General features: G+C 40.2%; 2 protein-coding genes and 1 long non-coding RNA gene across 3 annotated transcripts; all 3 read right to left on the reverse strand.

Moving 5' to 3' along the window:
- Positions 1–236: 236 nt before the first annotated feature.
- LOC108880864 (uncharacterized) lies at positions 237–8,687 on the reverse strand. The gene is made up of 3 exons (XR_001960546.2): positions 8,534–8,687; positions 6,206–6,351; positions 237–1,953 (listed from the first exon to the last, which is right to left on the reverse strand). It is a non-coding gene; the product is annotated as an uncharacterized LOC108880864 (long non-coding RNA).
- A 6,684-nt stretch (positions 8,688–15,371) lies between these two features.
- Positions 15,372–23,335, reverse strand: alx1 (ALX homeobox 1). Its single transcript, XM_018672584.1, has 4 exons — positions 20,670–23,335; positions 19,901–20,205; positions 19,386–19,514; positions 15,372–16,758 (listed from the first exon to the last, which is right to left on the reverse strand). The coding sequence occupies exons 1-4, from the start codon at positions 20,857–20,859 to the stop codon at positions 16,417–16,419; spliced, it is 966 nt and encodes a 321-aa protein (XP_018528100.1). The 5' UTR covers positions 20,860–23,335; the 3' UTR covers positions 15,372–16,416.
- Positions 23,336–24,966: 1,631 nt separating this feature from the next.
- lrriq1 (leucine-rich repeats and IQ motif containing 1) lies at positions 24,967–57,350 on the reverse strand. The gene is given in 27 exon segments (XM_051073169.1): positions 24,967–27,210; positions 30,110–30,230; positions 30,812–30,872; positions 31,933–32,038; positions 37,096–37,197; positions 37,984–38,072; positions 38,200–38,271; positions 38,444–38,571; positions 39,465–39,554; positions 40,064–40,189; positions 40,981–41,164; positions 41,688–42,098; positions 44,612–44,791; positions 48,739–48,832; positions 49,144–49,217; positions 49,465–49,592; positions 50,966–51,159; positions 51,581–51,731; positions 51,810–51,962; positions 52,190–53,745; positions 53,748–53,976; positions 54,364–54,438; positions 54,792–55,015; positions 55,626–55,746; positions 55,865–55,920; positions 56,177–56,273; positions 57,011–57,350. Coding segments are annotated over 27 exon segments (5,073 nt in total). The 5' UTR covers positions 57,128–57,350; the 3' UTR covers positions 24,967–27,076.
- Positions 57,351–60,607: the final 3,257 nt, after the last annotated feature.

Below are 60,607 nucleotides of genomic sequence, written 5' to 3' on the forward strand. Positions count from 1 at the left end.
AGCTCAAGAGAAAACAGCCCACTGTAATTTAGATTTTCATAAAATCTGCACAATAAAATGGGAAAAAAAAGTTTTACCTTCTCTAGTCACAAAAACTCGAATTGCATTTGTTTCTTGTACATGTCTCGTGTCTTTCTGTCTGTTTGTTTGGAATAATTGCTCGCTGGATTAATAAAATAAATAAAGAAAAGAAATGGCTCTATGCACTGCAGATTCCTTTAGATTTATATTCAAGTTTGAATCCCAGTCCTTGTGATTAGGTGTTTTATACAATGATGAACAAAAAGGACTCTTTAAAGGGAAGTGAAAAAAATCTCTACAGATTCTTTAAAATGAAGTACTGATGATAAACACAAGATTATTGATTTCAAGCATTCAGCCCGATCACAGTCAATATTTAGTATGAATGATTGGAGTGAGTGTATCCTGGTGTAGCTATAGGAAAAGCCAACATTTAATCAAATGTACATAAATCATAAGGAATTAAAATGTATGAATACAAGCCAGCATCAAAGTGCCCAAGAATAGTCTGATTCTGTGCGGTCAGATCAGTCTTGTTCATCTGAAAAGTGCAATTTTTCCTCCTACTCTTCTTTGTTGCAATCTTTCACATCTGAAAAACAATTTTCACATCCTGCCACAAATTGACTTAGTTGTTTTAAAACCACTCCTGTGAGCACTAAAACAAAAACTAACAAGGATCCCACCTATTACCAACTCAACACCTGTACATTGCAGAATCTCTGCAGCAACAAAGAAGCAGGCAGAGATAATTTGTGAATTTTTGACGACTTGGATCAGTAATGAGTAGGCTGGCTGTGAGTCCTTCCTGAAGTGAACAAGAGCAGCTGAGGTTTATAAAAAATAATAAGCTTGTCAGTGGCTAAAACAAGCACTGAAGTGGACGTACGTTGACGCGGAAAATTTCCCAGCAGCTGCTGGTCGTTGCTAGGCACCCTGTTCATGCTCAGTACTGCTCTGACTCCAAAGATCTTTGTCCCTATTGACCATTTACACACAAAAACATGGGAAAATTAGGCCCAGGTTTAAAAATACTGGAGTTATCCTTTAACTCCTAACAATGTACTTCTACTCCAGTGATGAAATCCGTCACAATCAACAAGTGAAACACCAGTAATGCCTCTCATCTGTAAGGCTGGGGCAGAAATATGAGGTAGCAACAATGTACAGTATGTAGGAACACAAACTAGTTCACCATGGCTGCCAGGCACAGCTCCAACTGGGAAAACTGATCCATCTTTCTACTTCAGCTTGAAACAGAAGACGATACCATGAGAGTTCAAACTTCCCTCTCAGACTGCAGCCTGTTTTAGTTTTAGGAAAAATGACACTCGTTACCCTTCGAGTCTCCAGGTGCTGCTTTAAGATTAAATTTATGTCCAAAAATCATCAAACTGCTTGACTGTCACTGTTCCTCATGTCAGTCTGCTTCAACCAAGCTGTTATTAAGTGTGTCCTCAGTTTAGGTGGCAGGCAGGTCTAAGAATAAGGTTGCGGGTCGTGTCACACAACAGAAACAAAGCTTTGGTATCGTAGCTTGATATAAAGACATGCCCATCAGCGCCGGACAAAACCTGATCCTACTGTGTGATTCTGCAACAGGATAGTGAGCAGATGTTGGCTACATGATGTAAATAAGCATCCCCGGAAAATATAAAAAGAACTGCAGACTATTGTTGTGTGACTTAAGATACAGCCATGAGGAGAAATCCTTTACTTCCTATTGCAAGAACATAGAATCCATAAGCGCTACAGTCATGCTTGTGGGACCACGAGGTGATACTCTGACACCGCTCTGTTGTGGACCACAATACCCACAGGGAGTGTTTCACAGAGAAAGGAAGCGTTGAACTATATACTTCAGGGCTGCTCTCCACACAGGTCATAAGTGCTGCTCCTGTTGGTTCTCCACAGTGGGACAAGTCCTTTTACCTAAATGACAAAATAGATCATTTGTCATTTCTCACAGTCACATGGTTGTTACAGTCCTATTAATTGTTGGTTGGTTGTTGAGGCAGGAAGTAGGAATGACAAACAAAGAAAAGTTAATGTGCTGCAAAGGAGCGGGAGACCTTCTATGTTGAGACTGTGATGGATAAACCATTTCAACTCAGTGATGGATTAACCCCTGTCTGTCTGTCTGTGCCTTTAACTTGCAAAAAATGTTTTGGGACACCCAGTTATTGTCTTGTTTGGTGATGAGATATGAAGCTTCAGTCAGAGAGACTATCTCCCTCTTCTATCTCTAAGCTCTACCTGTTCATTCTTGTCTTCATCCAATCACACCCTGACATCCTCACATTAAGCAAAACATTTGCAAGCTGTCAAACTTTGAAAGTCTTCTCTGATTGCTGTCATATAGCTGTCATTTTAGAGTATTGTGATCCACCTTTCTCCAGATCAGACATTAAGACATCCCAGCCTCAAACTTCCTCATCACCACCACTTGTGTCCAGGGTCTGGAAAAGTTTCCTTCGTATTGTTAACACCTGATTCATTGAACCGCTTCCCGTGGTGATCTACATCCAGCGCCACAGTCTGTACCACCTGTCACAATAGGGTTAATCAAATTTTCTTTCATTCTTCTCATACATATCTCCTGATTGAACTGTAATTTTAATCAGAATCCCTTTAACTGACAACTACACTTAAAAACAAGTGAGATAGTGTCTGTGTTACACAGTATGTTGCCAATATTACCACTCAGCTGCAGCCTGCAATGAAAAAACAAAACACATGAAATGCCCTTCTACAGGAATATATGGTAAATAACTTTTCCTATATATTTTTCCCTCTAAGTTCTTGTATTTCTTACTTCATCACCTCATTTTACTCAGTTATTTTTATTCCTCATGTGTGCTCAGTAATGTTTTCCTCCATCTTTGTTCATCTGGCCTGAAGACGCATTATGAAGGAGCCGCTCATCCAAGAAATGTACATCGATGATTCATCTTAACCTATTTTGCTGTACATCGCAGCCACGAGCATGAACACTAAATTCTTCAAGAGAACAGAAGTGATATAAGAAGATGCCAAAGTGATTCAGTCAAATAAGTCACACCATAAATAATCCCCTCTACACAGCTCTATTTGTCATTTTCCTAGATCTTTTGCCTTATGTAATCATTTGTGTTGGCTGCTTGCATCCTGGAAATCTAGGAAACGTAACTTTTTTGTGGCTCTCTGTCAGCGTATTGAAAAAGAAATCAGTCTTTTCCTCTTTCTCAGCAGGGAGAGCAGATGCGCCAGACCCACAATGAATGACACTGGCTTGTTTACACTATACTTCCAATTTTAGGGGCCAGCATTTAACCAGCTTTGCACCCAGGGGATTAGTAACTTCAGTCTGATACAAGCTGTATTTTCAGCATTTCTTCTCCCTCTTACATAATTCCCTCTCTCTGCCATTGCTGGAAACACAGAACACTGTGTAATAACAACGCTGCACCCCTGTTGCATCGTGTGTGACATACAACTGCTAATTTGCCACCAAATCCAACCTGACAACATGCACAGGCTGTTAATTTGTCTCATCATTAGGCTTCTGTACTCTTGATAATCAAAGTAATGCTTTAAAAAATTAAGCATATTAATGATTAATTGATGGCAAATTGCAACATTACACCATTTAAGTCACTCAGCACCAGATAGTCAAGATTTAAAAACATGCATGATATGAACCATATCCACTGCAGCCTGGCAGTGCACAGCTTCAGTGTGTGTGTAAAATGTCAGACTGGGACTAGCTGCTTCACACCAGGCGAGACTTTCACACGTTTAACAAGGCAACAGGATGATGGGTGTATGGAAGAACTGGTTTTCTCTCCTCAGAATGATGGACGTGTCACACCTTCTAAAGACCTAATTCTCATCTCGATCTGACGATCTGACAGTCCTGCGGCTCCCATCTTTACTCCTTTTAATCTTTCTGTATACAGAAGAATACAAGTGTTTCTAAGCAATGAACAGAATTACTTTTACCTGATTTAACCTGTTGCCACATGACAGAAAATGTAAAGACCAGTTTTATCATGCGTCTTCATCATAAATCACAGCTTTGGCTCACATTTGGTTTTGAGGTGAAAATATGTGCAGAAGAAGCTAATAAAAATCTAACTGCCAGCTTCTCTCTCTCAAACACATTTTTCCATAACTTTTCACTTATGTAAAATAGATTGTATTGCATGTGGCACACTAAGTTTGCAGTATTCCAACTCTGAAACTGTCACTGTCTAACTTAAAGGCAGGGTGATAGATAGCTGATCAATACCACCTCGGCCTTGTATACCACCACCCAGCCATCACTGCCACTCTCTTTTGTCTCCTAGAGTTGGTATGAAGTGCATTCATCTTTCCTTTTATGTTCTGGATCTGCAGACTAAGTGCTCCATCATAACGTCAGTGCTCTGCCATCTTCCATCTTCACTGATGAAAAAGGTAAGAGAGAGCAGCGCTCAGTCCCACCTGGTGCCCCCCTCCCCATTGTCTTTAAGTGGTTTTAGAGCCACTTGTGCTGTGCTTTCAGAGAAATATCACTCTGACTGAAGAGGGAGACAGAAGCCCTGACAAAACTGACGCATGTCACCTCAGATTTACAGGGTGAGGAGCACACGGCCATGTTTCCTGTGCTCATGTTGGTAAAAAACAGTACTGCTATGTCAACGTCTTTATTTTATCCCGAGTATATTGTCAAGAGTATTTAGCATTGATAAATACATACTTTTTTGTTTTGGTTCTGGGTTGTTTTTCAGAGTCAGTTCTTAGTTCCAAGGAAGAAAAAGTTTGGTGTGAAAAAACTAGACTGGTCTGCACAGAGCTCTGACTTCAACCACATCCAACACATTTTGGAACTGGATCACCCAGTTCCAGAGAATATCACTGCAGATAGGTTCAAAAAAACCGGTGGAGTGTCTTCCCAGAGGAGTGGAAGATGTTATAACAGCAAATGAATGCCCTTGGTTTTGGAATGAAATGCTGGGCAACCACATATGGATATAATGTTTGTGTCTGTTTTTGGTCATGTAATGTATGACCTGAACAGATTTCTGTATAAGTGCTAAGCAACATATTTGCATATGGAACATTGGGAATGATTCCTGTGGTTTCAATCACAGCCTGTTAAATCTGTTAAAACATACTCAGAAGTGCTAATTGTTAATTATCACCTTTGTGATGTAGATGTCACACACAACATGTCAGATTATCAGAATACCACAGACATACATGTGCAGGCTGTGGTTTTTTAAATGATTGGACTGTGTGAATGTGAGAGAAGCTGTGAATTAAAAACTACCGACTGAGTTAAACAGAAAAGGAACGTTCCCTTAAAATTGTTACACATTTTAACCAGCAGATGGCGTGATGATCTAAAATATTCACCACTTTTTCATTGTCTTTCCTACACAGAAATTCAACATGAACACCATATAAGTACCCAAATGTAATTGTTAAACATTTCAGTCCAAACCCACTGGTATTAATGGGTTTCTGTATTCATACTTTCCACCATATTTTGAAAACTGCCTGCAGAATTCACTCCCATTCAGCCACAAGAGTGGTTGTGAGGTTGGTTTCACAGTTCATGTCTCAGGTGAATAATGGGGTTGAAGTCAGGGCTCTATGCAGGCCAGTCAAATTCCTCTTAACCAAACTGGGAAAACCATCTATTACTGGAAGTTTTAAGAACAGTATTGTTTTAAATTTCCACATACGTTTGACCAGATATCGTTTTTTAATTGGTTTCTAATCAGATTGTAAACTGAGTCTGACAGGCTGTGTTTAGACAAAGTAGAACTTGCTGTGTCTTCATTGTTTCCTAATTATCCATAATTAAATAAAGTGTGTACCTGTTGAGTATATGTCTGTGGAGTTATCACTGAAGAAAATGGTACTGATCCTGTGCTGCCATCTAGTGGACTCAGGCTGAATTCCTTCATTTTTATATCTGTTCTCTGTTAACAGATTACACTGGATTCAACCACATATTCTAATTTTAGCAGCCTTGTCAGACTACAGTCTTATGTCTAATTATTGTATAGTATATGTATGTATTTTGAGCCATGATTTACACAAACCTTTTTTGTACAAGTCAGAAATTAGATTATAGCTTTACCCAAGTATTCTACCCTGCACTCCTGCCTGTGTGCGTGTGCTCTCGTGTGTATTTATAGCGTGTATGAACTACCTGGAGATGTAAGCCAAACACAGTCATGTCAGATATATGGGCCACTGTGGAGTTGCTGGGGAGCCGAGCTGCAGTTTGCTTTGGCCACGGCAGAGCAGGAGCCATCTCCCTCCCTGTCAGCTGTCATGTGGAGGAGACATTCATCTCTATGGAGGGAACAAGATTACACCTCGATGAATACGCTCTCTCTGTGGACCCATTTCTGCTGCTGCTGAAAAATGTATCTTTTCATACTCTGGGCTGCTTTTATGAAATTGTTTTTTGATGTTTCCCTTTTAAAGTAGATGTGGCACCCTCGAAAAACAGTTTGTATAGTTTGGGACAAAAGAGATTTGGACATATTCTGATGAAAACTTGTATGTTAAAGTGCATTTTAATCATTTTCGTTCTTTAGAAGATATTTGATTATTTGAATTTTAGCATTCAACCTTTCCCTTCATTTACTAGTTCACTCAGTCATTTTGCAAATTAAACATTCTAAATAAAAACTCTTTGCTAAATTATTGGAACACTATCTGGAGAACTGTAAATGTTTTAAAAAGGTGTCCTCTGGTTCAGTCACTTCTATTAAAGGTGAACATTTTCCTGTCATTTTCACATTGTGCTAGTGCACAGCTAACATGTATTTCCATATGATTCTTCACAATGCATTTCCAGTGTAGATATGAAGGTTACTTTATATATTTGTTAAACTTATACTGTTCTAATATCAACCTACATACAGCACCTAGACTTTGAGATAAACCTGAAATCTCTCTACAGTATGAGAGGGTGTTCCAACATCTGCAGTAATGAGTCATGTGTTCCCAGGCAGGCTCATTACAGCAGGATCACAGAGATCTGAACAGTGTGAGTCCTTTGTGTGACAGTTTCTAAAATTATACCTATAGCTCATCTTAGATGCACATCAAAGGAAAAAATATCTTCAGTTTGTACAAATTATAGTGCATTGCCACTTTTCAACGACTGAACCCATATTAAAGATGCAAACAACTACATTTGAATGAATGTCTTCTTCAGAGTCAAACAGGAAATGATTTAACTCTGGGGAAGACTTACATGATGCTAATTACTCACTGGACTCACTCATCTCAGTGGAAAATGTGAAATGTAAATATTGTTCAAAAATCAATTCAACATTACACTTTCAAATAGGCACAGAAAGTGAAGAAACCCAAAGAACAATAATACCAATGCTCGATTTTAAACTGCGCTTTTTCACACAGATTTTGAATAAAACAAAGATGTTGCCATGGTGACAGACTCTTTGAGTGTCTATTTTAATTACAAATGGTATGTGAAAGTACTAAGGTGAGTTTGTGGGCCTTGGACTTTGGAGACCACAGGAAATTGAAGGCTTCGACTAATTACACTAGTTTGTTCCCTGCGTGTAAACTCAGCAAATATGTCATTTTCAACATAACATGTATAAACTTTTTACCTGCCTCAAATTTACTGTTAATAGTTTAATAATTTCCACGTGACAATGTGACACTTGAGCATCCAGTTTGTGCCCACGACCCAAAATCATTCCACTGCGAAGGAAGAATCCTCACATAAAATGTCACCTGCCTTTCTAAGTTCTGAGACCGTGTCAAGAACACTGACCTGAAACAACACAGTTAATGGAAACCAAGCTCTCTGTGAGCTATATTTCAAGCCCTGTCCACAGGCAAGGTCAAACTAACCATCAGATCAGTCACATCAGTGTCGTCTGATGACTGTGTTTGTTTGCTGTTAATTGTTGGCTGCATAAACATCATTATTCTGCAGGAGTTGTGCCTCATCTGACTATTCATGAGTACAGCAGCTGTCAGGAGCAACATGATGCTTTTCTACTGATACATGACTCACTGTGCAAACGTGTGTGCTTTAGTTTTTAACGTCACGTGCACGTTACGAGCTATAGTTAAAAATGAGGATTTATTGGCCCCTGCAGTGATTTTAGAGAAATGATATTTTAGATGTTTAATGGTTATTGATGCAGTGATTTCTCACAGCATTGGTTGTTTATTTAGCTCAGCTGTTTGTCTGAATACAGTATTTTCACTAATTTAGCTTTATTTTATACGTTCAGCTTTGTGTTCAGTCAGGTTTTCTTATAATTAGTGCCACATTCTCACCTGGATCACAGTCAGGTGTAGCAAAAAGCAATACAGCTAATGTTGCCCATTATCAAACACAGCTACTACTGGCAGCTAGTGGTAGTTTGTTGATTCTGAATATACACACTGAAGGAGCTTACACTAAGTTACATACAATTAAATATTGCACAGAAGACGATACTCAAATATAAGCTTCCTCTAAAGACAAAACCCTTACACTCACCTGGAATCCAACCCATTCTATGCCGGTAGACACTGGCCCATAGAGGTCACATTTACTCTGGCCACTCACCTGGAACTAATTTTCTTGGACGACCCTACCAGGCGCTGTTTCCCCTGACGACACAGCTCCTGGAGTCACATAAAACCCAATCACAGTAACATGTGAGGGAGGAATTTCACTGAACCAGCTCCAGTTAAAGACTAAATGGCTCTACATGTGACATACTTTCTTGGATCTTATCTAGTGGAGCCTCAAGTCACATATTGACCAACCTGCGTAGACTCCCTCACTGTCCAGAACTCTCTGCAGAGAGTAAGGGGGAGTATTAAGATGGAGAGAGGTTGTTTGAATTGCTCTATCAAAGAGGATTGACAACGAAATCCCATTTCAAGGGTCCAGAGTCGGTTTATTTCACCTCAGCAGGGGCCGTGTTTCCATCACTAAAGCCTGATAATGAATCCACTTCAACTGCCACATGAGAAACAGGCTGCAAAGGAAAAGAGCAGCAGACCTATGCCTCAAAGTGGCATCACCAAAGCATGTAATGATGAATCATAATTTGATAAAAATGTTTTTTGTTCACTTGTGGTAGAAGAGTAGAGGTGGGGAAAGTGTTACTGGCAGTCCAGCACACATTGCAATCTTGTGGTGTTTTGGTTTACCATCTGCCGTCAGCCTCCTTAGACCAGGTCAGCGATGTACCACACACACTGCACCCTTGCTCTTTGTGGAGACACACCCACACAGATCGCAAATATTAATATTTTTTAAAATGCAGAGGATGATTAACCTCCACAGTTTCAAAATGTTCACTGACATGAACTGAAAGAGACACCTTAGGTTCCTTTGAGGGTGTAAACTGCCCAGATTAAAGCCCTGATATTGTTCTATATAAATATTATTGATTTGACTTAAGTTGCTTGTCCCATATAAGTTTCCTTTCAGGGAAACGCTCCAATGGATTCTCCACTCTTACCAAACTGTCAGTACGTAATGGAGAGAGCACTCCTCATAAAGTGAATAAGAGGTGCCTTTGTGATTGCCCTGTTTCTTACCAGCATCTACCGTGCCCATTATTAAAGCCTGATAATAGATTTTCCCCTTCACTTCTTTGTTTCCAGTGTTTAACCTAATGCCCCTGCAGCCACAAAAATAAAATTAAATAAAAAAGTTTGCTGTCACTCCTGAACTGAGCATCTATTTTGTATCTATTCAGATATCAGATCTTTAATGATAAAACATTTGCTTTATGTTTGACTTTGTTTGCCATAAACCAAAACAAATCAGAGACGTAGACGTACATTACAGAACCAACCACGCTGATTGACTGGTATGTGGGAAGTTTTCCTGTAAGTGTCTGGCTAAAGTCAAAAGTTTCAAAATGAGGCTGTCACACAGTTAACAGTTTAACGATGCTGTGACTGGCCTTGGTCTCTGACTTCTGAAGAGTGGCAGCCTCCAGTGATGTCAGTCAAACCTCATGTAGAGCAGGGACATGACATCAGTGATTAGGTCAGTCAGATTCTCCATTGGTTACGCTGGATTGGACTACATTTACCAAGGGATCCAGCCTGCAGTTTCCCACAGTAACACTGCTAACACTTGACCTATATATGTGTGGGGGTATACAGTACATACACACAACATGAACAATACATACAATGCACAAAAATACACTCCAGACAAAGGACACACTCAAACCAAGCTCCACCACCCTGAGACACACACACACACACACTTATGCTCCACTCTGACATCTCTGGTAACTGGACACCTGCTCTCTCCTGCTCTGACTGACAGGCAGCAGCAGAGAGTCCAGATCCAGTCCCAGCTCTTCCTAATTGGATTTGTGAGGCATCCTGCCGCAGGCCTCTAATAGCCTCTTGTAAGCCGCCTCGGGCCTGTTGTGGACCACTTCCTCCCCGCGCTGAGAATAAGGGACCTCCTGAAAGGCATTTTTGGCTGCACACCCTGATTCCTCAAAGCTATTAGGCGCTTGTAGATTTTGAGAAGCTTTGACAACACTGTCGGGACAACAGGACATATGGTGGAGGAGAGAAAAAAGGAAACAAAAATGGGTGCAAGGTTATAGCATTAAAAAGCCAAATGATGGTGGTTTTGAATTTTGGAACGGTACCACACTCACTCCAGGATGTTTCCTTAACTGTACAAGCCTGTATTTGACTTTCAAACTCCAGCCAGGAAATGAGAAATAAAAAGAAAAAGTTTAAAGTGTATGGCATTCACTTTGAACAAATGCAACACCCCCAAAAGGCCACAGTGGGAATAGACAATGATTCTTGTTCCATCACAATAGGTTTTCAGAGTAATAATAATGTATGGGATAGATATGTGAATTTATTTATTAGTACAAGACAACTTCACAGGAGACATATTGTTGTAAAAAAAAAAAAAAAAAGGTTTCATATTAATAATGAAACATGAAACATAGTCACTGAAGTCGCCTTTGTATTGGCAGATTGGCTCCAGGTAGTGTCGTTAGTAACATCCAATCATATTGGCTCAGGTGTACATTGCAGACATTACATCCTGATCTGACAGATCACGCTCATGCCAAGCCTGTTTGCTGTGTGCAGTTCCCTTGACCAACCCTCTCTATGTGCTGTTGATTTAACTAAGATTCATATTCATATATACCTGCATGGAGACAGTGAGAGCTCCCTCAAACAGCAGAGCATTTAATTCAACCACTACTCCTACAACACTTACTGTAAATGGTCGCTGGACAACTGGAATCAAATTTTGTGAAAAAATGAACTGTGCATTGTTGTGTTTATGTCTTCATGAGGCCTGTGAATATTTATCTAAAAGTAGAAATAAGACAAGAAAACTTTATCCCATCCCCTGTCTTCCATGACACACCAATGTACAACAGTGGTGTATAAAGATTAGTTAAAGGGTATTTTCACTTTTTTATTATTAAAGACCAGGGCAGTATGATGGTCTCTGGAGAAAGATAGTTTTGGATCATATTCCAGTCAGAGTAGTTTGAAGTCGTTTGAGGCAGGTTTAGCTCAAGTTTGAAGATTTAATAAGCAAGATGCAAGTTCAGATAAAGCGTATGTGTTTGTTAAATGATCTTTGATATTGTAAATACATCAAAAAGAAAAAAACAGCATGATCATCAGTAACTAAAAGCAGGAACTTGTGTGTGAGTACAACAGTGTGTGTTACAGTGAGTTGTGGTTGCAGTGAGCTAAGTATTACTGTGCTCTAAAACATGCCAAACATGAACAAAAACATGAAGTTATTTGTTTTATTACATTCGTTGATTTTCTTAATGCAGCCAAACTATGAGTCATAGGCCTAATAGTTTAACACACCCGGTCTGCCTGCTGCTGTCTTATTTATATTTTATTGCTGCAGGATTTTATCAGGTCAAAACTGATCATGTTTCTCCTTTAAAGTCGTAAATCAGGTCAACTCTTACAGAGGACTAGATCCTAAGTCTTTGTTTCTGACACAAAAGTCTGATTAGTTTTCAGTGTCAGTCTGAGTTATCAATGTAGATCAATGAAACAGTTTATATGAAAGCCTCCGCCAGCTATGATTGTGTAATATGTGAATCCTCAGTTCATGAAGTTTGTTCGCCACAGCCTGACAAGAAAGTCTTATATTAAATGACCTCTGAAACTCGAATATTACACTGAGCCAGGGAGAGAGCTTATGAGAAATAACTGTGCTTATAGGAAAAAAAAAAAAAAAAAAGACGATGGACTGATGGTGAGCTGGTCTATCCGTCCCAGAGCAGAAGAAGAAGTAGAACATCAGTGTTGAGTGATTAGAATAACAACAGTGGGCAGACAGCAAGTGTAGATCTCTGCTGTGGAACATACGTGACCGCCGACTCCATTTTTCAACCGCCTGCCGCCAGAACGTTTGATCTAGCTCTATTTCTTCATGTCAACAGCCATGTGTGTGTCTGTGTGTGTCTATAACAAACACACACACACACACATATTCACAGAGGCCTGTCCTCCCCCGCGTGAGGTAGTGCGGGAAGTAGGGAGGCAGGGGAGGGAAGCTCTTATATTAATGGCTGCGGTTAACCTGGAAAGGTCAAACCCATTGGAGCTGTTGATGGATCTGGTCTGCAGGAGCTCTCTCTCTCTTTCTCACTCTCTCTCTCTCCTATCTCACACACACACACACACACCCATGTCCACATCTGTGCAAGCTTGGTTGCATGACCATCAGTCTCTGGTTGTCCAGGCACAGTGTGATGACCGCCGCTGCACAGAGAGATGGAGATGATGAGGGGGTGGGTGGGGGCAGCAGGGAAAAAGGTTGATGGAAATTAAAGGACAGATTGGAGTTTTAGTTACAGACGTGTTTATCAGAGACACAGGAGGAAGAAATCATGTCACTGGATGAGGTAAACCTCAGCAGGTGGAGCCACATAACAATAGCATTTCAAGACAGTGAATAATCAGATGGATTCTGTCCGTGCCATCACCACCATCAAAAATAATTAGCAGGATATCAGTGTTTCTGATTTAACCTTTTGGTTAAGGTGCAGCTAAGTCAAACCAACTAAAACCATTCACTCAGTGTTGGGGAGAGGTCATGGTCATGGTTAAACAGAATTGTTAACTGTTGGAAGGAGTCTCTGGAGTCAAAGTCAGACAACATGTCCACCCAACCTTTCACTCTGACATTCCCACTGAGAGCTGTGGAGGTGCTACACCACTTTGACCTTGACTTGTCAGAGACAACAATCCTTATTTTCATAGCCACAAGAGGTCACTTGACGGGAAGACCCAAACATACAGTAGGTGGTTTGAATGAATCCTCAGAAACGTCAGCAAAAGTCCTCAATAACATTGTGCAAATTTACTGGCACTCTGTACGTACTTTGACCTAGTTTTAGTGGTTGGTTAGGAGGCTTTAAGATTTACTGAAACTATGCAGAAAACTTCCACGTGAATTTCATCTGTAGTCAGTGTTGAGCCCACCCAAGATGCTCCGGCTTGCAGATAGGTTATGGTTACATACACTGTGGTGTGACTATTCAACAAGGTAGGGCGAGCCAATGACAGTTTGTCACACATTGCAATAATAAGATCATCCAGCAACGGACTGCAAACAAACTGATCCTTGCATGCACAGGGATTCATTATCAATAATAAATTCACTGCCAATATCAAGTTTCCTGAGTTGTATTGAACGTTGTGCTTCTGGATTCAGTGAGACACACACCTCAAAATGTATGGCCTGTACATTATTTTACTCAATAACAAATACCAGTCTAAGCCTCCTTACACTCAAAGTAACAAGACAGCTAACAAGGAACCAAAACTGCAGTTTGTCTCATCATAGACAATAGGTTTGTCCTATCTAATTTATCATTGAATTATAAAACATCATATAAGTATGCTACAGTGAATTAACAATTTGTCTTAGTTTAATGTACAGAATAAGAGTAAGAAACACCTCACTGCAACATCAGGGAACACATCCAACACTGTTTCCATGGACACGTCTGGATCAAAGTCTCTGTGTTATGATGCATGCAGATAACGTACTTGGGTTTGTACTTTTAAATAGCAGCAACCAGGAAGTACCCTGAGGAAACAAACTTGTTTCCAAACCAAAGCATCTGACACAAGTTACAGCCCTAATTGAATCAAGCCCACCGTTCCTATAGACAGGGTTTCCCTAAGATGCTGTCCAACGCTGACTGTGATCTCAGAGCAAAACAAAGGGGTGACATCAGTGAGGAAACTGAGGAGAAAGAAGAAGACATGCTCCCAATTACATGACAGTGTCACAGATTAAAGAACGAGGACTGCATGTCTGAGGAGAAACATATAGCACTGGGGCCACATGGAAACAGCTACTATTGATGAATGGAGAGATTAACTGTGTTTAATGAGCTGAGATGACTGTTTCCAGACTACATGGGTCAGGCCTAATTTTGGATGGAGTTTAAAGGATAAGGTTCATTGTACTATTGTCTGTGTATCCATTATCTGATACATGTATGTATATCTTATTCCTCTGTGCCACAGAGCTCCTTTGTTGTCCAAAAAACCAGAATGCTAGAGTAGAGTACCAAATGTGTATCAATCCTCAGCTGAAAATAGTCCCCAACAAATGCATATACTCCTGCCTGAGTAACATTTGTTAAAAACTACAGTGAAGTGACTGAAACTTATTTTTTTTAATGAAAGAAAGATTGACATCTTCAGTAGGAACCAGAGGGTTTGAGGTTGAGAGCCAAAGACAGGGTGGAGAAGTCAGACAGTATTGAGAGACGGGCGACATGTTGTTTATTTTCTTTTCTGCCTGGTATTTGCTGACAGTGAGAAACATAAATGGAAGGAAAGGAAAAGGAAATGTGTGACTTTAATTGTATTAAAGGCTATAACTAATGTTAATCTTTATTTTTCTTATTGTCCAGAAACCCAACAAACTACTTTTCAGTATATTCTGACTCCCCCTGTGTGCCCCTCTGTGGCACTCAAACCCATTAGCTCCTACTGAGGATGTAAATTTTTGAAAACATTTCAAAACTCTCGCTGAACAGCTGAACACTGTAGTTTTTAGTAAACATTACTCAAATAGGAGTAAACAGTGCATTGGGACTGTTTTCAGCTCTGGTATTACCAGCAGCGCAACAGTGTAAATGGGATTCACTTAAGAAAAACTACAGTGCCCACATTGATAATGAGAAAAATTCCACCCAAAGCATCCATCATCATCAGGCTTGTTAGATGTTCTGTTGGTTTTTTTTGCTGACAGTAGGAAAAAACTGAAGCCTTACCCTTAAATGTAATCTTTAAGAAAAGTGCAGTCATAACGGAATCAAGTGACATTCATTTATTATGCTTTCACCAGATAAATTCATAACACAAACAAAATATTAAAATCTGCCTCCTCTGCCTGCGTCATGTAGCTGTGATACAGTACAGAGGCAGGCGACAGAGATTACAGAGCTTTGCTGCAAAGCACACAGACACGTTAGTATGTCAAGTCAGTTTGTCTCCACGCTGCTGATCCTCAGTCCTGAGCTGGAACGAGGGAGGAGGATGGAAAGCGCAGGTGAGGAAAGCTTGTTCACAGTGCTTAGAAATGCGGTAGTGGTTTGGGACCCCTCCCTCAGGGTCCACATTTACCCACAATGGGATCAAATCCCACTGGAGCCTTTGGTTTTTTCTTGCTTCACCTGCCTTTCACTTCTTTCTGTCTCAATAAAGAGGAAGCACTGAGGACTGCCCGACCCTCCGTTAAAAAACAACAACAATGAAAGCTTATTCACATCACAGCTCTGACCTCCACAGATCATGAGGGTTCATCTAATGTCTGGTCTGACCAGAAAGAACAACAGTCTGTGGACTGTACAACACTGCACTGGACATTACCCTGAAAGTCTGAATGATATGAATGTATTGCTTTAGTTAAGCTACATGAAGGTCTAGGTTTTTGAAAACTTGATTCAGCATTCAGTCTGCCGCACTGCAGATCTGCCTCAGACCAGAAACACAGCTGATTATCTGTCACACAACATTATGGCTATTTAAATTCTTTGTTACGAGCTTGAGCTTACTGGATTGCAGCTTTTAGGATATGAAGAGAACCACAAACACTGACACATTATCTTCTTTATCCAGACTCTATTTTCTTGACTCAGTAGATCAAATTTTGGTATGATTGTGAAATTAGCCATATCAGTCAATGGCTGATTTTCATGTCAAGTGACATCTAGTCTGTAGATGATAAAACATTGTTAGATTTGTACTGTGAGTGACTGTGAGCTTTTGTTGAGTATGATTTCAGACTCTTTCAGCAAACCCCACATTTTCTAAAAAATCTTTTTCCATACATTATCCAGACTTTCCAGACATGCACAACAACCCTGATCACATGGCCCAGGAGATGTTGGCCGTGTGCTCCTTGGCCTTCATGCGCAGCACAGCGATGCTGGACGAACGCCTCTCTAACTCAGGCTTGGTCTCAAAGGCGTGGTGCCCGTTGGCGGCCGGCGTGAGGAGAGAGTCTGCGCTGAAGAAGTTGTTAAGGGAGACGTGCCCAAACTGGTTCTGCTGATTGGGAAAGCCCATGTAGCCGTGGTCAGCGGCACCGGCGGCCGAGCGGGGAGAGTGCGAGTATGAAGTGACGCAGGGCGGGGAGCCTCGGGGCAGCATGCAGGAGGAGACCACAGAGCCACCAGAAGCCGGGCTCGGCCACAGGTTGTTGGAGATCTGTTGGGTAAAGAGGGTGTTAGATACTGGGGGGAGTGACATTGAACACATACTCAAATTTGTTTTAATACATTATTAATAATTATTATTGATAATAGTAGTAGTGTGAAAAAGGCAGCTGTATAGATGGATAAATACAGGCCATGTCATTTGTACCATAGAGACACGTGATGACACCTGAACTACTCCATTCACTGATGAAGATCATGACAATCAATCAAAAGGTGTGAAAAACCCAGTAAGCCAGTAATTATTTGTCACACAGTACAACATACTCCACTGAAAATAAAATCCTGACATTTATGAACTAAATCTCTGCTGTTGTCCACGCATGAAGTTCTCCGCTGCAAACCAGCTGCACTTTTAGGAAACAGCAACAGAGCAAGAGAATAAATCTAAATTTATCTACATATTTGAAAAACTATTACCCTGGTTACTGAGAATAGTTTGTTCAAAGATACATACAATGCATTTATTAAAATTAAAAAAATTATGTTAAAGGACAAAAATGCAAAGGTCTTACATATGTATAGGAAATTTAAATGATCTGTTTTTTCCAATATTAGGAAAAAAAATACATATTTTCCTACATAAGTTCAGTGGTATTTGGTTTTATATGCCCAGGTTCTGAGATATGTCGTTCCATAAACTGAGCAGTTTTCACAAGAACTGCTTCAGAATAAATAGTCCCTATGAAAACAACGATGCATGTGTTTCCAGTAACGGTGACACTCCTTCTGTGAGGAAAAATGTCATTTCTCAGCGCTTTGAGTGTCATGAATTCATTTCCATTTCACCATTGTTTTGGGGTGGAGACTGAAAAATCTCAGAGACAATCTCAAAACATGGACAAATGAAACCAAAACTATTTGCATGAGTAGATGTGAGAGAATGTTTTATTTTTTTAATCATTTTGGGTGAACTGATAAAATTCATTTTAAATGCACATAGATTAAATAAATCCTAAGACATTTCACATACTTCTAAAATCCATCATAAGAGGGTTGTGCAGCAGACAAGACAAAGGACAGAGAGGACATATAAACCTGGTCAGCACACATTAACACCACATGACTAATTTTTAAGGCAGGAGTGTAACTCCATAGAACAGCATGTCCGTCTATAATGTAAAAAACGGGCTCCACTCTGACAGCTCGATCACATTAAAATGACTTCATTCACTCTGAGGCAGTTCAACTGGTCTCTTTTGCCAAGATTTCAATCAAACTGAGAAGACAAGCCTGTGTAAGTAAGTAGCATGTGAGAAGCATGCAAATTCATTTGTCCCTTAATTGTATTTGGTCAAAATCAAGTCACTGAAACATGTAACTGTTCCTCATTACAACATGAATTCCAAGTGATATTCAAACAAATAAATGCCAAACCCAAATACCTCTGAAAATGTTTCATCAATCAATCAACGTACCTGCAGCGTACCTGTTCAGAAAATTGCAAGCATACACACTGACCCAACCTGCTAATGCTCAGCACAGGACAACACCTTTTCGTCAAAGTATAGCTTACAGAAAATCTTAACAAATACCACAAACCAACTGTGGTCTGATAGAGAGTAAAAGTCCACTCTGACAGTAAGATAAACTTCCTTTTGTAGCATGAAAATGTGGTTGTAGTATGAGAATCAGCTTGGCCAGTCAAACGCTTCCTCACAGCGCCTTCCTGACAACATGTGCCATGGATAAGCAGAACTTCAATCTTTGCCCAAAAGGCAACGACAATGGCCAAAAACCTCATAGTTAACAAAAGAAAACCAAACTCTTTAAAACCCACAAGAATGTAGTCATGTCCACTGTGTTTAGGGAGACAAAAACACCCTCTGCCAACACAGTTACTTGTGGGGCGGCCCATTTAATGACAGTAATCTGGATCAGCTGTAAGAAAAGGGCATGGCTGGTATCCAGGGCTATCTATCAGAAACATGTGTGAGGAAAATAAGAGACAGTCTAACAGATTTTTGACCTGGTCTTGGGCCAGGGCATAGCAGAGCTGTGGATCTAATTTTTTTTTTTTTTTTTTTACAATTCTGCCTCTCTGAATTCAACACATGAGCTGCTCTCCTCAGGCTTAAACTGTGAATACACACCCCTCTAAGAAGCTGCTGCCTTAATATTTCCATCTGAAAAACCCTAGCATGCAGGCTTGACAACACTTGGAGGCCTAATCTCAGTTTCTGATAGGGAACACCTACCCAAAGGACAAACTGACACCCCGTGTCTCCTCTCACCTCATCTTGTACCTGACCTTTGTCCAAACTGCAAGATAAATGTTCAGCTAACATGAAATCTGATATTAGGCCATTAATTCAGCCATGACACCTCACAGCCTCTCTAATCAGTGTCCTGGCTCTTTTCTGAAGATGGGTTTCATAATAAATGATTAATTGTGCAGCAATGACAGGGGACTGTTTAATGCAATTTGTTGTGACTTACATAAACTGGGAGGACTTAGACAAAAGAGGAAACGAGATCACAGGCCGCAACATTACGCAGCATCGGCGTCTTATACATACACTATGCTTTTGACAAATAGCTTTAAATTCCCATCAGATGTTCGCTTTTACACTGGCAGCAGAAACAGTAACTCTCAGAAAGCCGCTGGGTAAAACTCGCCTGTGTGTAGCTGTCGGTCCTCGGTAACACTGACAGATCGTAGGTGGCTGCAAAGTGAGTTTTGGCTTGTTGGATCTGCCCGTAGCGCTCTCTTTTCCTCCACTTCGCTCTTCTGTTTTGAAACCACACCTGGTTGGAAAAAAAAATAAAATGAAAGAAAAGAATTCGTTAAGAATTAAAATAATGTGACGTTTACACAAAATATCATTTGGTGCTTGTCTCCATCAGATGTTATGAAATAATCTGTTGAAAAGAAACTACAGCAGCATGAGATGAAAATAAATCTTTCTGCAGTGAAGTAAAAAAATGTGATCAATTAAGCAATTTGTTTTTAATTAAAAAAAACATTTTGTGTTTTGAGTGTGTTCATTGGTGAATTTGTTTTTTACGAATAGCGGCCGTTTTGCTCCAAATTTAAGTTTTATCGCCTCAAAGTCTTTCTTCATTTTATGGTTTGTTCTCTCCAAAAGTGAAACTTAAAGAAAATAATGGTCTGGTGATAAACTGTAGCCTACCTGCACTCTGGCCTCTGTTAATTCCGTCCTCATGGCCAGCTGTTCCCTCACATAAACATCTGGATAGTGAGTTTTCTGAAACACTTTCTCCAGCTCCTCCAGCTGCGCGCTGGTGAAGGTTGTCCGGTGTCTCCTCTTCTTGCTGCTGGACACGTTACTGTCGCACTTGTCCCCCATGTCGTCCAGATCCGTTTTCTCCTGCCCGGTTGTCACCGGAGACGCCCGCAGAGTGCAACAATTGTCCATCGACCTCCCGAGGTCCGAGTGCAAAGTGTCGTCGTCTGTTTTTGGCACACCGTAACTGGCTGGAATGAACAAGTGACAAATTAATATAATAATAAAAAAGTGTACACTTTCCATGACATTACACTGTAACTGCAACTCAAAAATAAATCAGTGCAAGTCTGGACTGAACAGATTAGCTGCTATTGCCCCCCAGTTATTAAAAAATCTCAATTATAAGTCAGCTTTGATCATTTCAGTGTTTCATATTAAAATACACGAGGAAATTTAAAAAAGATACCAACAAATATTTTCAAAAATAAAAAATATTGTTTGAATTACAAAAGAAACCACATCTAATGAGAGTAACTGAAATGAAACATCTGAAAAGTTTTGAACCAAAAAAAAGCGACTGGATGGCGAATCTCCTTAAATTAAATTTTTTGCTGTTTCTTTTTAACCCGCACACAGATGCAGACCAGCTCCTCTACAACCACAGTGCTCATGCAGAAAAAGTCAGAGTTACAAAACACAAGGTTTTACGCACCGTTTTGGTCTCCGCAGGGCGAAGAGCGATGTTCGCCGCTCTGAAGCCCGTAGGCCTGCCCGCATTTCGGGGAGGACTTGGTGAAGTACTGCGCGCTGTCCAGACTCTCCATGACTTGGTCCATGTAGTAATCGCTGGCCTTCATCGCTTGACTCTTCAAGGCAAACTTATCCTCCATATACTCCATCATCTTAACCGAAATCCGCTCGCTTTAGTCAAATGTCACCATTAAAAAAGAGAAACTATAATCGCCGTCGCGCACCGATTAGAGGAGCGATGCTTTGTAATGCAATAATTTGCCAATGGAGTTAATTTGCTCTGTCTTGAAGGCACAACGTTTTTATAGCCCCAAAGAGAACGAGATCCTTAAAGAGCCCCCCTCCTCTCTGAATATGAAACAGCACCCAACTCCTCCCACGCCCCGAATCCAAACCAAAGAGCAGTGATTCTAGACCCACAACGACTCTGAGAGGAAACAATCGAAACTGACTTTAATTTACAGCATGTTTAGACATCCAAAACGAGGCAATCATTTATCTACGGCTACAAGTTGTGACTACAAATGGGATTTAATCTGAGTCTTTGGACACTGTCAAAGAGGTCGCAGCTCTCTGATACTCATTCATTTAGTTTTCAGGCAGTTTAACCTGTATGGTACCGGAATAAAATACTCTAAAATTCACTTTAAAGATGTGTGGAAAATAAACATCTATGCACTTAATTTTATTTTATAATGTTTATTCTGCGACCTTTATGTTGGGCGAACTGATTTATACTCGGTATTTTTTTATTTACTGGAGATTTCTTGAAATATTCTACTTCAAGCCTCTGAAGGCGTTATGTCACTAATTCAACATTTACAAATTTGTCCAGAAAAGCGAATAAATGTTTCCAATTTAATAGGAAAAACTGGGACGGAAATTATTTTTGTTTTTTAGTTCAAGAAAGGCATTGGCTTCTTAAAGAAAATGTGTTGGTGAATACATCACACATCTAGAAAAGAACGATCCAAATCCAATTTTATTTTCATTTTTAAGAGATAGCAGAAATGGCATTAATCCGAAATTATACAATTTAATCGTTATTAACACGTGCGCGTGCTTCAGACGTAAATCGCAGCACATCGGATTTTAATTTAAGGGATTTTAAAGTCCTGACATTTTGACAAATATTGTTTGACCAAAAAAAGAAAAAGAAAAAGAAAGAAAGAAAATCATTCGATATCCAGTTCCTTTGAGACAAGATCTATTTTTCGCTATCCAGTAGCCTATGTCTACATAACTATTAATTAAACTTGGGTTGGGCTGCACCGAATAAAACAATTCAATTCGTTATTTTGTTTAATGGGAATCTAATGTTCGATACTTTTCAACCGCAAGCTGTAGATTAGTAAGATTTATGAAATTAACGTTTTGGGAAAAAAATAAAAATAAAAATGAAAATAAAAATAAAGACATGAGTGATTATGGTATTTCTTTTCAACTGGGACAAAAGTATAAAATCCAAATCTTGCTCATAAATCAAACAAAACCACTGGTTTTTGGTCAGTGAGAAGTCACCGAGAATTTCTCTGAACTTTGGCGATTTATCTTTGGTGAAAATAGAGTGAAAATAAAATCAATTCAGGATTAATATTTGACATTCAGAATCCCCGTGAAAGAAGCAGTGACCTTTTTCTTCTGCTTGACTCAAAGACCAAACATCCTCATGCAGGAAAGTTAAGTTTCATTGAACCCAGCAGTGAAGACACACTGGACTCAAAAGGGAGGTTTTCAAAAAGGACAGGAAGTGTGGTTCTTCTATTTCTTCTTATTGGAGGAATTATGTTACCACTAACCAAAGCCTATCTCCTACCTCCACATCTCCACCCAGAGTCACACCACCTGCCATGCACACCATGCATAGCTTTGGTTCGCTCTGGGGTCAGTGGCAGTTACCTGGGGCTGCACAGTGCCATGGGAGAAAAAATGAAAATAAATAGAGGTGCTCTTAAGTAGCGGGGGGGTGTCTTATTGGTCTTCTAAGATGACCTCGCATGCTGGCTCACGCTGAGGAGAAAATGTGAAAAGTTCACTGTGGTTTGGTGGGTCCTTGGCTGGAAATTCCTGACACAATAGATGCTGCACGGGTTTGTAAAGTTGGAGGGCTCGGTCACCTTTAGGCCCATCAGTCAGACTAATTCTTTAAGTGCTCGTGGCCAATATGTCATGTGAGCCACCTGGAAAGACATACAGCTTCACTTTTAATAAAAACATGTACTGCCAGTTTGTCATAACATTATGTAGCACTCATAACGGTCAAAATGTGATTGAACTGAACTAATTATCATTCATTTCAGTCTTAATGTGACTGAACATAGTCCAACACAACTAAACCAAGGCCTGAGAGGCCAAAATGTGCCACTTCAGAAGGCAGAAACATGACATCATGATGCCTAAAGCCACCCTCGGGTCTAATTTAATCTATTGAAATGTCTTTAAACTCTGGCTAGCCACGAAACACAAAAACGACCAGAGTTTATTTTTCCCGAAAGCACAGCTTATGAATGTTGTTTGAATCTGCAGAACATTTGGCTCATGAAGCTGAATATGAAAAAGTGAAAGCAGCGCATTCGTGCTTTTAAAGATTGTTTTCATTTTGTTTGTTTGTCTTTTGTTTTTCCAGGAGCCAGGCATTCCTGAGCGCTGACAAACTTCAGCTCTCAGTCACTTTACTAAGTCATCTGGGTTCATGTCGACATGTTGCACAAGTCACCTGTGACTGAAACCAGATCAGACCCGACAGTAAATTTGGCCAGGCTCTATCCAGATGACATGATACTAAACTAAAACTAATTTCAATGACAATAAAATGCAGATTTTTTTCATTTTCAGAAATAATATCAAGAGAGTTAGCGCCAACAATCAAGAAAGGCATGGTGAGTCCATACATTATCACATTATTTGCATATTTAGAATTTTAAAATACACGTGACAGATTTAGTTGAAATGAAACATTTATCTAAAAACCTCTGGAAGCTTCTACGATTGTTTCTGGCTTTGATATTTTTCATTTTTATATTCAATTCAATTAAAAAAAATATTTTCTCAAAAAAATATTAATCACAAAAAGCATAAACACATAAAGTACTAATAACAGCGCAGGCTGACAAATAGCTGAATTGTAAACAATTGGTTATATGATGATAATTGAATTCAGTTGCAAATGCTGGTTGTAATTTAAAAAACAATTAGACAAACCTGGAAGTACTTTTCCTCCAGATACAAGAGGATAATATAAATCACTCTGATCAATTCTTCTCAAGGAGTTTTATTCCCATAACCTCAGCTTTCAGTGCAATAAAAAACTATAATGTCATTACATCATATAATCAGACTTTATTATGAAATCCCAATTGAAAATCAGAAAAATTTAGATATCAAGAAGGTGTGAGTGTGTGTTTACATTTACATTTCATATTGTAAATTTAAATTCTATATATTTCATAAGATAAAATATGTATGTGTGCATCTAGAGACACATACTGTATGTATGCATTTACAGTATTTCCTTAAATATCCTCTGTCTGTCTTTGTCAAAAATACCAAATATCTTCAACATGAGCCATCTCAGTTTACAAGTCTGTTAATAATAATCTTTCAATTTGTCTCAACCTCTAGCAGTAATTTGCTTGCTACCTGTCCTGCTCTCAATTTTTCTATGACTCTGACCTGTTTCCATCTAAGTGATATTATGAGCCAGCAGTTGCCATTCAAGGAAATAAATCACTTTTGACTTTTACCACGGTCCAGTGCAAAACAGTTTCTGCTTGTGCAAGTTTATTCACAATTTCTTTATAAATTTGGTTTGCATTTCCAGGAGAGCTTGCACATTCCTCAGAGTTTCCCTTTTCTTTACTTTGGCTGAAGGAGCTGGCTAATTGTGTAACAAGGCAGAGTATATAAGCAAAGACCATCTCCTCTGTCATTTTTCTTTGGAGTTAAGGTTATCTTACATCCTGAAGTATTTGAGACTGAATAAAACCATATACCTCTGAAAAATTACACAAATATGGGGTTTTCTTTTAAAAATATTTTCCTCCAATCCTAATGACTAAGTTTTATGATTTACTGTTAAATTAATGATAATTAAAACAGCTTATTTGTATGACCAGCACTAGACCTTCCAATCAGCCTCACTCCCTATGTCATGCTGCCTGTGTACACATGTACTGAAGTTTATCTATTGTACTATTGTACTGGTCTTTTAGTACCAGAAGTAGCCTCCTGTTCTCATCAGAATATGCCTCAGTATAGTGCGTCACTAGTGTGACCAAGAGAAACCATATGCCCATTTATTAAAAATATTTTTTACTTTACATCACAGCTAATCTTTTCATTCAAGTCATGTTGTAATTTAGAAATTGTAGTATGTTTTAGTATGTTTCAGTCTGCTGATCATTTACAGTCAGTCTGTGTTCATTTTTGCCATAGTAACATTATTGCTGTAAAGATAGTACAACATTGAAAAAATGTAAGCAGATTTGTGATTAATTGCACAACTCAAGCAAGCGTCATGGGTCTGTTTACTAATTTTCAAACATGTAGAAATTGTTTGTTTATAAAATATCAAAAAACGTGCAGTATGCGTTCAGAAATGGTCAGCGGAAAATGTACAGTATGCAGGATTTGTAGCTAAAACCTGCAAAAACAGTGTTACTGTCCTTTAATGCATCTGAAGACAGCACTTGGAGCGATGTGGATACAAAAACTCTCTCTGCCAGACTCCATCTGACAACATTTGCTGACTTGAGGTCAGGCTGGCAGAGCAGTCTGGGCTGAGAGGGACATTCTTCATCTTATCTAAATGTGTGGTGAAGCACTCATTTCACCAGGCAATGGATTTTGGATGTCTTAGGTTACATATAATTTACCCATAACCCAAAAGTAAACAAATCTAATGAAGGCTGGTGGACGATGGCTTAACAATATAATTTCAGACGTTAGAGAAGAAGAGAGGAGAAGAAGTCTAAAAGCCTGGCAAATCTGAACTTGTGTCAAACAAAACAAAACTTGTGACAGATATGCATATAAAGTAGTTTTATGTCACCTGTCTGATAATGTTGGACGTGCAAGAAAAATCCTAACTTTCCAGCTGTATAATGACAGTTTGATGACAGAAAAGCACCCCCTCGGTGTCCCCCAGGGGGCTTGACGAATCAGTCTCCCCATGAAGGAGGACGGTGCTCTTGGGTTTCACAACAGCCCCCAAGTGGGCAAGACCACCACATCTCTGGCATGCGCCACTCCAAGACAAAAATCCCCATCAGCTCGTGTACAGTCAAAACACACCCTCCAGACATGTGTAAGTGAAAGATAGAAGGATAATAAATAGAGAGACATGCATTTCCTGCCAGGGAGCCACTCTGCAGTTCTGACTATTTGTTTTGACATTCATTAAGTTATCATTTCCAGGCAGCGGACCAGCGAGGAACCTCCAAGCCTGAGGTTCACCGCCTCCGGTAGGGCAGTGTTTGTGAACGGACGCCTTAGCTCTCCAAATTCAAATACACAGACAAGGTCATTATAATCCACGACTGAAAATAAAGAAAACAGGCTTCTAATTCTAACACCAATGTTTGTTCTCGGCTCATAAAAGCAGTAATTTCAAGCCCACTGTTGGTGAGCAGGAGCTAAATATATCCACAGAATGGGGAAATTGCACTTAAATGTCTGGGCTTTATTAAACTTTACTCAGATCAGGAAAAGTGGAAAAAGCACATCTCTTCCCATGGTTGCAAACTATATTTACTGTATTTTCTGTCAGGAGACTGCATCAGTGCAGAAATAACAGTTCAGCATGTTGAGAAACATGAATCCACAGGTATGACAGGTCCTGGTTTTTATTTCCTGCCGGTATTTGCATACGAAGCGTGTCATTTGCTGAAGGTTTGTGACTTTGCTCCATGTGTTTTGGTGCTGGTTGGCTGCGATCATGTTCAGGTACTGATACTTGAGCAGAATCAACATAATAGACCTGCCTCAGGATATTTGGGCTGGTCTAGGCCTTATTGGTCTTAATTAATTTTCAGGAGCGAGAGCCCAAGTTTTCAGCTGAGTTTAAAAAGAACAGCTGCAAGGGGATTCGTTGCAGGTGATAAAATAGCATTAAAAATAAAACTAAAAAAGTCATCTTCATGGAAGAAAGAAATAGCCACTTCACACTGACGATGGCTAACCTCCAAAAAAAGGTTTATTTAATATCTTAGGGCATCAAATTTGTGTGATTTCGCGAGAGATATTTTGAAAATGCTGGATATTTTGAGGGTAGATGTATCAGGGTTATAAAAATAAAACACAATTGTATCTGCCTCAAGCAGTGTTGAGTCAGGGCAGGAAAAACTGTGTTGTGGTAGAGGAGTTTGTGTTTTACTTGTGCACTTTGTCTCTCTTCTTGCCCCCTCCCCAGCCACCGCTCAACTGGACAGGGTTGTCTCGGAAGGAGATGCGCTCTTTTTTTGACGGTGCAGACGTGACCCGCTTAGGAGATGGAAGCTCTTTCCCTGAAGACAAAGTGGAAAAGGAACACGTCAACATCTCACATGTAAAATGAGCAGCGTGAAATCAATTCATCACAGACATTCAAATGGCACCCCATAAAATTCTTTGTATTCTAACGACATCTTCGGTGGTACGCACTCGTTGCTGTAGCGTTCTTGCACTGCTCTTTAAATAAATAATGGGTAAAATCAAATCAAATAGGTTTCTATGGTAACTTTTACTTGTCAGAATAGCAGTAGTACACCTGAGGATTTCTTCCAAGAAGGACTAACTTGCAATGAGGAGTTAATAGAATTCATGAAAATCTTATTTTGTACCAGGAAAAACTGAGTCCACAACAAGTCAGAAATACCAAGAACAGAAAGCTAAAGGGCATTCTCATTACAACATTAGTTGGACTTTCTACACTTGAAAGGGAAGAAAATTCATTTAATGTTGGGTAACTAAAATCTAAAAGCTAAAAACAAACAGCTGGTCTGGGAACTTCTTACTTTTGTCTTTGCAGTAATTAAAAAGAGTTACAGTATGAAATGTAAAAGCTTTAACAGATGAGGTGAAGTTTGATTCTTTTTAATCTTGGACACAATTTTATCTTTAGTTCGTAGATAAAGTATGTCTATGTTCTCTGACTCAGTAGACAGTAAAGACTTAAGCATGAGCAGATAAGTTTTGTGTTTGTGTCCCAGGGGCACTGCTGTACCAGAGGCCCTTCCATTTCACCTGGGGATCAGTACAAAGCTTTTCAAACACACAGAACAAAGGCAGTGCTTCTACCGGGCATGATGCATTCCACGTGTAGAGCCCAGGCCCACAGTCTCCACGGCCACCCCACACAGGGAGCCAAACAGCAGGGAGGGCTCTGGGGGAGGTGGGGGGCCTGGGACACATCGCAGGTACCCTCCTGGCTTCAAATATCTGCACAGCTGGCACACTGTATAGAATATCCCGCTACTCAGAAGTCATACCTAATCACAGCTCTAAAGTTTTTGATTTTACTCACGTCTGTGGTGTAACAGTGGGCTTTTCCTCTCCTCATAGTCTGTGTAATGCAGTTTAAAGATAAACCACCACAGTCTTTTGTGTTTATTTTCAGAAACTTCAGTCAGGCTTTGGTGGCTGAGTTTAGTTTATTAAAGACTTTTGTCCAATTATCAGTTCTAAATCAAAAACAGAGCCTAAAACTTGATGCACATGTTGGTAATTTTAATGCAAGTTGTGCAGTCATGCTATTAAATGTACAGAGATAAACAAATGGCCACACATTTGACCCAACCGCTGTGACCAAACAAATTGTTTTCGATCATTTTACTCCTATTATGGTTGAACAGCGGACAAAATTGAGGGAGCAGATATGCAACTTAAGTGGTTTCCTCTGCACACGTAATGAAAATATTTTGTGAGCCTGGAAACGCATTTTATGGCACCGTCCCAGCAAGTGGTGAGTATCATATTGCAATAGGTTATAGAGTATTTATGCAGTCTTTACTGCTATGGCAAACTAAGTGAACCTTCGAACCTTAAACCTTCACTTTGAAATGTGTATGCCACTTCAGAGGCAAAGAATGTACAACTTTATGATAAAGAAACTTTGTTTTCTCTCCTTTGCTGACTCATACAGGCAGACTATAAAAAACATGTTCATCAAAGAAGCTACACTCCAATTTTTGTAATTCCCTGATTTAACCCAAGTAGCCCATTTCCTGTGATATGAACTGGTGTAGCATGGAGACCATTAGATGCCCTTTCCAAGTTTATGAAATATCTAATTGGCTTTTTGAGAAATGCTCTTGCCTTACACATACATTCATATTTCAATTTACCCTACACAATTTTTATAAGTGGTGTTTTCATCAGTACAGACAAAGAGGCTTTTCTTTCTCCCCGCTGTGCTCCTGAGGAGAACAACAGTCTGCCTGCTTAGCAGGACGACATTCGCTCCTGCTGCTGCACCTCGTGGATATCATTTTGAAATCATCATCGGAATCCAATTTGGCTTCATTACAGGGACAGGGCTCTCCTTCATTTGGATTCCTGGGCTTGTTTAATGTGATCATCTGCTGTCAGTCTGTCAGTGGCATCTTTGTCACTCAAACTCCTGAGCCTAACTTCTCCCGACAGAAGGGCCAGTCATTCTTCACTGAAAGGACTGATTTTTTTTTTCTTTCTGCCCGTTTCCTGTCAGAAGAGAAATTCACGGCACTCTGTCCCCGGCCCGACCTTGTGGCACCCCTCCCCTCCCACAGCAGTGGACCAGTGGACTCAGTCTGGGCTGAATAAGCAGCTGCCTTTATCCCTGGCTCTATGCACTTAGGTCTCTGTGACCCGAGACCCGCTGGTGCAAGTGTGCAAACACTGAAACATCTGTACACAAATGTACTAAATGTACATTCTCCTATTCACTTCTCTTAGGTTATTGGCAGTTTATGATTCCTTAGGTTTGAGAAATAGAGTTGGCTTCATCAGCAACTGGCTGATTACAAACACAAAAACAAATATAGAAACATACTAATAAATGTGCATAGGTAACTTACCTTTTGTATAAAGAGGGTACAGTGTTTTGCTGTTATTTATATTTTGTGTTGACTTTATTCATTAAATGAGAGCATGTTTATGTTACTCTGCAGTAAAATAAATTTTCTGCAATAATAAACATTTTTGTTTGCAACACTGAAACACTTTAAAATAACATAAATGTCTCTATCACCCTCTCTCTGGATTACTTTTATGTAAGAAAAGGTTAAAACAGAGCAAGTGACACAAATAATTTACTTTAAAGGACTAATTGTTCTAACTTTCAGAACATGCATATGTGTTCTTCGGATTCTATTCAAAATTTGGTTTAAACTTCCCAGTAACTGTAATTTTCGGTGCAAAAATGGCTGTGAAGTTCACGAGACTCACTTGCATGACCCAAAGAGTTTCTGCGAGGATAATGTCTCTCTTTGCAGGGCTGGGCAGCTAAACTGCTGTTGGCCCACAATCCACTGGCGTGATGTAGACGTTCTGTGTACCCTGGGTCAGCCTGCACACACAACACACAGAAACACAAAAACACACACACACAAATGAGGCCCAACATGACACGTCTCACGCAAGCAGTCCAGCATTTTGAAAAACATTCAACAAGCAGCGGCTCTGCAGTCTGAACATATCTAAGAAACAGGAGGAAGGGGGTGGCTCCTCTTGCCAGTGATCATAACTCAAACTGCTGTATAACGGCACAGGGAGACCTGCGGTTTCTGACTTCAAAGACCTCACGAGCATCAGTATCGTTCTCGGGTTCAGACAAACTGCTCCAAAGTGACACTGGGATTTCTGCAAGTGAAATGAAGAAATTGCAGCCAGTTGATCCTATTGAAAGTGTCACTGTGGAGCTAAACCCCAGACTCACCCCCCCCCTTTCCTCCTTTAAATCGAGGCTGATGAGACAGGCTCCAGGAGAGGGAAACTACAACGCGAGACATGACTCTGACTGGCAAAAGTAAATACTGCATACCTTCACATACATGCAACTGCCCCCCAGAAAAGATTTAAATCAAGATTTACTGTCATTCTACTGAAGTGAATGAACAGCACGGGGAAACGGGAGGGGACTGTACTCACCACTAGCTGCACTCTGCCTCCGTTCAGAATGTCTGAGCTGATCTCTGGTAAGAAATGCTCGCTGAGAATAAGACAAAAAATGTTTAGGCTATTAGTATTCTGTCTATTTCACATCAATTCAGTGGTTTCCCATTTTTAAGCCCATGCAATTACCTCTGACATATCATAAAATAAACATAGATGCCATGGATGATAATCTTAATGTCTGTTTGTTAGGTAGGGAAGTGGAGTGGCACAAGCCTACATGCTCACTGCCTCAGAGACACTCTGCTGGTAAGTGTTTCAATATACAGTGGTTATACTGAAGTGACAGCTATATGCATTTGGGTGGACGGCACAAATAATGTGATTTTACTACATTGCAATTTATCAGTTAATTAAGAGAAATAAGCTTGGGAAATTCTAATGTTTATATATATACACATATATAATATTATAAAAATAATAAATCCCACTCAACACTGTTAAAAATGTTTTGTTTTTACCTTACTTGGATGTTACAGACTTACATGTAAGAGCATGGTTTTGTGACATCACAGCTAGTCTGAAGCCAATCATGGTCCAATAAAGTGTGATGTGGAAACTTGATACACATTCACTGAGAATGAATGTGTGTCAAGATCTCTCATATATTTTAAATTAAGTGTTAGATATCTTGAGTCTGGTGGTTAAAACTTTAAAATGAAAAATATGTATATATTTCATAACTTCTGGATTATTCAATGAGGGAGAAGGAGGATGTGTAATTTTAAGAATTTTTTAAAAGAACTTTTCTGTGGAAAAATCAGACACAGTTATTATTCCAACCAAATATTTTATCTTTCTTTAAGAAATGACGCCAACATTAACAGATCAATTTCATGAAAAAAAAACCCAATCCATCCAAATACTTTGGATTTCTAAGATATCCTCATGTGAAATTTCTTGCATTCAACAGAAAAGTGTCTTTCCCACCTCACTAACAGATATTTCAAAACCTGGTCAGATAAAACTAAAGCTATGTGCATGGCTAGATATTACTAGGATTAAAGAAGAAAATAGATTTAATTTGATGACGTGACCCTTTAAAGCAGCTTCATCTACACACCGCCTCACTGTGTGACCTACATTAAGAGCCTCACCTTTCCGAATCCCTGTCAGACTGGGTGTGCAGCCACTGCTGAGCTTGTTCTTGCTTCACTTGCTCCGTCTTCTCTGCCTGCTGAAGGCCCAGCTCAGCCCCACACACTGCACTCGACAGAAAACATCAAATAAATGTCACAGGCGATTATTTTTTTTCTCCAACTCCTCTTGTCGGTTAAATAACATTCTTGATGACAATGACGGCAAGGAATGAGCGTGCTGCCTAATCAGTGAAAGCTGGGCCGAAGGTGGCATGTTTCTAAATGAAAGGAAATGTAATCAATACTGCAGAGAAAGTTGTGTTAACAGATGCTCACCAAAGTACGAGCTCAACAAATAAACAGCTCGAGGGCCTGAACTGTAACAACACTTGACATCTTTCACTGTAATTACAGCTGGCCAGGGTTCCCAGCACTAGGAGACAGCAGTGCTCAAAGGTCCCAGCATTTCTGTTTTGGCTTAAGGTGGTGTATTTGTTTAGGGGGTTGTATAATATTGTATAATACATTTAAAGTTGCTGAAAGATGCAACAGGAGAGGTTCCGATTTTTTCTAACAATTGTTGGGGCTTGTGGTTCTTTGTAAAATTGAATCCAAGCAATGATCCAAAAGTTTGTAAAAGAGAGAAATCTGAAAGGCTGCTGATTTATGAGTTATGCTGAAATCCCATAATAAGGTCGTAATTCAAAGTAAACATTTATGTTGCGCTGACAGCAACGCTGCCGTAGATGAGTGTAAACTGATAATGAATTTTGACAGCCCAATGCTGGAACTAATGATGCATTTATTTAAGCCATTTACTTGCTTTTGCTGAGCTGTAAAAAGGAGAGAAAAGCTTTACAGTTTTCATGGGTTAATTGAGAAGCCCCACTAAAAACGTCAAGTGATAGATGCTTCCCCCCGGGGCAGCAAAGGCCAGGAAATGGCTACTCGCACGTCCCAAAGTAAAAATACACAGAGAGACAGGGCACAGGCCATCCAGAAAAACCCATAGAGAAGTATGTTTTTAAACAGCAACTTGCTCATATACTTTATGTGTATATATTATGGCACTGTACTGTATGATCCAAACAAGGATTCTGCATTGCCTGTGTACAGTTTTTACATATGCCATTTATATCGTAGGCTTAGAAGAATGATGATAAATTTGAAATCCCTAGCACTGTGTAGCAACACATGTTCAGTGTACACAAAGACACAAGATTAGCACCATGAAAAAATGAAAAAAGTTTACACTGCATTTAAACTGCACTCCAGTAGCATGAAGAGACTCTCCTCTCTCTTTCCCCCCCTGAAATCCTAACTAAAGCCCCTCCTGACCCCCTCCAACCTCCTGAATCCCCCTCCAGTATTCCTCCAGGACATCAGGAGGGGGCCTGTAGGAGTCACGCCTGTTAAGAGCGGCTCTTAAGCACATTAAGCGATCTCATCTTTACTGAGGTAGGAAGAGAGTGGAGGCTTCGGCCCACAGTAAACCAGAGGTGAAGGAAAGATGTGATTCTGGAGCAAAAAACAAACAACACAGGGTTGAGCAAGAAATTAAATGGTGCACTGAATGAGTTGATGAGTTAGTGTTGTTGTGAGTGAACATCCTGAAAAGTTGGAACAGTTGATCAGTTGACTTCAGAAAAGTAATTTCTGAGATGTGAGAAGGGGGTGGAGCAAAACACAGATTGTAAACAATCTTCAGGTCGTAAAAAAGCAAAAGTTTAGTCAATTATCTAAACCACATTATTTGTATGTAAAACAGAGAGAGAGAGAGCACCTCTGTAATGTTGGTAATGATTCTACATTGCACAGCAAAATTGTGTACAAATACACTACAACCACAGCAAGTGTGGTAAATCACACAAGTCAACAACTAAGTCAGTTTGTAAGAGATGTTTACAACAGAAAAGTTTTAAAGTCAAAGTATGCTTGAAACAAACAATGCGATTCGTCCACCAACCACATCTAAAGGTAAATCTGAAGGAGAGGCAAAAAGCCTGCCATCAGAGAAAGGAGTTAGATCTTAGGATGGGTATGACGGTGCACACAATCTCACACAATCGTGCGCAATCTCTCCTTGAAAGAATCCATAGTGTTGCACTCAAAAAGTGACGGAAGTGGTTGTGTGAAGAATGAAAAAGGAAGCTTGGGGATGACGTTCAAGGCCTGTCTGCTCTCTCACCACTGTACACCTGATCACTGTATAAAGTAGATGGCATTTAGATTTACTGTGACAGACTCAAAACGTACCCTTGTAGACTTAAAAATAACTAAGTAAAGGCTAAGCCTTACCTTATTTTGTATTTTGTTTATATCTATATTGATGGAAAATATAGCACAATATCATGAAAAACAATCCTGTTTTTATGGCATTTCAAGTGAAAGACGAATCAGAGCGTGTCTGAAATTTGACTAACTCTGTGTTTTTAGTTGGATGTCTGTCTCTGTGAGTGACTCAGACTGCTGCCCCACTGTACATTGGCTCTGCATGTTTCTTACTTGAGTGTGCCAGTGTGTCTCAAACGTATGCTATGAAGAAGGAGCTCCACTGCCTGAGATAAATAGAAGCTCTGAGATTACGGGGGTGAAATTGAATGCATATGAATGGTGGTAAATAGTCTGACATCAAGTTATTTTGGATGATGGATGATAAACAAGATGATTGTGTTTCAGTTGGACTTTGTAGAGGACCTGAAGTGTGAAATCGAGTTAAGTGCTCGGGAGGTAGGGGTTCCACTCTGAAATAAAAATATATACCCTTGTGTCCCTCTGACATGAGGACGGATGTTTGGTGGAGCTGGATCTCAGTTTGGATGGAAAAGGAAGGTTGGAAGAGTGTGTATGTTCAGGGGGGTTGAGAGGAAGGTGTTGGTGGAAAGTAAGAGGAGAAACAAGGAGAAACGCTTAGAGGCATACAACATCTTCAGCATCTGCAGTACCCAGACACTTGACAACAGAAATAATCTTAAAAAAAAAAAAAAAAGGGGAAGTGCGTTTCTGTATTTTTTGCCTTTAAAAGAAAATGTCTTGCGGCTCTGCTCCATTCTCTCCCTCTCTGTCTCCCTCTCTGGGTATGTAAGCTGATACCCATTTCAAGTGGGTTACTCATGTCCAGCACATCCACACAAAGAGCCCGGATAAAATAAACACGCCGCGTCGGATATCTTGGAAAGAATCTGTCATGGGTTTGGGGCTAATCACCTCCAGAAGGGGCTTGACTCAAAGCCTGAAATGTTAGCCCCTGTCGGGGAGCGCTGGCTGGGCTGGGCTGCGCTGGCTAGGCCCCGGGCACTAGGGATGGATCCGGAGAAGGGGGTGCCTTCCACAGGTCAGGACCAGGGGAGCAACAGAGGAGGCTGGCGTGGGCCCATTTACAGAGAACCGGGATCACAATACCATGAGCCAGTTCCTGTCACAACCACCTCTGCTGCCACCGCCACTGCCTCTTGGTCAATCAGTAAAAAGGCAGCAGGAGTTGTCTCCTCCAGAACCAAGCTGGTTAGAGTTAAACATTTTACAGGATCAGATCAGAAAACCAACTGAGGACAAGGGGTATTAAGCAGAGGGAAGGGTGATGTCCTAACCAATGACCCACGTTACTTTATCAGCTGATGTAGCTGCTTCACTTCATTGCTTGAGAACACCAGTCCTGTTTGATGAATTACCACAACAAGGGTGGAGGGGAGAGATAAGGATACTGGAAAGAAACAGAACTGGAAACAATGTTGTAATGCAATAGGTTATTTGGATAGAACTCGTCTTAAACTGCCAGTTGGCTGAAAGCTTATCCACTGCTATATTGTGCTTAGACATGATTCCAGTGTCAGGAATCACAGTGTTGGAAAGTTGACATATTACACCTGCATTTCAAAATAAATACTTAGATAACATAGTGATACTGTCTTACTCAAATCGACAGAAAAATTTCTAACAGAAAAAAATCAGCTGCCATATAAATGTGTCCATCATTGTCTGATGAAAGTGCAGTTCAGTGAGGAATAAAAAAAATTCTTCAGAATCTTTGTTGTTGCTTGATCTTTGGCTGCACAGCAATGAATGAAAGTTTCAGGGGAAACAAGGGGACTCCTTCACAACTATTCCACAAACAAATTAATAAAGTGATCCACCCAAAAGAGATAAAGCAGAATGAAATGCATCCTTAAGTTGAGGAATTTGATCCATCTCTGTTTTAACATGTAACATGAACCGACAAGCAAATGTACTGTATTTCCCCACAGCTAATTAAGAGGTATTTCATGCTTATGGCAGCATGGGAGACCAGTCACTGCCTGTTGGCAAACACTGTTGTTACAGCGTCCCCCTGACTGCTGGATGACCGCGAGTGTCGTGCTCTCTGGATGTGAGGCCTTGACCCTGGTGAGTGGGGGTTGGGGTGCAGAGGAAAGATGGAGACAGGCCCTCATGATAAAAGCTGCCGCCCCCGTCCTCCCTCCTGCCCCGCCTCCAGCTCTTCCCTCCCTTTCAAGTCTGGCTGTGGATGTCGCAATTCCAAATCATCTCTACACCTCAGGGCAGGGCAGGAGGCCACAGCAAGAAAAAGACAGGGAGAGAAATTTTCCTCCTCTCTGAAAATCAAACTACTTCACATCACAGTCAACATATAGACTCTTGAAGACTGTACATTCATACATTCTTTTGGCCAGTGGCCAGCACAAATTTAAAGGGAAATGACTGCGTGATCACTTGGGTTTCTTGCTCTGCCAGACATCATTATGACTTTGTCACTGTATTCTCAGATCTCAACAACTTTGGTGAATCATTTGCCAAAATTTTGAAAGTAAGACTCAAGTTGAAATGAACTGGAATTATCCTTTATATCAAAATTATGTCCATATTTCGAATCTCAAGTCTACAGCTCTAGGGCCCTTTCACAAAGGAGATTTATGAGCACTACTTACACACACATTGCAAATGCTGTCATGCTCCACAAATGACTCACAAATTGCAGATACAATTCTAAGTCCAACAGGACTCTCATATGCTCATGCAAAGTGTCAAAATTACTAGAAGAGGAAATTAACAGTTGCAAATTGCAGCTTGCATGTTGTAGCTTTAGTGAAATGTGCCCCCGATCTGTACAGACTGTCCCTTAAAAGCAGTATTCACCGGTGTTGCTGAAGGGTCACCAAATGTGTAGCATGTCCCAAGTCCTACCTTTCATATAATTTCTGTTGTGTGGTGCAGGCCTGTTTCGTGCCTCCACTGGACCCCGCTGGTAATTGCAATTTCTAGTAAAGGCAAGGCGAACAGAGGGATCTAGGAGAATAAGAGAAAGAGGGTCAAAGAAGGACAAGGCATGCCTAAAACCAGAAGCAGAAAACCAGAACCTGACATTCGGAAAATATTAGAACAGCGCTCTGGTTCCACTGAGGCAGATGCCATTAGGAGTTACAGCCGACATAGACCTGTATGTTGGTGGAGCAAGATGACAAGAGCCTTGCTATTGGAATCATGCATTTGCAATTCTGATCAAAGAGCAGCCTCCCGCTACATGACCATGGCATGATAACCATGGCAGGACTACTGTTTCTTGGAGCAGAGCAGAGGTGAGGTCACCTTTCACTGCAGGCACACTTAACCACTACAATGAAATGGAATGAAAGTCATCATGGGACGAATTGTCAAGAGGTTTCTTGGCAATCGTTATTTCCTTTGCAAACTCTCAAATAAAGCCCAATAAGAGGTGACAGGGCCTGGCTTCTGCTGTCTGTTATGGCTCGTTAACATACATGGGGTGGAAAGGTTCACTGCTGTAGAAGCACGGTTGAAGGAACAAAGATGATAATGAAAAGAGGCAAAAATTAGTGTGGATTTTTTCCCTTTTAGAAAATGGATTTATGTCATAACAGCAGTTTCTTCCATACTGTGAGGAATATTTGGTGGTAAAAGATTAGCTGGCAGAAACATTAGTAAACAAGTGTATCAACATTATTCTGTTAAAGCTGAAATATCATATCATATTATAAAACAAAAAATAAGGACATATTCTTAAGGCAAATCCTAAATTTATACCTCTACCAATACAATTCTACACACACTCACCCCTTAGTTTCTTCTGCTCTTGCTTTTTTGACTTCATCTTCTGAGCTCTCTTGAGCATCAGTAGAGCTGTGTGGCTGTCAGTGAAGCCCCTGGAGACAAAAAGGACAGAAATGTCACAAAGATAATCAGATTCAGTGAAATAAAAATGAACACATACACTGGTGGGGACAACAAGAGTCAGAATCTAATCATAAAGACACAATGTACATGATTTACCATTCTTCCAGAATCTTTTCTGATCTTGAAGAGACACCACTGAGGACTGAGGTTGAAGCAGGAGATTTGCCTCTGAAATCATGAAAAGATTAGTATGAGATGCAGAAATGTACAAATTCATATCTTCTAATGTCACCATGCATACTTATAAACCATCATATTTATATAGCACTAAGTGAAAACAGCAGGAAAACACTTAGTTCCTTCAAGTAAATGACAGTAACTAGGCTGTGAGTTGTCTTACCTGCTCTCAGGGGAAATTCTCTGCCCAGCGGGGTCCACCTGTTCTCCAGCCATCCAGGCCTGCTTTGGCCTCCATGAAGGTGGTGGTGGGAGTGTGTACTGAGGGGGTTCAGGGAACGGCCCAGGAGGCTGAAATATATACATGAATCCATGTCAGCAACAATTTCAGTTCTGGTCACTTTATTTGAGTAGATTTTAATATCTTACTTTTTAGACAAAATTATATACAGCAGTCAATCTTTACGTTAGCCTCAGATAGTGTAATTCATGAAGTTTTTAATTTACCGGAGCGGTGCTTAAATTTAGATTTTCAACTCTAAATGGAACAGAGTTAAGCTATGTCTAGACAACATAGAGTGCTCTGTATACCTTAGGGAAAATGAAATATAATGTATACAATAATGTCCAGTCTTATTTAACTCAAGTGCATGTTTTCATTTGAGGTATTTGGCTGACACTTTTAACCAAAGCAAGTTTTCACACTCAAGGAATGCTCATATGTAAGTCAAACTAACAGCTTAATTACTCTCCAGATCCCATTTTTTCTTTGTCCAAGCGCTAAATTGTTCATCCCAGCCTTTGATGTGTACCTCAGTGTCAACACATTGAAGCCAGCCATGACAGCAGCTGCACCACATCAGCTAGCCTAAACCGGCTACCATGATGTACAGCGCTGAGCATGCTCCAAAGAAAAGATCCAACAAGAGGTAAATGAAGGAAAAAAAACAAGAGGACAGTCCACCAGTGTGAAAAATGACATCTGCTGGTGCTGAGCAACCTTCAGCCCTCCAGGAAATAATCGTGTTTTTCAAGTGAGTAAATTCAAAGATCAATCAGGGAGAGTGAGACAAATCCTGGAGGGGGCAATAAGCAAGATGGGGAAGGGGCAGGGCAAGAAAATAAGTCTTCCATTGACATTGCACAGGGGCTGTTAATCCCAAAATACACTGGCCACATTCACTAAAATACCAGCCCACCAGGTTTTAAGAACAGAAGAGAATGTCCTGGGACAGCTGCTTTACCTTCAGAGATGGTGCCTGTTCTGACACAAAGTGATGTCTGGGAGGAGAGTCTTCAGAGAGCAGCAATGTCCAGTGTTTCTCCAATGCTGCCTTTGTGAAAAACAAAGAAAAGATTTTTTACATTCTGGACAGCAACTGGGGAACAACAAAGAAAAGAGTCTTCAGAATCAATCATGTGATACTGCAAATAATATATAATATAATGTGCTGTATATATAGTGTATAGTATAATATATAATGGTGAAGGGAGTTCTTCAGTGTCAAGAGCAGGTTAGAATGATAGCTCACAAGATTTGTGGATGTGTGTTTTGTGTGTGATGTGTATGGGTGTACATACAGGTTACTGTCTGTGAGTTATGCTGTGTCTTTGTAAGTTTCTCTGTTTTTGTCCTTTTTCAACATAGATGCGCAGGTGTTTGAACGTGTGTGTGCAAGCTTCTCCGTCTATGTGTACATGGATTGCGTGTGTCCTGAGAGAATGATATCTATATATCTATGCACCTTTGTATCATCTACTGTGCAGGTTTGTGTGTCTGATGGGGCATGGGGTGCAGAATTGCTGAACCATGAAAGTGAATAACACAGACTTGTGTGCATACCTCATCAAAGACAAATTCATCCATGTCCACCTCCTCAAAGGTTTCGTCCTCTCCACTGTCAGGGCATGTGACAGCAGCAAGAGCAGATGCGAGCCTCCTCCTCAGAGCGAAGCCCCTCCAGAATGCCTGGAGGTACCCGAGGAAAGAAATAGAAGAAACCTCTCCATGAATCATGGGGTAAACGTAAATATTGTGTGTTATCCCATTAGGGAGATAAAACATGTTAACCCCTCTTTTAATTGCTGAGTGTTCTGCTGTCTGAACTCTGCGTGACTCCGGGCTGTTCCGAGACAAATGGAGCTCCAGTGTGCCTCTAAATCCTCCAATTCCCAATGGGCTCGGGGGGTGGTGGGTGGGGGGCACACTCTACTTCAAGTTGAGCTGAGCAGGAATCCTAGAACTCTTACTACCACACTTCTTTGGAATCTGATTAATCACTCTGTACAACCCCAACATACATACACACCACTCTACCACACCACCATCCCCCACCCTCTACCTTAGAGGGCCCTAAAGGACTCATCAAACACTTTTTGTGTTGAGAGGGGATTTGGGAGTAGTGTTGAGTAGCATGTTTTTTTAGAACAGCAGCTTACACCTATGCAGAGGATTAGCTGAATAAGCCTCCATAGCATATCTACTGCATGAAAGTGACTTTAACTGTCTGCCTCACTGGAAAATTACCAACCAACCATAAATTAACTTCAGATACCACAATAATGTTGTCACATGTTGGTTGGAACATGTCAAAAAACTCAATTTAGGCTACAGGTGTATATACAGTAAGAAAGGAAACTGACACGGTTTCAGAATTTCTGCCCCATAATTTACAGAATGGCTCCACTCATTAGATTTAACCTCCTGTAAGTCAGACTGGAAAAACATCCAGGTATTTGACAGAATTCCAACAGTTTTACCTGGATGATAGTCGCTGCATAATCTCGGTGAACAGCACTCCTGTTAATATAGGAAGGTCCTGACTCTGGCTTTCCTTCATCTCCTCCTCTTTCCCCTCCCCTCTCAGCTGTGGGGGGGCTGCTGATGTTCCCACATTTCTGCCTGTACTTCCTCCACCGCTGCTGAATCACAACTGCTGCTGTGCTGCTCCAAAAAGGACACACACACACACACACACATATACACAAAGTGAGGGATATACATGATGTCATAGCACCATCGCCTTTCAAAACATGAATTTATTCCTGAGTAGACATCTGGAGAGCAGGACCCTGGAGAGTTTAAGCCTATCCAGAGCCACCCTTCATATCAAAGATCTATTGTCCTCCCAAAGATAGCGCAGTGTTAATGATGAAGCTGCGTGTTAAAATGAGTAAGATGTTCAACATCTTCTGCTGTAAATCATGTAGAGGAGGCTCCAATGATGACAAATGCTCTGCAGCAGAAACTAATAAAATGCTGAGCTGCTATAAAAAGAATTATATAAAAAAAGAGAGTGTTTGCTTTCAGTCAGCAATGTCCAGTTATGTACAATGGAAGAATTTGGATTCTTTCATTAGAAACACTACATCAGCTGATCTCATTGGTTTAGTTTCAACAGCATACTGTTGGTTGGAATGGATGTACAAAAGTGGGCATAATTGATCCAGAACATCTGGTGAATTACTTTTTAAGATCCAGGGCTTGATGGTTAGACACAGGTGCCAGGTCAAGATGGGAGGAAGATGATTTTCCCTTTGTTGCAAAAGAGTGAAGGCTTGGGTTTAGAACTGTTGTAACAGTGTTTAATGTGTCATGCCAACTCTCTGCAGTCTCCAAAGTCCCATAGCTGCAGCTGATATTGTTCCTGCTTGGAATGACTGGTGGAACTTTTTCAGTGGACTGCGTTTCTGAGTGCTCAGCAAACTTTTCAGCGCTGGCACGGTCCCTTTCCAGTGCTTTCTCAGGCGTTGTTTGGCCTGGAGACACAGATGTGTCTCCATATTCCTGGGCAAATCTCTGTTCCTCAGCCAGCTTCAGAGTCTCAGCAAAGTGCCTGCAGGAACTTTTCACAGCATCCAGCTGAGATGAGGCATTACTGTGAACACACACACAAAAACACACTGTTTTAGGCATCTACTGTACGGGAAATCTGCATCTACTGTAGCAGAAGTGGAGGCTCTAATGACCCACTCACAGAGAGATTCAATTACAACCTGTCTTACTTCTGGCCTCCATGAATCGTGCTCATGCTTACTCACTGGAATTACTGTGTGCCGTGGCTCATGTAGACAGGACAGACCTTTCTTTATGACAAGAGATGCCTAATCAAATTAAGTAAATTCAAACAAACAGAAATTTATAATAAACGTCTGTATTTCATGTTAAGGCATACTGTTATGAAATAGTATTAGAGAAGCTTAATTCAGCATGCTAATATATACTTGAGAAATTAAATCCATTCTCATGCAATACAGAAAAATATATATCAGATTTGACCAGTTCTTCTGAGGTGAGGTGAGTGCACTGATTATGTGTGTGTGCATGAACTGCCCCCCTGCTCTGTGTGTGCCCTAATACCATATAATGTCCCTTTCATTGAGGGATAAAGTGACTACAAAGCCACCTTAATGGAAACTTAATGAATCTATTAGCAATGCTTGGATCTGCTCCCCCATCCCCTCCTTGTCCTCAACCCTGAGGGGCCTGGGACACTTCAGTACCCAGCCAGTCTGGACGGCCAGTAGCCTTAGGTAGTACAGCTTCTTCTCTACAAAGACCTAGCTCTTCATTCTCAGTGGGACAAGAAAAGAGAGGAGTCAGGAGGTCCAACAGGATTGTGACACAAATGACCCCTCCTCCCTGTACCTGCTGGTTCACTCCAGGGTCACCATGACCATGTATGACACTAGTATAAGAGAGCAGAAAAACATTTTATATAATGTTTAACCTGGAGATTAACATGTTTGTGACAGAATATGATTGATGATTATTACTAGCCTGTGTCTGTAACCTTGAGCATAAACGACAATATATGTGTTGTTTACTAATCTTTTGAATTACATTTGAGGACATTTAGAGAATAAGATGAACTCATTCGGACAGAACAAAGAATTTCAGCAACCAGTGGGTCTTTAAATGTACAGATGAGCATATGAGAATTGCTTTCAGCTAGACTTGATAAAATGGGAACCTTGAGGCAGCCCAGTATCCATTGGAAGTAAATTCTTATTTAATAATTTTCACCCCCCAAAATTATGTGCAATGTCAACTTTATGTAGCAAAGTGGAAAGTAAGAGTGTGGAGGTTAGGGTGATGGATGGGTGTGTAGCGCATCCCACATTCATGCAAGGGAGTCTCTTACTGCAAATACCTTGGGTCCAAACCACGGAAATATCCAGTATCTCTTATGCATTTTCTGTATGCATTTATTACACTGTCTTGTTTAATACTGACCAATTATTGTAATGCAACATTAAAGCTTGAGTCTATTTTACTGTGTTAACTTCCCAGCTTGTCTGTAAAAATAATTATGCACCATTCAGCAAGTAATGCATCCAAGGAGAATACAGACTGTGGCCTGGAAAAGAAAAAATAGGGGAAGCAAGATTTTCTTCAACAAGAAATAACTTTTTTATTGATTTTTCGATCATACATGATCGCTCAAGGACACAGACTGTTGTTTAATGTTTGTGCTTTGGTTGACATACTTGTATGTGCTTGTATCAAGATTTAAGTTACTCAGCTAAATTTCTAAAAAGTAAATCTTATGTGTAAAATAGAGACACTTCGTGAAGAATTCAGACTCCAACCTGCACCCTGTAAAGAAAGGTTGTGAAACCATACCTCTGATAAACCCCATGGTTTCCCACCTTACAGTCACCAGTAGACTGGCGTGTGGCACTCCTCTCACCTCCCCTAAACCTCAGTCTGACATGAGGTCAGGCCAGGGGTTAAATAGCTGTGTTGGTCCTTGCAAAGCCCCCAGAATGGCCTATTGTCCAGGGGCCAGAGGGGTAGAGGGCACACAGTGAGGGGTGAAGCAAAAGGAGCGCCACGCTAACCCTCAAGCCATAGGAGTCCTCAGTGTGACCCACACAGGATAGCCGCCGTCACGTTTCATCTTTTGTGCTGTGTAATTTGGAAGGGTCATGAAGATAAGCAGAAAGTTGACCACTGTTTTAAGTGTTGGTGGTCCGTCTTGCATAGGACTGTCAATGTGTGTGGAGGCCAGTGACATCGAAGGACTTGTGAAAATAGATGGACGTTGTCTTTAGGCCCACTACGCCCTACGTATCAGACATAACAAGAGGATAGCTAGCATTCCTGGCTGCTTCATGTCTGTCACTCTGACAAGCTGATCAGCACAAGATTACAAAAGTAATACATCCTCTTACAAATAAATCATGATGAAAATTATGTCATCTGGGTTAAGAGTAAGAATCACCAATCACATTTTTTTCCTCAGCTTTAGACAGGATTAACAGTAAATTCTTGGCTCACACACACCACTCCAACCACTTTCGCTGACCACTGGTGAGACCTGTGCTCCTACACATTAGACTCACTAACAGTACACCTTACACAAGCAGTCAGTAATTTTTCTCTTACCTGAGCTCCCTGCTGTGCTGCAGCTGTAAATCACGAGTCTGCTTCAGCTGAGCCTGACAAAATGTTAGGAAGCCGCCTGAGGCCAAGCTGACCTGTTGAACAGCAGGGGCTGACTGAAAGGAGTCTGTCTCCTGACCATCAATGGCTCTCAGGCCAGCTACTGCTTTCTGCACAGTGGATCTGAAAAGAGGAGAAAACTGGATGAAATATCCAGTTAAAGCCACATTTTAATGGCCTTAACTTTTAAATATTAACAAAAAAGTCTTATAATACTAGAACTACTACTTAAAAGCACAACAAATTTTAGCCTGAGAATTATATTTTTGTATGTTTCTTTTTAAGTAGCTGATTTGTATTTAAACAACATACCAGAGTAAAGTGGTTTATATAATAGATTTCTGTTTAGAAACATTACAATTAATAATACCATGATATCAGCTATTATAATACCACTGTTTGTAATATATTTATATCTCTCACCTAGCAAGACCTTTTCTGATGACATTCACATTTAAGATTTTAAATAACTTAACTACTGCTGTACTATATTGCTTTACAAAATAGTATAGCATGTAAATGCACTTTTCACCACTGCCGTGAATACAAACAACTTGATGCGCCCTACACTTTGTATAAACAACAGTATATATAACACTGAGGCCTTTGAGAGCGACATGAACAGAACCCAAAACACTGAAAGGCTGAAATTTCAGACGCTGTGGAGACGTTTTCAAAAAAAGGCTTAAGTTAGAGAGAGAGGTTCTGTCAGGGCTATGGAATAAGACGTGAAGCTTTCGCCCTTCAGTCTTGCGCCAAGGAGTATCAGCATGATTTGACTTTACTTTTTGGTCAATAAGTCTCACAAATCAGCAAAGAGGTTTCAGACTTGTGGTGAATAAATTTCATTCATTTTTGTTCTGTTTTACATTTCAGGCTGATTATTTAATCACTGATATTCAACTCCCCATGTTGTTGAATAATGATAATTTGTCTTATTGAAAACCCATATTTATAGCTGTATAGCTCAGTGGGCAGAAAGTTGCTCTAGTACAGAAAGGTTAGAGCAGCCATTCTCACTGAGGCCACTCATTACACATGTTGTTCTCTATGCTGAGCACGTTTGTCCTCAGGTCTAACTAAGCTAATATATTTACAGTGTTTTGGTGAATTTGTTGAACTTTATCCACTGGTATAAGTGATGTACACTGTGATCTGGCATTACAATCTAAATTCATTTGGAGACATTTAACACAATTGTTGACTTCACATTATTATATCTGTAAGTGTAGTCACACAGCTACTTTGGATGAAAAACCCCTACCAAATGGAATATGTTAGGTAGTACTGGCCTTCAAACTGGAGGGGAGCCCTGAATGGCTGTGAGTCTGGGGGAGAGGTAACTGCTGCCTGAGGCTAAGGATGTCCAACCAGAGGAATCTCAACTATCTGCCAGAGAAACAGACTCAGAGCATCCACCAGCACAGCACAGGCCAAATGTGGTCTATGTTCAGTGGGAAAATGTGGAGCTGGAAACTCTACAGGACACTAGGGAACAGCAACAATAAAATCCGTAAAAATACAAGCCTTCAGGCTATGAAGTCGATTTTTTAAAACATTATGAACAACTGGGTTTCTCAAAATTGATTCCCAGTGCACCACATGCTCTTAAATCTGGCTACCATGTCACCATGAAGAGGACAAAACATGTGTTGAGGGTGAGCCTTTGATTTCACCAGCTCATAATGTGTTTTTGTGAATATTTCATATTGTATCTCTATACCAATCCATGGATATGATTTTTAACAATAGATCTCTCTGGATTATTTAAAACAAAGCTCTATATCAACTGTCCTACATGCATCATAACCACAGATTCTACAGCTAATAAAGGCAAAGCAGAGAGCAAAGTATGAAATCCAGTGGAAAAAATAAACAAACAAAGTCCGATGGCGGAGTAATCTTGGTGCCTCAGTACTTATTCCTACTTTATTTTGATTCATGTATGGGTTGTGAACTGTATTCTTCAGATCCATGTTGAAGGACTTGAAATCATATAAACAATTCATACTATGCACAGTTTACCGACCCCAGCGGCACCCTGAGTCAAAGACATGACCACAGAGGACGGGATCTGTGTACTGTCAGAAGGATACGGTTTTGATGTGGCCCACTTGGTCTCTCTGACACAGATCGGGATTAGATTCCAGCCCTTCAGGCATGTTGTCTGGCTTGCTGTCTTCAAATGAAGCTCCAAACCCAAATGGGACCTTTTGATTGTTACATGAGCTCATTGAGGTGCAGATTATAATTAAATTCAGGAATGGAGACCAGTTAGACACACTTGGGGGAATGCAGAGTAGACCTACATACAAAATAGTTAGATGCCATGAGTCGCTGATGTTTACAATGGACAATTCTTATTAAAGAATTAGGGAATGACATTTGGCTGGTTTCAGAAAGACAGCTCACAACATTCAACAGTTTTTTATGATTTTTTGAAGCATTTTTTCCTTTAGGGGTATTGTAAATTTGTATTGTCATGACTGGTTCATTTTAACTAAATCACTGAAACTCATTATTTTTCACAATTTAGATGCTATGAATCTCTTTCTCTCCTTGCAGCTATATCTACATTGACTGTGCTTGGACTTCAACCTGAACCTTTCCTAAATTGATATAAATTTCATCCTCCTTTCTGGGGAAACACGGTTCTTGGCTCACATTCCTTCATCCTCCTCCTCTAGTCCATATGAACACAGGTCCGTATTTCATTTAGTGAAGACTTCCTCCAAAACACAGGCTCTTAAAGTGGCCCTGATTAATCAGACCCAGTGTTTTCTTCTTCCACATCTCCTGGATCAGGGGCTGCCTACAGGGAGTGGAATTCTTAGCGCTTGCCTTTTGGTGCTTTAATTTAGCCGGTGTTATCACTGGCTCTGGATGAAAGGGCCAGGGCATGAGTGTGGAAATACAGAAGGTTAATTCCACTGCTGGCATTGAAGGTTAAGTAAAGTTCAATGAAATATTAAGGTAATGTTTCAGTTAAGGCTTAAGATGGAAAAAATGTCAACAAGTAATCCATGAAAAAAGAAAATAAACTACTAAAAAAAGGAAATTTCCAAATAAAAACGTTAAATTTACATTCAAACAACAACATTATTGACGGCCAGTAGGCCAGGAGTACATAAGGCAGGAATGTTTTACATGTGCAATTGACATTCAACTCTTCTCTGTTATGATGTTGCTGATTTAAAGGTCCAAAAATGGCTGAAGAAACTCTATAATACAACAGTCTAAATGCTGTTAGATAAACAACCCATAAAAGAGGGCTTTTTGGAGGGGCAAGCAAAGTATAGTTTTTCATATTTTGTTTATTTTTCTGTCACTACATGGGTGTGAGTAATTCTGCTGAGCCAAATAACTTTACAGACCTGTAACAGCTGAGATCATTGCTTATGACAGGCTGATAAAAGCATGAAGAGTATAAGTGATCACTGCATATTTTTCATATAACTCACTGCAACTGTTTTAACATGGGAAAAATATCTAGGCGCTGTAAGTGAATGAGCAAATTGACACTGAAAAGTTAATTGATTTTTCTGTTGTATCAATATTTTGAGAATTACAAGCACTTAGAGTGACGTACGAACACACAGATGTCAGTGGCACGTCGCAGTAATCTAATAGCAGACGCGGATCACAGTGCTAATCCTGGAAAGTGGAGAGGAAGGCCTGTGTTCTGCTGGAATGTTTAGACTACCTGCGCCAATAGACCAAATTTGTGATAAAGAAATACTGGATTTTCACTGGTATGTTCCTTTGAACATCCATCACAGCGAGTGATATTTCAGAGCAAAGGAAGCTGAAACCGAAACTTTCTTCCAAATAATTTCCAGAAAGAACCACGGAAATTTCTAATTATACTATCTTGATTAGAAACTGTGCGGCAGAGGTGAACATGCTAAAGTCAGGGGTGAACAGCCATCCAGAGAATTACTGGGTGCATTCAAATCAGTTTAATACAACCGCACATCCACACGTGCCCTAAAAGCTGGAGCACATTAGATTCCTGAAAAACAGTAGCACATGAAAAATGCTCTGAGTCGTCCACCCAAACTTCACCTTACCTCCAGCCACTTTCCTGCTGAAGAGGATTCCCAGTGAGGTGGACCTCTCGCAGGAACTGACAACCCTCCAGACTCTCACACATGTTCTGTAGTTCTGAAAGAGAAGGAAAAAAACACCTTTGCCGTGTCAATGTCTATCTTTCAGTCTGTTCCTCACTTTCACCAGTGTCTCAGCTGGTTATGCAGTTATGTTCAGTTATGTTATGAAGGCAACAGCATCATATAAAGTGATGGAAGTATTAGTGAAATGCCTAAAGGTTTGGTAAATTTATAGCTATCATGACCTCTTTTGTTAAGTGAAACCAATCTGTTTTGTTTCACATTACATACACAGTAGAGGCTGGTATGCCTTTATGATGAGAAAATGAGATTTATGTAATAGGTTTAATGAAAGCAAAATGTTACCTGAGATGCAGTTGAATCGAAGATCCAGATTTGCAAGGGACACAAAATCAGACATGGAGGGCAGGAGGGTAATTCTAGGAAAGACAGAGACATATTCTAACATTTCTACATCTAGCATTTTCATTTTTCATTTTCAAATCATATGACTATGATGTGATTTTTTTAAGATGTTCATGCTACAAGAGTCACGCAAAATGTTTCATTTCTGAAAGAAAAAGAGAAACAAAAACTTGTGGCTGTGTGTTATTATATCTTTTGTGTTTCTACCAAATAACAGTCCTCAGGCAAAGACAGATATCATTTAGGACTGGTGGAACATACCTGTTTTGAGCTACCGAGAAGTGGTGCATGAGGGGAAGCCAGCAGGCAATGAGGCCCTGCAGTGAGGAGATGCTGTTGTCGTCCAGATGCAGCTCTCTGAGGAGGATGTGGTTGTTAAGACTCGGGGGCTGATGGACAAACGGGGTGTAGTTGTCAGATAACACTGGTAACACTGAGGGGTTACACTAACTTTACACTGCTGCTGCTGCTGCTGGTCCAACAGCAACCAAATGACCCCATCCATCAATGTCAGTTGTTTTAGTCCTGCTGTGTTTACAGTTTATCAACGGGTGCTAGCCACAAATGAAGCTCATCAGGGACAAGGTGGTTTCCCTAGAAACACTGAGGATGTATACATTTTAATTATAATTACTTTTGTTAATATTTTTATTTTGAATGCAACTTTTTCTTTTTCTTACTTGCACAAAAAAATGAAAGATAAGCTTCAGTCATTAGTAATTTCTCCAACTGAAGCTTAAAGAGCATTCTCATAGAAGAGAGTCTGACTTGACAACACAGGTGTAACTAATAACATCGTGCTGAGTCCATCTCTCTCTCCGTTCAGTTGAAGCCTGTATGACTAACAAATTCAAGAATGCACCTCAGTTTGACATTTCTGAGTCTTGCAGGTTAAATTCACTTTTGTTACACATGCAAATTTGTGCTGTCCACCAATAGAGAAAGTGTTCTGTTAGTGCATCTTAGTTGGAAATATGGACAGTACAGTATTACACTAAATATCAAGACTGTCAGATCACCCATACTGAGTTTGTTATATTACATTCTTTCTTAGTCCAAAAGGGCAAATTTATTTGAAAGTGTTTCTTTACTTCATCCAACCATTTAAACCCTTTATCCTGCACGATGTCACAGGTTGTGTGAAAGATTTTCAATATATATTTTTCTTAATTTAATATAATGTGATATTAAATTGTAGAGTCACAGCAACATATACAGCCAAACAGTAGCCTGTATGTATCTGTAACAATTTCAAGCTTTTATTTTGAAGGTTTGACAGCTAGATGTCTATGTTGGATGTATTTTTTTGTTTTTTGTTTTTTTGTCATTCTAACTAGCCTCGCACACCTATCCCCTTCTGAAATTATTGGTATTGGAAATTTTTAGTTTGTGATTATCAAACCCATAAAATGAATGTCATATTGTCATTTTATTGTTTCTGCATCATGATGGAAAAAAATCAAAATAACTTCTAGTTATGAGCAGAAAACAAAAAACTGAAAAGAAGAAGAAGAAAGTAGACTTAAATCTTTTTTTCCAAATACTTTTTTTCCAAGGGAAATCCCTACATCCCCTCAAACAAATTGTTTACATCCCTACAATATGAAAACAGAATGATTTGAGCTTAATTCAATAAAACCTTTTGAGTCCCTCTCCTCCCTCAAGCATCCACATCAGTTTCTGTACAGGTCTCACAAAACTGCAACACTCAACAGTGATGTCAGACCCAGTGTTTTCAGTGATCAGCTGGTTCTGTTTTTACCTCAGTGAGACTGTTGGCTCTTAGGTCCAGTGTCTGGAGCAGAGCACTGTTCTCCAGACCTTCTACACTTGCCAGGTGGTTGTGTGAGCAGTCCAGGTGAAGGAGGGTGTATACGTCCCTCAGTCCTCTGGTGCTGATCAGCTGGTTGTGATCCACTGACAACCTCTGCAGTCTCCTCATAAACTCCAGACCAGCTGAGGATGAGACGAATAAAAGAAGCCACTTATTCGGATTGGAAAAACAGCTCAGGATGAGTCTGCATATGAGGAGTAAGTAAATCATAAGCATATGTTAAAGCCCTCACACCTGTATGTATAATTTTAGGGGTGATTCACAACAAAGTGAAGAAGCTAAAAGTACAATTCAATGTGTTTAACCTCTTGCCTGGCCAATATCTATTTATGACTTTAGCTCCACAGCTCTGGGCCCAGGTTTAGTTTAGTAAATAAATCACATTTCAGTACAGACTGGAGTGAAAGGTCCAGGACTGAAAGGAAAAGAGATAAAGGAAGAGAGAGGCTGCCCTCTAGTGGAGTATTGCAGACATGCCAAGAGTTTAGGCTTGTCTGCTACTGTACACAACTAAAGTCCAAAGTTAAAAGTTCAGGTTCTTACCAATGCGGGTGATGGAGTTATATGAGAGGTCTAGAACATTCAGGTTCTCAACACCACTTAAACCATGGATGGATGTTAACTTGTTGTGGCCTAGTCGCAGAACTCGTAAACTGGTCATGTTTTCACAGTCCACAAATGAGATGTCATTTTCCTAAGACAAAACAAATTGAGTAAAAAAAAACATAAAAGATGGCAGCAGTAACTCATTATATACTGGCTGAATATTCACCTGCACATCAATGTAGCAAAGCTGTGGTAACTGACTGACGCCTTCCAAGGATTTGAGGCCACAGCGTATCAGGGTGAGGGACTGAAGGCGAGTACACTGAGCAAGAGTGGATAAGCTACAGCCAGGCAAGTCCTCCAGGGTCACTGTGGTTACCTGAAAGACAGGCAGACGTTGCTTCAGGGTTCAGGGATTTTACTGAATCTTGAAAGGTTAAATTGACATGTTTGACATGGCACAGAGATAAGTCATTGTTATATTAAGTATAAATCATAAACTAGCCAGAAGTGGATTACTACTAACACAAAGCATTCTTTTTTATAGCTAGATAAAATAGTGTTGCCAATGTGTCAATCAAAGCTGAACATGTGTACAAAGGTTACCTCTTGCAGAGATTTACAGCCTATGGACTGAAGCAGAGTGTGTGGGCAGAGAGGTGGCAGGCTGCTGGCCTCAGCAGCCCTCTTCAGTCCTCTTCGACTCCGAATACATCCTTTTTGCTTCCTCTTGTTCTGGAGAGACAGTTTGGACCACGAGATGCAGTCTTTCATCCAGGACAGTCTCTTCTGCTCTGTGTGCTCTGGTAGACACACTGGTAAAGAGCTGAAAGAGGTGCAAAGCTTTACTGCTGCATCTTGTAGGTCCATAGTTTTATATATAGAGGTCTGGCTAATGTCCTTGTTTAGGTCATGTTGTTGTACAGTTTCAGAGCTGGTGGGAATGACTGTGGACTCACTGTGTGAAGGACCAGGGTTTGAGGAGGTCTGGGTAGTGCTGTCCTCTAGTTGTGAGGTTAGGGAGTTTCTGTTGTTCTCCATATTCTTGCTCTTATTTTGAGCTTTCATGCTGTCATTTTCTTTTTCCTTCTCTTGCAGCTCATTTGCTCTCATCAGCCTGTCCTCCTCTTTGGTAACCTGTGCTATAATTTTGTTACTTTCCTCCTCTTCTTTGAGTCTTCTTTCTTCTGCTTTTATGTTTTCTTTGCTTTTTCTCATATCTTCCTTAATCTGCTTCTTGTCAGGCTCTATATTTCTTCTCCCATCCTCCCTTTTTGTCATATCATCCTTCTCTTGCTGTCTCTTCACCTCTTCCTGCCTCTTTTCTTTATCCTTTGTTTTTTTGAGTCTTATTTCTTCTTGTACATTACTGTGTTCTTCTTTCTGTCCAGTCATTTCTTTCTTCTGCCATTTTCCACACTCATTTGTTTTTTTCTCTTCTTCCGTCATGGTCATATCTTTACATTCTATGCTATGTCTCCTCTCCTCATCCTTCTTTCTCTTTTCTTCATCTTCCTTGAGTTGTAGTTCTTCTATTTCTCTATTTTCCTCTTCCTTTCTCTTCGTCTGTTCAGCCATTATCTTCTTCTCTATCTCTACCTTTCTTGTTTCCTCCTCACTTTCCTCCTTCCTCATCTCCTTCTGCTTCATCCTCACCTCTTCCTCTCCTCTGTCATCTTCCTCATCACTGTTTCTCCCCTCCTCCTCAAGTCCCATTTCTTCTTCATTTTTTCTCCTTTTGTCTTTCTCCATCTTCTTCCTTGCCACCTCTATCATTTTTTCCCTTTTCCTTGTTTCCTCCTCCTCCACCCTTTTCCTATTCGTATCCTTCTCCTTTATTTTCTCTTCATTTTCCTTCCTTTTTCTCTCCTCCTCTTCCACCTGTCTCCTCTTCTCCTCTTCCTTAAATTGTATTTCTTTTACTTTTCTCTCTTCCTCCTTCTTCCTCATCTCTTCCTCTATCTTCTTTTTGTCCTCTTCTCTTTTCCTCCTCTTCTTTTCCTCTTCCTCCTTCTTCCTCTGCTCATCTTCCTTCTTTCTTCTTTGCTCTTCTTTGAGTCTCATTTCCTCTATTTTTCTCTTTTCCTCTTCCTCTTTCCTCCTCTTCTCCTCCTCCATCTTTTTCCTCTCCATCTCTCTTTTAATTCTCTCCTCTTCCCTTTCCTCCTGTCTTCCTCTTCCCTCTTCCTCTTCTCTTCCTCCTCCTTCCTTTTCCTCTCTATCTCTCTCTTAATTCTCTCCTCTTCCCTTTTCCTCCTGTTCTCCTCTTCCCTCTTCCTCTTCTCTTCCTCCTCCTTCCGTTTCCTCTCCCGCTCTTCCCTTATCCTCTTCTGCTCCTCCTCCCTCATCCTCCTCTCTTCCTCCACTCGTTTCTGTAAGTTGCTGATAAGCTCCTGATTAGTAAAGATAGTTACTAGAGTTAAAACAAAAGCAAAACATTTCATTGCAAGTAAATAAAACATTAAAATTACACACAACTGAAACACCATTTGGGTGAAGAGGAATATGGAACAATAATTACTAAATATAGAGTGTGTCAGTCACATACGGATTTGTGAAATCAAGAGTCCCCCAAAGGGACACTTGTTCTTTTACATACTCTCACTGTGATTCCAAGTTGTTGAAATAATAATGATGAATTCAAATTACTATTTACTTATCTTGGGAATCCTAAAACTGAATTATTGATTTGTAAAAGTGCCTCCACCCACAGTGAGAGCCCATGTCTTTGGTTGGACATCTGGAGGAAAATGCAATGACAGGACTCATATTCATACTACCTGCTGAAGCAGAAACTCCTGTTCAAGTTTTTCCTGAGCTCTCTTCTCCATCAACTCAAATTCTTTCTGATGTAGCTGGATATAGTAAACAATAACAAAAAAAACAAACATTAATGGTATCCATTACGCCATGTTACACTTCTAAAAATTCAGGATCTTTTTCCACACAGAATACTTCTCACTGTCTGACAACTTGCTTTCTATTTGTCATCCGTCTGTCTTATTGTCATTACTTAAAGTAAAGAGGTTTAAATTTGTCCTTTTGGATGCTCTCTCTCACTACAGCATGACATTTCTTGAAATGTCACATCCCTACAAAGTAGGGAAATACATATTTGCTCACTTGGAATAGTTTTAAATAATCTGCTATATCAAGAAATATTATGACAAGTAACCATGTTGAGTAAAAGGAGTTTCAAGTGTTTCACCTTCTCTGCCTCCATTATCTTCTTCAGCTCCTCCTGGAAGTCTCTTTCTCTCTGTCTCCTCTGCTCCTCTTTCTTCATCTCCTCACAGTGTTGTTTCTCTCTGTGTTCTCTCTGGTACTCACTGCTTTTCTTTATTACCTCTCCATTCATTGAGCTCTTAAGGGTTCTCACTTCAATTTCCAGATACTTCTCACTCCCCATATATTCATTTGTTCCAGCCTCATCTATGACAAATACAAAAATGTAGTAGTTCAGCAAGCGAGGAGGAAAATCATGCACTGCTCAAAAACTAGATATTTTCACTGCAAACATGCAAACATACTGACAAAAAACTAAAATATAACCATTTACTCTATTTTCTGTTCAAAAGGTTGGGTTATGTACATCATTACTGTACTACACCAGTGAAGAATGAGAGCAAAAAATAAAACAACAGTGACCCCTTGTGGGCAACTGTTCTATTGCCAAAGACATTTCAGTGAATTATAAGACCTTCGGTAAGGCATATTTAACATGTCTTTTCATTTGTTTACCTTGAATTTATATCCTGTTGTCACTTTGCCATAAGTACATACTGTACAAGATTTCACTGGGTACCAAAACAATAATGTTTTTCTTGAATCACATGTTTTTATTAACATGTAAGTTCACCACGGTCAGTCACATCACAATGAAGATGCTTTTACCTGTGATATATTTCATTTATCACCCTATAATGTGGCTTAAATAAAGCTGAGTTTGAGACAAATGTCCTGCAAACCGTGTCACCCTGTTGGGTTTACACAACACTGCATTCAAGAATTTTCTCTTCATTTTTCTAAATATGTACTGTACCTTCATTGTTTGGACACACTGACACATTGTGAGTGAAAAGTGCTTCTGTCTCTGTGGGTGGAGGCAGGAGATGAGTGTCAGTGGAAAAGTTGTTTTCCTCATTTTCTGTTTCACAAGTGACCTGTAACAGAAACAATAAACAGACTTAGAGTAGTTTTCCAGAACGTGTAGAGCCATTGTAGTTTGGAAGGGTCATACAGAAAGAGACTTGAGACTAGACTCTAAAGAGAGACATTTACCTGCTTATTCAGTTCCATTATGTCCTTACTGAATTCAGTAGCCAGGTTCATCGTGTCTTCAGTGTAATGTGATGCAGTGAAGTCACATGATGTAATTCAAAGAAAAGGCAGGTGTTATTATGGAGACAATCTAAGTCACTTTGATGGGATTGTTGGAGGTCATATTTTATCGTAAATATCTGACAGTCTACATCTCACATGTAACAACCATTCTGTCAATATAAAGGCTGTAATACCTTTTCATCACAGGAAAGAAACGGCTTTAGACATATCAAAATGTTTCATATGTTACTGCTCTTTAAGTTTCCATACCTTCAAGTTCCTCAAGGATGAGCGTCTCACAGACTGCTGCTCTGCTTTTAGAGGTTTCAAAGTAGCTCAGCAGAGATGGTGGAATATCATCGGAGACCTGTTGTCAGAAAGTCAGATTAATGTCATATTGGTCTCATAAGAAAAGCAAATTCATTTATACGCTGTCATTTCAGAACACCTCCAAGTTTTCCATCTACCAAAACTTCAAAACATGTCTTGATACTAAGCTTTTGGAGACAAAAGTGAGTACATAACTAAATGATAGCATATATGGTCAGTGTGTACTGTGCTGTGTTAGAAATAATTAGACTTGTGGTAAGTCTGTCAGTCATTATGAGCACAGAATGCTCCCCAGTTGTCCATAATCCATCCATTAACTATGCCACTAATCCTGTCTGTGGTCCCAGGAGTTTTTTCACATTAATCTGCACACTTTTCTTAATGGCTTTACAAATACTTACTCAGCTTGTGCCAACCGTGGCCAATGGCACCCCATAAGTGACGTAGCTAACTTTCAACCTTCGTCTTTAACAGTATTGTCCTCGGGTGAAATGTAACTTTCAGCCAGGTAAATCACAGAACACACAAAGACTTGGACATAAAATATACTTAAAAACCTAAAACACTGATAATATGATACGTAAAGTATGTAAAAGTCCACCATACACAGGCCGACATTAAACAACAAAAATTACACAACTTCATTAGCAACCTTTAGCTACATTTAGCTTGTGGTCACCTGTTACCTGTCGCATTAACGTTGACAAATGTTAACCTGATCGATTTATTTAATTGTCCGGGTCTCAGGCCTCATCAAAGGACTCAGAGACTTACCGTCTCTTCGTAAAATGAAAAGCTCTCCTGCTCTTCTGTAATTTCACCAGTATCAGAGACGACCACATTACTCATCTCCCGCATGATTGTTTCATCCAACTCATTAGCATCCGTCATGATTTTAAAACGCTGGCGGCTCGGTGGATAACTTAACTTTTACATTCATTTACCACCGTCTGTCGTCAGAAAGTTAGTTTGCGTGGCTATTATTGTCGGCAAATACCCACATACTTGCCGCTTGTCTGAATATTATGCTATTCAACGCGTCAAAGCTAATTAAAAATTTGCTAGCATGACAAACAAATCGACAATATCCTTTCGCGTCTAGCAGGGAGATACTTGCGTCTCCATGGAAACAGCGCTGTAAACTACGTAACCCCTCACGGGACAAACTGTGCAAAACGCAAAGGGGAAATATAGTATAAAATGTTTTCCAGATAGATAGATAGATAGATAGACTGTAATAATTCCAGCATTGTATTGGTCGTGTGATACTTTGGTGCAAAAAAGAATCTGAGAACAGCACAGCTGTTGAAGGCAGCACTTCTTTGTGGAAATAAAATGTAGTGTCATGGACTTGTGTGGGCATTTTGGCCAGCCAGCTGGAAGGGTCAGTGAGCCTAAGACTTGTAGGTGAATCACAGGACCAGATGAACAAAAAATGTGTTGGGCTGTGAACAATGCACACTTTTTCCATGGCATTTATGATCACAAAGACCTGTTCCTCTCTCCCGTGGTGAAGGCTCTGCACTTGTTCTGTACTCTGTCTCTTTGAGGAGATTCCAGTTGCCCACACAGGTTTTCCCATACACATTCCCGAGGGGTTTCTAAAAGGAACCCAGTCTCCTTCCTCAGAGTTTCAAAGAAAAACAGCGTGTCCTCAATCCCAAACTGTTTGGTCTGGAGACACTCTAAGGCCTGTTCTCCGTTCTCGTGACGTTCCACGACTAAAACAAAACAACAGAATGGCGCCAGATCAGACTCATTTTTCCTTCAAAGGCCAAAGCTAAATTCCACAATGACAATGAAAGGCATCACATCTACAACACTTATCTGGCCCACAAGGTTAACATCATCAGAATCTTCACAGGTTCGACACAGACATGCTTTCATAAAGGTCATCTTGGGTCAAAGCACAACTTCAGTCCTGAGGCTGATGGGCAGAAAGAGGACAGTTTGGTGCTGCCCTCGTTGAGCTGAGTCAAACTGCCTGTCCCTTATGTTTCATTAGGTCCTCTAAGATTCATTGACCAAGTTCAATTGCTCAAAAAGGCTCCATCAGCAAGCCTTGTCTGCTCCAATTAGGGCCAGGCCCTTTGTCAGTGGGCAAGGTGTCCGTCGCTTTTGTCCGAGTGCACGGAACTCAGACAGCAGCCAGACAGGGCCAAGCTACAGATTTATACAGCAGATTACGCCAGTCAATGGCGGCTCCGGCCCAAACGCAGGAGCGGTTTGGATAGTAGCCGTGTGTTTACACTGTCAAGGGTTTTCTGTTACTCGTCTGTAGCCATTATCTTGGCAGCCACTGGGCCTATCAAGCCTATCATTTCCATCTGGGGGCTTTGACGAAAGAAGGGATTGGAGGGAAAAATTACCACTACCCCAACTACCCTTCAGCCTTCTCTCACAGCATATTCTGAATGTGCAGGCTGCAAACTGTAGATTTATTAATGATGCATGAAAATGAATTTGCAAATTGTCCTTTTTACGCATTTGCCTCTTTTATAGATCTGTTTTAATCCATTCATCGTATTTAACGATTACAACTACTGATAGAAGCTGAAAATGAAAATACAGAAATAAAATATTTTCCATGTGAACTCAATCTGACATTTCAAACCCCAGAGCTGGAAAATGGATGATTCTTCTCAATGCACTGAGCCAGATTATAGGCTCCTGTGAGTAAGGCAACTTGTATGTAGACCTGATGGTATTTCAAACATATTAAGTGCACGTGAGTGGGGGAAATATTTAAGCAAGCTAATCCTGCACGAATGCCTTTGTAAGCCTAATCACTCTTATGTTGCATTCTTGTAGTTATGTGCTGTCAAATAAAATTCTCACTCACACAACCAATATCTGGTATCGCTCCTTTGCAAATTTCCAAAGTTACACCTTCAAAAGATTGGCCCAAATTGGTACAGTTCACTGAGTTCATCCTCAACATCCTCCTAACTGAGATTACCTCTCCTTCAGTGGGATGACAACAGTAGTGAATCAGTTTGACTTGAACACAGATTTGGATTGCCTTTCAAAGTTATCATCAAGCTAAGTGACCTTAGTACATCTAAATCTGCTTCAAATGACTGTGGGATTACTGTAGTCAGAATCCCCCCCTAACAAGCTGGGGGCTGGGAATAGTCTACCCCAGGTTAATTCATAGTTTAGCTTTGTGAATTCTGTATGTGGCATTACAAGGTTTCTAAAATGTCTAAAAGGTTAGAGCCGAACATCTGCACATGTCCCCTTTGCAAATAATACAGTCACATGCTGCGAACGGCATTTCCCCACAAGGCTGTCAATGGCAACATTGACAACCAGGGGCAAAATGAAATGTGAGCTCTTTTGTTTCCTTCACTAAGGGACTGGGCACTGTACATGTACAAAGAATGTCTCAAGCTAAACTCAGTATTTTGTGCTGAGCCACAGTCCATGTAAAGAGATGCACTGTGTGGAGGCAGAATGGCTCTCAGTGAATAAACACAACTATAGAGGACAATCACAAACAAAACATTTGCTTTTTAACAAAACCCCCAGAATAGAAAAATGACATAAAACATTTGTTTTCCTCCAAAATGAATGAAGCTCTGCTTAGTGTAGTGTGTAGTAAAATCATCTTTGTGAATGGTAGAGGAATGATTGAATCTAGAACAGTAACATGCTGTGGACCAAAACACTGTAAATAAATACACACAGCATCACAGTGTGCAGGAGTTTTCTCAGAGTTTTTACAGACACAATAATTGTTGTTAGGTGGTGGTTGTCAGCTTTTTAGGAATGATCTGCCTTGTTTTTAGCTTGATAACCAATCATTTATCATATTGATTGTTAAAAGTTTTCAGAAACTGTATCAGAAGGTTTTTGGGTTATACTGGAGAATGTAAGTTGAATGCAGTCTTGAGATGTAACAATATTGGGAGTTGTTTTCACCTGTGTGCCCAGCATCTAATAATTTATCGTGATGTACTGGCATTTAGTGTGTTGTTGTGCATGGTAAGACCCACCCTCATAATGCCTAAAAGGGATAAAACAAACTGTAATGAAAGCACTTGGCCCAGGTCTGGTGTTAGTGCTGTGATGTGCTATGTGGGTCTCATGACTTGTTCTTGGCCTTGTGTCACAGGACAGTTCCTAGTGAGAGAGGAGAGGGGGCTGTGCTGCAGTTAATCTTCTCTTTGAAAACAACATCTCCACCCCCAGCCAACAAGTGCCAGAGGTGAGCCAGAGCCACATTACCACCATTATGCTGTTGAAAATGAGCCCAGTGTGTGTATGTGTATGTATGTGTGCATGGCAAATGTGCTCAGATGTCACAACCTGTCACATTGTTTGTGTGTGCCTGTACTGTGAAATATTTTAATATTTGTTATGTCAATA

The sequence above is a fragment of the Lates calcarifer genome, linkage group LG10 (genome assembly GCF_001640805.2).
Source record: "Lates calcarifer isolate ASB-BC8 linkage group LG10, TLL_Latcal_v3, whole genome shotgun sequence".
Classification (NCBI taxonomy): Eukaryota; Metazoa; Chordata; class Actinopteri; family Centropomidae; genus Lates; species Lates calcarifer.

What these genes read in the sequence shown, in the direction of transcription:
- alx1 (XM_018672584.1), bottom strand. Translation starts at nt 20,859, where the DNA reads ATGATGGAGTATATGGAGGATAAGTTTGCCTTGAAGAGTCAAGCGATG. An exon ending in GCCCTGCGGAGACCAAAACG is followed by an intron (nt 20,206 to 20,669) that starts GTGCGTAAAACC and finishes TGTTCATTCCAG; the next exon opens with CCAGTTACGGTGTGCCAAAA. An exon ending in GGACCGACAGCTACACACAG is followed by an intron (nt 16,759 to 19,385) that starts GCGAGTTTTACC and finishes TTTACCCAACAG; the next exon opens with ATCTCCAACAACCTGTGGCC.